The sequence below is a fragment of the Aegilops tauschii genome, chromosome 7, assembly GCF_002575655.3.
Source record: "Aegilops tauschii subsp. strangulata cultivar AL8/78 chromosome 7, Aet v6.0, whole genome shotgun sequence".
Taxonomy (NCBI): Eukaryota; Viridiplantae; Streptophyta; class Magnoliopsida; order Poales; family Poaceae; genus Aegilops; species Aegilops tauschii.
The window spans coordinates 547,812,117-547,884,205 of NC_053041.3; the positions used below are offsets into that span (position 1 = coordinate 547,812,117).

A 72,089-nucleotide genomic window follows, 5' to 3' on the forward strand; every position below is an offset into this window, starting at 1 on the left:
AAAAATGGACGAACGGTTAAAGAACGGACGTTCGTTAACAGAGAAAAACCGACGAACGCATTCGTTAAAACGAACGGTTCGATGAACGCTCGCAAAATAATAAAACCGAAAAAAATCGATCTAGGGTTTTTTTTAACGAAGGGTTTTTTTAAACAAAAACCGGCGTTGAACGGGGCAGGCAGTACCTCGTCGGGGCGAGGGTTCCGGCGGGGCTCCGGCGCTCGGGGCGAGGGGCGGCGAGGGGGTGTGGGGTGCGGGGCTCGGGGGGGGGGGGTGCAAGGGGCGGCTCCGGCGGCGGCCAACGGCGGCCGCTCCCGAGTGCGGCGGCGGCGGCAAGGCGGGCGGCGGCGGCTCCCGAGATGAGAGAGAGGGGGGGGGGGGTTGAGGGGTATATAAAGAGGGGGGAGCTCAGCTTGGAGGAGGGGGCAAGCTCCGGCGGGGTCGGACTCCCGTGTCCTCCATGGACACGGCGGCGGCGCTCTCCCGTGCGGAGGAAGGAGAGGGCGACGGGGTGGGCCGGCGGCCTGGGCTCGGCACAGCGGGCGCGCGCGTTTTTTTAAATGTTCCGCGGAAAATAATACGTAAAAAATAAATAAAATTCAGAAAAATATAAAATAAATTTTCCCCGTCTAGTTAGAAAATCTAGAATAGGGTGAACATTTTTTTAAATCAAAATAAATATTTTGAAAACATGCAATATTTTTAATGCAATAAAAATTGCAAATAAAATCCAAATAAATCCAATAAATGATTTTAACATTTTACCTCTAGTATTTCAATTGTTTTGGAGAAGTCATATTTTCTCCTCTCATATATTTTTAGAATGAAATATTTTTCCAGAGAGAAAATAATTAAAACCAAAATCCTCGTCTTATTATTTGATGAAAATCAAATATGAAAATTCGAGAAAATCCCCAACTCTCTCCGAGGGTCCTTGAGTTGCTTAGGATTTATCGAGGATTTGTCAAAATGCAATAAAACATGATATGCAAAGATGATCTATGTATAACATACCAAATTGAAAATTTGGGATGTTACAAACCTACCCCCCTTAAGATGAATCTCGCCCTCGAGATTCGGGTTGGCTAGAAAACAGGTGGGAGTGGTACTTCCGTAGATCTTCCTCTCGCTCCCAGGTGGCTTCATCCTCCGTGTGGTGACTCCACTGGACTTTGCAAAACTTGATAACCTTACTGCGGGTAACTCGGCTGGCATACTCAAGAATCTTAACTGGTTTCTTCTCATAGGTCAAATCACTTTCCAGCTGAATTGCTTCCAGTGGCACAGTATCTCTCAGTGGTATCTCAGCCATCTCTGCGTGGCACTTCTTCAACTGCGAAACGTGAAATACATCATGAACTCCAGACAATCCTTCGGGCAATTCCAGCTTGTAGGCAACCTCTCCCATACGTTCCACAATTCTGTATGGTCCGATAAAACGGGGCGCTAACTTTCCCTTAACTCCAAAGCGCTTCACTCCTCGAAGTGGTGATACTCGAAGATATACTCGGTCTCCGACTTCGTGAACTGTCTCTTTTCGTTTAGAATCAGCATAACTCTTCTGCCTGGACTGGGCTACCTTGAGCTTATCGCGAATCAACCTCACTTTCTGTTCAGACTCCTTAATCAAATCTGGTCCAAACAGCTGACGGTCTCCAACTTCGTCCCATAACAACGGTGTTCTACACCTCCTTCGATACAAAGCTTCGAAAGGGGCCATCTTCAAACTGGTTTGGTAACTGTTGTTATAAGAAAACTCCGCATATGGCAAATTGTCGTCCCAACTAGATCCATAATCTAGTGCACATGTTCTCAACATGTCCTCCAAAATCTGGTTGACTCTCTCGGTCTGTCCATCTATCTGTGGGTGAAATACTGTACTAAATTCCAGCCTGGTTCCCAATGTTTCATGTAACTGCTTCCAAAACTTTGAGGTAAATTGGGTTCCTCTGTCTGATACAATGGTCCTCGGAACTCCATGCAAACATATGATCCTGGTCATGTAGATCTTGGCCAACTTAGCACTGGTGTAAGTGGTCTTCACTGGAATGAAATGAGCCACTTTCGTCAATCGGTCGACTACAACCCATATTGAGTCATAGCCTGAACGAGTCCTGGGTAATGCTGTGATAAAATCCATGCCTATTTTATCCCACTTCCATTCGGGTATTGGCAATGGTTGTAGCAATCCTGCTGGCTTCTGATGCTCTGCCTTCACTCTCTGACATACATCACAAACTGCTACATACTCTGCAATATCCTTCTTCATTCCGGTCCACCAGAAAGTATTCTTCAAATCCAAATACATCTTGGTATTCCCTGGGTGTATCGAGTACGGTGAATCATGGGATTCTTGCAAAATCAACTTCCTGATCTCCGGATCATTTGGCACATATACACGGTCCTCAAACCATAAGGTATCGTGCTCATCCTCACGAAATCCCTTGGCTTTTCCTTTGCTCATCTTCTCCTTTATCTCTTCAATCCCCTTGTCTGTCTTCTGAGCTTCTCTGATCCTTTCCATCAAGGTAGACTGAATCTCCAATGTCGCTAAATAGCCTCTTGGGACTATCTCCAAACATAGCTCGCGAAGGTCCTCGGCTAACTCCTGAGGTAACTCTCCTGTCATGAGAGTGTTGATATGACTCTTGCGGCTCAACGCGTCTGCTACTACGTTAGCCTTTCCAGGGTGATAATGCAATCTCATATCATAATCTTTAATGAGCTCCAGTCATCTCCTCTGTCTGAGATTTAACTCCTTCTGCGTGAAAATGTACTTCAAACTCTTGTGATCCGTGTACACCTCACAATGGTTTCCGATGAGAAAATGTCTCCATGTCTTCAATGCATGCACCACGGCTGCTAATTCCAAATCGTGCGTAGCATAATTCTTCTCATGGGGTTTAAGTTGTCGTGAAGCATATGACACAACTCTTCCTTCCTGCATAAGCACTGCTCCAAGTCCTCGACGAGAAGCGTCGCAATAAACTTCATAGTCCTTGCGTTGATCTGGCAATCAACACTGGTGAGGTAACCAATCGTTTCTTCAACTCTTGGAAACTAGCTTCACATTCCTCAGTCCAATTGAATTTAGTGTCCTTCTTCAATAGCTCAGCCATGGGCTTAGCAATCTTCGAGAAATTCTCGATGAATCTCCGGTAGTATCCCGCAAGTCCAAGAAAACTCCGGATTTCTCCAACTGTCGTGGGTGACTCCCAACTTGTCACTGTGTCGACCTTGGCAGGGTCTACTGCTATTCCTTCTCCAGAAATAACATGTCCAAGGAATCCAACTTCCTTCAGCCAAAATTCACACTTGCTGAACTTGGCATATAACTGATGTTCTCTGAGCTTCTCAAGTACCAATCTTAAATGCTCCTCATGCTCTTCTTCATCCTTGGAAAAGATTAAAATATCATCAATGAACACCACGACGAACTTATCCAGAAACTCCATAAACACTTTGTTCATCAGGTTCATGAAATAGGCAGGTGCGTTAGTCAGTCCAAATGACATAACGGTATACTCATACAATCCATATCTGGTGGTAAAAGCCGTCTTAGGTATATCCTGCTCTCGAATCTTTAACTGATGGTATCCTGATCGTAGATCGATCTTGGAAAATACTTTAGCTCCTTGTAGGCGGTCAAACAAATCATTGATCATCGGCAGTGGGTACTTGTTTTTAATGGTCACTTCATTCAATCCTCGGTAATCAACAACCATCCTCAGTGATCCATCTTTCTTCTCCACTAGAAGTACTGGTGATCCCCAAGGTGACGAACTTGGGCGAATATAGCCTTTATCCAGTAACTCCTTGATCTGCTTCTTAATTTCCTCCAAATCCTTTGCGGGCATCCTGTATGGTCTCTTAGATATTGGCCCTGTGCCTGGCAAAAGTTCAATCAAGAACTCAATGTCTCTATCTGGTGGCATGCCTGGCAACTCTTCTGGAAATACATCCGGATGATCCTTCACCACTGGTACTTCCTCCTGTACAACTCCTGATAAGGAATTTACTTGAGTCCTCTTCGGCATATGCCGGGATACATACTTGATCCTTTTCCCTTCCGGGGTGGTAAGCAAAATCGTCTTGCTGGCACAATCGATGTTTCCTCCATACAACGATAGCCAATCCATTCCCAAAATCACATCCAAACCTTGCGATTCCAAAACAATGAGGTCTGAGGGGAAAACATGCCTTCCAATGGCCAATGGTATCTGAAAACATCCTTGGGTTGCCATATACTCTGCTCCTGGCGAGGTTACTAACATAGGGGTTTTGAGAACTTGGGTGGACATCTTAAACTTATTCACAAATCCCCTTGATATGTATGAATGCGATGCACCAGTATCGAAAAGAACGGTTGCAGTAAATGACTTAACCAAAAACTTACCTATTACTGCATCAGGCTGAGCTTCAACCTCCTCCACGCTCACGTGGTTCACATGCCCTTTGTTGAACGGGTTCGGCTTCTTCCCAGAGCTTCCATTGCCATTTCCATTTTGGGCTTCAGGACAATCAGTTGCATAATGTCCCGTCTTCTGGCACTTGAAACAAGTAATGTGACTTAGATCCCTCTTGGTTGGGGTAGATGGGTTGGTGCGGTTCTGTCCGTTGCCTCCTCCATTCCCATTACCATTCTTGGAGCCATTATGGTTGTGCGAACTACCTCCTCCATGGGTATGCTGAAACTGTCCTCCCGGTTTCGGGGCAAATCGTGGCTTCTGCTGGGCTCTAGAATTGTACTTCCCTTGTCCATACTTCCTCTTGCGGTTTTCAATCTGCTGTTGCTTCCCTTCAATCATGAGAGCTCTATCTACCAGCTCCTGGTAGTTGTTGAAAGTTGCTACCATCAACTGCATACTCAGTTCATCATTCAGCCCTTCCAAAAATTTCTCCTGCTTGGCAGCATCTGTAGCAACGTCATCTGGTGCATAACGTGCTAACTTACTGAAATCCTCCACATACTGGCCTACGGTGCGTCCTCCTTGGCGTAGGTTACGAAACTCACGCTTCTTCATAGCCATAGCTCCTGCTGAAACATGAGCTGTACGGAAAGCTTGCTGAAACTGGTCCCATGTGACAGTGTCAATAGGGTGCGTGGCTGTATAATTCTCCCACCATGATGCTGCGGGTCCATCAAGTTGATGTGCGGCAAAACGCACTCTTTCCGCATCTGTGCATCCTGCAGTGGTCAACTCCCTTCCAACTTTGCGGAGCCAATCATCTGCAACAATCGGCTCGGTGCTACTGGAAAACACCGGCGGGTTTAGCCTAAAGAAACGGGCTAGGTGATCAACAGGTGGTGGTGGCGGTGGGTTGTTGGTGTTGTTGCCTTGGTTCTGCACTAACACTTGCATCAGGGCATTCTGTTGCTAAATCAACTGGGTGATCTCTGGCGGGAAAACAAATCCGGTGTCGCGTCTCGGAGGCATCTGATAGGTTTAGAAAAGATGAGAGTTAAGAATAGAATGAGGTCTAGAGGGAAAACACTACCCATATGCTCATGAGACAAATCAATCAATATCACTCAATCAATTCAAACAAGGCAAAACAATCGATCTAACGAGCGTTACAAAGTGCTTGAACTATACTATTAAATGGGGGAAAACTACTACTGATATGGTGGTCTACTAGAAATTCTGATCCGTTGAAGACTCCATGATGTCTGCTCCAGCTTCATCAACAAAGTCATCTTCACTTGGTTCCGAGTCAGTGTCGTCGATGATGATGTAGTTATCCGGACAAGTGTATTCGTCGACTTCTGCTTTTGGCACTGGATTTCCCATGAATACTCCAATCTTCTTCTCCAGGTCGTCATTCTTCCCTACTAGTGCGTTGATTTCCTCCAAATAATCTTCACGTGTAGCTTTGAGTTCTTCTTGGAGCTCCTTGATCTTGGTTAATGCCTTCTTCAGTTCTTCCTTGTCCGTGCACATCTGGTTCTCCTGGCGACGAATGTGTTGGTTCTGCTCCTGGATGAAAGCTGCGATTGATCCATCCTTCTTGGTTCTGATCATCTCCCATTGCGCGTCTCGGCGTCCACAAATTTGGTAAATTGTATCCTTAAGCTCCCGGTGATAGACTTCTCCAATGCGTCCCATGGCGATGTGTGCGGCCATGCTCTTCCCTAAACTCCAAGTTGGTGCTTCAAAAACCAATCTTATGGCACTAAACACCCTTCCTGGAATGATAACTTGAATCTTCCAGCTCTCCTCTTCAGGTAATGTGGCGTTGTAGGTTCCGGTGATGCTTGGTATTCCTATGTTCAACTACTTGGTGACTTCCTTCAAATGTCGACCAAACGGCGTGTCTTCATCTGGTTGCATGAACTTGCTCCTTGCATTCGCCATTCCTAAAAGAGTAGAAAAAGGAGAGGGGCCAGAAATGAGAAGAGAGAAGCTTTCCAGGGCTTAAGCTTAGTGGTCGTGTCCTACAGTCAGCGTGTGCTCTGATACCAACTTTGTACCGACCAGACCTCAAATGGCCTGTGCTGCTGTGCACCAGTGTCATCCCTGGATCAGTAATGCTGACACGCACAGTACAAATGGAGGATTTATAACAGAGTAGCAATCACACACTTATTACATCGAATATCTCCAAAGAGATTAAGTATGATAAACATGGCTTAAGGCCATCTAAAAACGATAACAGCGGAAGACTTGGAAGATAAGTGAGTCCATCAACTCCAGCGGCATCACTGAGTATAAGACCACGACCTAAGGCACCTTACTCGTCGTCTGAAAAGTCTGCAACATGAAATGTTGCAGCCCGAAAACGGGTCAGCACATAGAATATGCTGGCAATGTAACACATAGAGAATAATGAACAGTAATAACGCTATACTACATGCATATATGGCTGGTGGAAAGCTCTATGGTTAAATTTTATGCGAAAAGCCAATTTTTCCCTACTGCAAAGGATTAAATTTTATTTAACTATCATGGTGGTTGTTAAACATTGAGAAGGTACCTCCAACTCAATCCCAATTAGGTGTCATCATTAACCCAACAAAATTAATTAAAAGTAACATGGTGATGAGATTCAAATGATAATCCAGGTACTAGATACTCAAGTTGTCCATAACCGGGGACACGGCTAACCATGATTAGTTTGTACGCTCTGCAGAGGTTTGCGCACTTTTCCCCACAAGACTCGATCACCTCCGCTTGATTCTCGCACTACATGATGTTTGAGAAACGGATGACCGAGACACAGCCTTTCAGAAACAATCACTCTTTACTCTGGATGGACCGGTACACCTACTTTCCCCTACATCTGCTAGCCCACCTATTCAAGAGATCTTGTAACCTACTCAACTATGCTAGAGCCCATAATAGCTTGTGGCTGCACACGGAAGTTTCTAGCATGAATAATCTTATGATCCCTTTGAGCCTGGGTGGCAGTCCTTATACAAACAGACAACACTGGGTTCTCCAGGTGCCTCAATCCACCCAGATGTGAGTTAGTTGCCACCTTAAGTTGAACCATTAATAAACATCTCACATCTGTCATGAATATCTCTCAAAACCCAGATCCACGTCTACGAGCATAGCATGGCAATAATAATAGCAACGTAGAAATAACTCCCAAGGGTTTGAATAGAAAGCAGGTAATAGGTACTAACAACTACTTCCCAATACCCACAATTTAATTAGATCCTAATCATGCAATATGTTTGAGGAATAGATCTAATGCAATAAAACTGGGTATGAAAAGTATGATCAAAGTGTTACTTGCCTTGTTGATGATCCGCAAAACCTAGCGATTCGAAGTAACAAGCGGCACACTCCGGGTACTCTATCGCAAACAAACAAGCATACAATCAGTACTCATCTAATGCACAGGTAAAACTCGAATGAAATATCCAACCAGAAAGTTCAACTTAAGAACTCTGGTTTGCAAAAAGAATCAACTCGAAAGAAGCAACGAAAGTCAAACTGTGAAAGAAAGAAGCTTCGTTTACTAATCTGGATCTAGGTCAAATTTTACTGTAGCAAAAACTTGTTTGAGTAGGTTAAACGGAAAGAGAATTTCGAGACGAAACTCTAGGCGCTTGAATCGCCTGATTCCGATAAACGAGCGAGAAGTTAAACAGAAACGAAGATTCGATCAGAAATCGAATCTGAGTTAATCGCAGAAAAATCCGACGAAAAAGAAAAACGGACGAACGGTTAAAGAACGGACGTTCGTTAACAGAGAAAAACCGACGAACGCGTTCGTTAAAACGAACGGTTCGGTGAACGCTCGCAAAATAATAAAACCGAAAAAAAACGATCTAGGGTTTTTTTTAAACGAAGGGTTTTTTTAAAACAAAAACCGGCGTTGAACGGGGCAGGCAGTACCTCGTCGGGGCGTGGGTTCCGGCGGGGCTCCGGTGCTCGGGGCGAGGGGCGGCGAGGGGGTGCGGGGTGCGGGGCTCGGGGGGGTGCAAGGGGCGGCTCCGGCGGCGGCCAACGGCGGCGGCGGCGGCTCCCGAGTGCGGCGGCGGCGGCAAGGCGGGCGGCGGCGGCTCCCAAGATGAGAGGGGGGGTTGAGGGGTATATAAAGAGGGGGGAGCTCGGCTTGGAGGAGTGGGCAAGCTCCGGCGGGGTCGGACTCCCGTGTCCTCCATGGACACGGCGGCGGCGCTCTCCCGTGTGGAGGAAGGAGAGGGCGACGGGGTGGGCCGGCGGCCTGGGCTCGGCCCAGCGGGCTTGCGCGTTTTTTTAATGTTCCACGGAAAATAATACGTAGAAAAATAAATAAAAGTCAGAAAAATATAAAATAAATTTTCCCCGTCTAGTTAGAAAATCTAGAATAGGGGGAACATTTTTTAAATCAAAATAAATATTTTGAAAACATGCAATATTTTTAATGCAATAAAAATTGCAAATAAAATCCAAATAAATCCAATAAATGATTTTAACATTTTACCTCCAGTATTTCAATTGTTTTGGAGAAGTCATATTTTCTCCTCTCATATATTTTTAGAATGAAATATTTTTCCGGAGAGAAAATAATTAAAACCAAAATCCTCGTCTTATTATTTGATGAAAATCAAATATGAAAATTCGAGAAAATCCCCAACTCTCTCCGAGGGTCCTTGAGTTGCTTAGGATTTATCAAGGATTTGTCAAAATGCAATAAAACATGATATGCAAAGATGATCTATGTATAACATACCAAATTGAAAATTTGGGATGTTACAGTTTCAGACTTGTGCTTCATTAGGTAGACATACCCATATCTACTTAAATCATCAGTGAGAGTGAGAACATAACGATATCCTCCGCGAGCCTCAACACTCATTGGACCGCACACATTGGTATGTATGATTTCCAATAGGTTGGTTGCTCGTTCCATTGTTCCGGAGAACGGAGTCTTGGTCATCTTACCCATGAGGCATGGTTCGCACGTGTCAAATGATTCGTAATCAAGAGACTCCAAAAGTCCATCTGCATGGAGCTTCTTCATGCGCTTGACACTAATGTGACCAAGGCGGCAGTGCCACAGATATGTGGGACTATCGTTATCAACTTTACATCTTTTGGTATTCACACTATGAATATGTGTAACATCACGTTCGAGATTCATCAAGAATAAACCATTGACCAGCGGGGCATGACCATAAAACATATCTCTCAAATAAATAGAACAACCATTATTCTTGGATTTAAATGAGTAGGCATCTCGAATTAAACGAGATCCAGATACAATGTTCATGCTCAAAGCTGGCACTAAATAACAATTATTGAGGTTTAAAACTAATCCCATGGGTAGATGCAGAGGTAGCGTGCCGACGGCGATCACATCAACCTTGGAACCATTCCCGACGCGCATCGTCACCTCGTCCTTCGCCAGTCTCCGTTTATTCCGTAGTTCCTGTTTTGAGTTACAAATATGAGCAACCGCACCGGTATCAAATACCCAGGAGCTACTACGAGTACTGGTAAGGTACACATCAATTACATGTATATCACATATACCTTTGGTGTCGCTGGCCTTCTTTTCCGCTAGGTATTTGGGGCAGTTCCGCTTCCAGTGACCACTTCCCTTGCAATAAAAACACTCAGTTTCAGGCTTGGGTCCATTCTTTGACTTCTTCCCGGTAACTGGTTTACCGGGCGCGGCAACTCCCTTGCCATCCTTCTTGAAGTTCTTCTTACCCTTGCCCTTCTTGAACTTAGTGGTTTTATTCACCATCAACACTTGATGTTCTTTTCTGATCTCCACCTTCGCTGATTTCAGCATTGAATATATATCAGGAATGGTCTTTTCCATCCCCTGCATATTGAAGTTCATCACAAAGCTCTTGTAGCTTGGTAGAAGAGACTGAAGGATTCTGTCAATGACCGCGTCATCCGGGAGATTAACTCCGAGCTGAGTCAAGCGGTTGTGCAACCCAGACATTCTGAGTATGTGCTCACTTACAGAACTATTTTCCTCCATTTTACAGCTGAAGAACTTGTCGGAGACTTCATATCTCTCGACCCGGGCATGAGCTTGGAAAACCAATTTCAGCTCCTCGAACATCTCATATGCTCCATGTTTCTCAAAACGCTTTTGGAGACCCGGTTCTAAGCTGTAAAGCATGCCGCACTGAACGAGGGAGTAATCATCAGCACGTGATTGCCAAGCGTTCATAACGTCTTGGATATCTGGGATTGGTGCTTCACCTAGCGGTGCTTCTAAGACATAATCTTTCTTGGCTACTATGAGGATGATCCTCAGGTTCCGGACCCAGTCCGTATAGTTGCTGCCATCATCTTTCAGCTTGGTTTTCTCTAGGAACGCGTTGAAATTGAGGACAACGTTGGCCATTTGATCTACAAGAGATAGTGTAAAGATTTTTTAGACTAAGTTCATGATAATTAAGTTCATCTAATCAAATTATTTAATGAACTCCCACTCAGATAGACATCCCTCTAGTCATCTAAGTGAAACATGATCCGAGTTAACTAGGCCGGGTCCGATCATCACGTGAGACGGACTAGTCAAGATCGGTGAACATCTCCATGTTGATCGTATCTTCTATACGACTCATGCTCGACCTTTCGGTCCTCCGTGTTCCGAGGCCATGTCTGTACATGCTAGGCTCGTCAAGTCAACCTAAGTGTATTGCGTGTGTTCCGAGGCCATGTCTGTACATGCTAGGCTCGTCAACACCCGTTGTATTCGAACGTTAGAATCTATCACACCCGATCATCACGTGGTGCTTCGAAACAACGAACCTTCGCAACGGTGCACAGTTAGGGGGAACACTTTTCTTGAAATTATCATAAGGGATCATCTTACTTACTACCGTCGTTCTAAGCAAATAAGATGCAAAAACATGATAAACATCACATGCAATCAAACAGTGACATGATATGGCCAATATTATTTTGCTCCTTTGATCTCCATCTTCAGGGCACCATGATCATCTTCGTCACCGGCATGACACCATGATCTCCATCATCATGATCTCCATCATTGTGTCTTCATGAAGTCGTCACGCCAACGATTACTTCTACTTCTATGGCTAACGCGTTTAGCAACAAAGTAAAGTAATTTACATGGCGTTATTCAATGACACGCAGGTCATGCAAAATAACAAAGACAACTCCTATGGCTCCTGCCGGTTGTCATACTCATCGACATGCAAGTCGTGATTCCTATTACAAGAATATGATCAATCTCATACATCACATATATCATTCATCACATCTTCTGGCCATATCACATCACATAGCACTTGCTGCAAAAACAAGTTAGACGTCCTCTAATTGTTGTTGCAAGTTTTTACGTGGTTTGTAGGTTTCTAGCAAGAACGTTTCTTACCTACGTATGACCACAACGTGATTTGCCAATTTCTATTTACCCTTCATAAGGACCCTTTTCATCGAATCCGTTCCGACTAAAGTAGGAGAGAAAGACACCCGCTAGCCACCTTCTGCAACTAGTGCATGTCAATCGGTGGAACCTGTCTTACATAAGCGTATGTGTAAGGTCGGTCCGGGCCGCTTCAGCCTACAATACCGCCGAAACAAGAAAAGACTAGTAGCGGCAAGAAGAATTGGCAACATCAACGCCCACAACTGCTTTGTGTTCTACTCGTGCATAGTAACTACGCATAGGCCTGGCTCATGATGCCACTGTTGGTAATCGTAGCATAATTTTAAAATTTTCCTATGCTCACCAAGATGCATCTATGGAGTATACTAGCAACGAGGGGAAAGGAGTGCATCTACATACCCTTGTAGATCGCGAGCGGAAGCGTTCCAATGAATGTGGATGACGGAGTCGTACTCGCCGTGATCCAAATCACCGATGAACGAGTACCGAACGGACGGCACCTCCACGTTCAACACACGTACGGTGCAGCGACGTCTCCTCCTTCTTGATCCAGCAAGGGGGGAGGAGAGGTTGATGGAGATCCAGCAGCACGACGGCGTGGTGGTGGATGTAGCGGGATGCCGGCAGGGCTTCGCCCAGCTTCTACGAGAGAGAGGGGTGTAGCAGGGGAGGAGGGAGGCGCCCAAGGCTGTAATGTTGTTGCCCTCCCTCCCCCCTTTATATAGGCCCCCTGGGAGGGGGGGCGCCGGCCAAACCCCATCTAGATGGGGGGGCGGTGGCCAAGGGGTTGCCTTGCCCCCCAAGGCAAGTGGGGCGCCCCCCCACCCTAGGGTTTCCAACCCTAGGCGCAGGGGAAGGCCCATGGGGGCGCCCAGCCCACTAGGGGCTGGTTCCCTTCCCACTTCAGCCCACGGGGCCCTCCGGGATAGGTGGCCCCACCCGGTGGACCCCCGGGACCCTTCCGGTGGTCCCGGTACAATACCGGTAACCCCCGAAACTTTCCCGGTGGCCGAAACTTGACTTCCTATATATAATTCTTTACCTCCGGACCATTCCGGAACTCCTCGTGATGTCCGGGATCTCATCCGGGACTCCGAACAACTTTTGGGTTTCCGCATACACATATCTCTACAACCCTAGCGTCACCGAACCTTAAGTGTGTAGACCCTACGGGTTCGGGAGACATGCAGACATGACCGAGACGCCTCTCCGGTCAATAACCAACAGTGGGATCTGGATACCCATGTTGGCTCCCACATGTTCCATGATGATCTCATCGGATGAACCACGATGTCGAGGATTCAATCAATCCCGGTATACAATTCCCTTTGTTAATCGGTATGTTACTTGCCCGAGATTCGATCGTCGGTATCCCAATACCTTGTTCAATCTTGTTACCGGCAAGTCTCTTTACTCGTACCGTAATGCATGATCCCGTGACTAACGCCTTAGTCACATTGAGCTCATTATGATGATGCATTACCGAGTGGGCCCAGAGATACCTCTCCGTCATACGGAGTGACAAATCCCAGCATCGATCCGTGCCAACCCAACAGACACTTTCTGATATACCCGTAGTGCACCTTTATAGTCACCCAGTTACGTTGTGACGTTTGGCACACCCAAAGCACTCCTGCGGTATCCGGGAGTTGCACAATCTCATGGTCTAAGGAAAAGATACTTGACATTGGAAAAGCTCTTGCAAACGAAACTACACGATCTTTATGCTATGCTTAAGATTGGGTCTTGTCCATCACATCATTCTCCTAATGATGTGATCCCGTTATCAATGACATCCAATGTCCATAGTCAGAAAACCATGACTATCTGTTGATCAACGAGCTAGTCAACTAGAGGCTTACTAGGGACACGTTGTGGTCTATGTATTCACACATGTATTACGATTTCCGGATAACACAATTATAGCATGAATAATAGACAATTACCATGAACAAAGAAATATAATAATAACCATTTATTATTGCCTCTAGGGCATATTTCCAACAGTGCGTTCTTTGAAAGTATAATCAGGCGTCTTGATCTATCTCTATAGATCTTGATGCCCAATATGTAAGCAGCTTTATCCAGGTCTTCCTTTGAAAAACTCCTTTCAAACAACCCTTTATGCTTTTTAGAAATTTTACATCATTTCGGATCAACAATATGTCATTCACATATACTTATCAGAAATGTTGTAGCGCTCCCACTCACTTTATTGTAAATACAAGTTTCTAACAAACTTTGTATAAACCCAAAAACTTTGATCACTCCATCAAAGCGTATATTCTGACTCCGAGATGCTTGCTCTAGTCCATGGAAGGATCGCTGGAGCTAGCATACCTTTTAGCATCCTTAGGATCGACAAAACCTTTCTGATTGTATCACATACAACCTTTCCTTACGAAAACTGGTAAGGAAACTTGTTTGGACATCCATCTGCCAGATTTCATAAATGCAGCTAATGCTAACATGATTCCGACGGACTTAAGCATCGCTACGGATGAGAAAATCTCATCGTAGTCAACTCCTTGAACTTGTGAAAATACTCTTTGCCACAAGTCGAGCTTCATAGACGGTAACATTACCGTCCACGTCCGTCTTCTTCTTAAAGATCCATTTATCTCAATGGTTTGCCGATCATCGGGCAAGTTCACCAAAGTTCATGCTTTGTTCTGATACATGGATCCTATCTCGGATTTCATGGTTTCTAACCATTTGTCGGAATATGGGCCCACCATCGCTTCTCCATAGCTCGTAGGTTCATTGTTGTCTAGCAACATGACTTCCAAGACAGGATCACGCATTACTCTGAAGTAGTACGCATCCTCGTCGTCCTACGAGGTTTGGTAGTGACTTGATCCGAAGTTTCATGATCACTATCATAAGCTTCCACTTCAATTGGTGTAGGTGCCACAGGAACAACTTCCTGTGCCTTGCTACACACTAGTTGAAGTTATGGTTCAATAACCTCATCAAGTCTCCACCATCCTCCCACTCAATTCTTTCGAGAGAAACTTTTCCTCGAGAAAGGACTCGTTTCTAGAAGCAATTACTTTTGCTTCCAGATCTGAAATAGGAGGTATACCCAATTGTTTTGGGTATTCTATGAAGATGCATTTATCCGCTTTGGGTTCGAGCTTATCAGCCTGAAACTTTTTCACATAAGCATCGCAGCCCCAAACTTTTAAGAAACGACAACTTAGGTTTCTCTAAACGGTGTCGTCTCAACGGAATTGCGTGGTGCCCTTTTTAAAGTGAATGTGGTTGTCTCTAATGCCTAACCCATAAACAATAGTGGTAATTCGATAAGAGACATCATGGTATGCACCATATCCAATAGGGTGCAGTTATGATGTTCGGACACACCATCACATTGTGGTGTTCTAGGCGGTATTAATTGTGAAACACTTTCCACAATGTCTTAATTGTGTGCCAAACTCGTAACTCAGATACTCATCTCTATGATCATATCACAGACATTTTATCCTCTTGTCACGACGATCTTCAACTTCACTCTGAAATTACTTGAACCTTTCAATAATTCAGACTTGTGTTTCATCAAGTAAATATTCTCAGCATCTACTCAAATCATCTGTGAAGTAAGAACATATCGATATCCACTACGTGCCTCAGCACTCATTGGACTGCACACATCAAATGTATTACTTCCAACAAGTTGCTCTCTTGTTCCATCTTACTGAAAACGAGGCCTTTCAGTCATCTTGCCCATGTGGTATGATTTGCATGTCTCAAGTGATTCAAAATCAAGTGAGTCCAAACGATCCATCTGCATGGAGACATGGTTCGCATGTCTCAATCTTTTCAAAAACGAGTGAGTCCAAAGATCCATCTACATGGAGCTTCTTCATGCGTTCTATACCAATATGACTCAAATGGCAGTGCCACAAGTATGTGGTACTATCATCACTATTTTATATCTTTTGGCATGAACATGTGTATCACTGCGATCGAGATTCATTTTAGGTGCTAGACCATTGAAGGTATTATTCAAATAAACAGAGTAACCATTATTCTCCTTAAATGAATAACCGTATTGCAATAAACATAATCCAATCATGTTTATGCTCAACACCAAATAACAATTATTTAGGTTTAACACCAATCTCGATGGTAGAGGGAGCATGCGATGCTTGATCACATCAACCTTGGAAATACTTCCAACACATATCGTCATCTCACCTTTAGCTAGTCTCTGTTTATTCCACAGCTTTTATTTCGAGTTACTAACACTTAGCAACCAAACCGTTATCTAATACCCCGGTGCTGCTAGGAGTACTAGTAAAGTACACATTCATATAATGTATATCCAATATACTTCTGTCGACCTTGCCTGCCTTCTCATCTACCAAGTATCTAGGGTAGTTCTGCTTCAGTGACCGTTCCCCTCATTACAGAAGCACTTAGTATCGGGTTTGGGTTCAACCTTGGGATTCTTCACTAGAGCAGCAAATGATTTGCTGTTTCATGAAGTATCCCTTTTTCCCTTGCCCTTCTAGAAACTAGTGGTTTTACTAACCATCAACAATTGATGCTCCTTCTTGATTTCTACTTTTGCGGTGTCAAACATCGCAAGTTTCTCAAGGATCATCATATCTATCCCTGATATGTTATAGTTCATCACGAAGCTCTAATAGCTTGGTGGCAGTGACTATGGAGAACCATCACTATCTCATCTGGAAGATTAACTCCCACTCGATTCAAGCGACTGTGGTACTCAGACAATCTGAGCACATGCTCAACGATTGAGCTTTTCTCCCTTAGTTTGCAGCTTAAGAAACTTGTCAGAGGTCTCATACCTCTTGACGTGGGCACTAGTCTGAAATCCCAATTTCAGTCTTCAGAACATCTCATATGTTCTGCGACGTTTCAAAAACGTCTTTGGCGCCACAATTCTAAACCGTTAGCATTACGCACTGAACTATCACGTAGTCATCAAAATGTGTATGTCAGATGTTTCGCAACATCTACAGACGACGCTGAGGTTTAGCACACCGAGCGGTGCATTAAGGACATAAGCCTTCTGTGCAGCAATGAGGACAATCCTCAGTTTACGGACCCAGTCCGCATAATTGCTACTACCAACTTTCAAAATTTTCTCTAGGAACATATCTTTAAACAGTAGAGCTAAAGCGTAAGCTATGACATAATTTGCAAAGACCTTTTGACTATGTTCATGATAATTAAGTTCATCTGATTAATGAACTCCCACTCAGATAGACATCCCTCTAGTCATCTAAGTGATACATGATCCGAGTCAAACTAGGCCGTGTCCGATCATCACGTGAGACGGACTAGTCATCATCGGTGAACATCTCCATGTTGATCGTATCTACTATACGACTCATGTTCGACCTTTCGATCTCTTGTGTTCCGAGGCCATGTCTGTACATGCTAGGCTCGTCAAGTCAACCTAAGTGTTTCGCATGTGTTCCGAGGCCATGTCAGTACATGCTAGGCTCGTCAACACCCGTTGTATTCGAGCGTTAGAATCTATCACACCCGATCATCACGTGGTGCTTCGAAACAACGAACCTTCGCAACGGTGCACAGTTAGGGGGAACACGTCTCTTGAAATTTTAGTGAGGGATCATCTTATTTATGCTACCGTCGTTCTAAGCAAATAAGATGTAAACATGATAAACATCACATGCAAATCATAAAGCGACGTGATATGGCCAATATCATCTTGCGCCTTTTGATCTCCATCTTCGAGGCGCGGCATGATCACCTTCGTCACCGGCATGACACCATGATCTCCATCATCGTGTCTTCATGAAGTTGTCTCGCCAACTATTACTTCTACTACTATGGCTAACGGTTAGCAATAAAGTAAAGTAATTACATGGCGTTTTCATTGACACGCAGGTCATACAATAAATTAAGACAACTCCTATGGCTCCTGCCGGTTGTCATACTCATCGACATGCAAGACGTGATTCCTATTACAAGAACATGATCAATCTCATACATCACATATATCATTCATCACATCCTTTTGGCCATATCACATCACATAGCATACCCTGCAAAAACAAGTTAGACGTCCTCTAATTGTTGTTGCATGTTTTACGTGGCTGCTATGGGATTCTAGCAAGAACGTTTCTTACCTACGCAAAAGCCACAACGTGATATGCCAGTTTTTATTTACCCTTCATAAGGACCCTTTTCATCGAATCCGATCCGACTAAAGTGGGAGACACAGACACCCGCTAGCCACCTTATGCAGCTAGTGCATGTCAGTCGGTGGAACCTGTCTCACGTAAGTGTACGTGTAAGGTCGGTCCGGGCCGCTTCATCCCACGATGCCGCCGAATCAAGATAAGACTAGTAACAGCAAGTAAATTGACAAAATCAACGCCCACAACTACTTTGTGTTCTACTCGTGCATAGAAACTACGCATAGACCTAGCTCATGATGCCACTGTTGGGGAACGTAGCAGAAATTCAAAATTTTCTACGCATCACCAAGATCAATCTATGGAGTTTACTAGCAACGAGAGGGAAGGAGTGCATCTACATACCCTTGTAGATCGCGAGCGGAAGCCTTCAAGAGAACGGGGTTGATGGAGTCGTACTCGTCATGATCCAAATCACCGATGATCCTAGCGGCGAACGGACGGCACCTCCGCGTTCAACACACGTACAGAGCAGCGACGTCTCCTCCTTGTTGATCCAGCAAGGGGGGAGGAGAGGTTGATGGAGATCCAGCAGCACGACGGCGTGGTGGTGGAAGTAGCGGGATTCCAACAGGGCTTCGCCAAGCGCTGCAGGAGGAGGGAGATGTGTCACAGGAGGGAGAGGGAGGCGCCAGGGCTTGGGTATTGCTGCCCTCCCTTCCCCCCACTATATATAGGGCCAAGGGAGAGGGGGGGCGCAGCCTTGGCCCCTCCTCCAAGGAAGGGTGCGGCCAGGGAGGAGTCCATCCTCCCCAAGGCACCTAGGAGGTGCCTTCCCCCTTTAGGACTCTCCCTTTATCTTATCTCTTGGCGCATGGGCCTCTTGGGGCTGGTTCCCTTGGCCCATATAGGCCAAGGCGCACACCCCACAGCCCATGTGCCCCCCCGGGGCATGTGGACCCCTTGGTGGACCCCCAGACCCCTTTCGGCACTCCCGGTACAATACCGATAATGCGCGAAACCTTTCCGGCGACCAAAACAAGACTTCCCATATATAAATCTTTACCTCCGGACCATTCCGGAACTCCTCGTGACATCCGGGATCTCATCCGGGACTCCGAACAACTTTCGGGTTACCGCATACTAATATCTCTACAACCCTAGCGTCACCGAACCTTAAGTGTGTAGACCCTACGGGTTCGGGAGACACGCAGACATGACCGAGACGACTCTCCGGTCAATAACCAACAGCGGGATCTGGATACCCATGTTGGCTCCCACATGCTCCTCGATGATCTCATCGGATGAACCATGATGTCGAGGATTCAATCAATCCCGTATACAATTCCCTTTGTCAATCCGTATGTTACTTGCCCGAGATTCGATCGTCGGTATCCCGATACCTTGTTCAATCTCGTTACCGGCAAGTCTCTTTACTCGTTCCGTAACACATCATCCCGTGATCAACTCCTTGGTCACATTGTGCACATTATGATGATGTCCTACCGAGTGGGCCCAGAGATACCTCTCCGTTTACAAGGAGTGACAAATCGCAGTCTCGATTCGTGCCAACCCAACAGACACTTTCGGAGATACCTGTAGTGCACCTTTATAGCCACCCAGTTACGTTGTGACGTTTGGTACACCCAAAGCATTCCTACGGTATCCGGGAGTTGCACAATCTCATGGTCTAAGGAAATGATACTTGACATTAGAAAAGCTTTAGCAGACGAACTACACGATCTTGTGCTAGGCTTAGGATTGGGTCTTGTCCATCACATCATTCTCCTAATGATGTGATCCCGTTATCAACGACATCCAATGTCCATGGTCAGGAAACCGTAACCATCTATTGATCAACGAGCTAGTCAACTAGAGGCTTACTAGGGACAGGTGTTGTCTATGTATCCACACATGTATCTGAGTTTCCTATCAATACAATTTTAGCATGGATAATAAACGATTATCATGAACAAGGAAATATAATAATAACCAATTTATTATCGCCTCTAGGGCATATTTCCAACAATTATCTTTCGAAAGCCGTGCCCGCAGTTATGAGGCAGATGGGAATTTGTTAATGTCCGGTTGTAGAGAATTTGACACTTGACTTTAATTAAAATACATCGACTGTGTGTGTAGCCGTGATGGTCTCTTTTCGGCGGAGTCCGGAAAGTGAACACGGTCTGGGCTATGTATGAACGTAAGTAGTTTCAGGATCGCTTCTTGATCATTTCTAGCTTCGCGACCGTTATGTTGCTTCTCTTCTCGCTCTCATTTGCGTATGCTAGCCACCATATATGCTTAGTGCTTGCTGCATCTCCACCACATTACCCCATCTTTTCCTATAAGCTTAAATAGTCTTGATCTCGCGGGTGTGAGATTGCTGAGTCCTCGTGACTCACAGATTCTACCAAAACAGTTGCAAGTGCTGACGATACCAGTGCAGGTGACGCAACCGAGCTAAAGTGGGAGTTCGACGAGGAACGTGGTCGTTACTATGTTTCGTTTCCTGATGATCAGTAGTGGAGCCCAGTTGGGACGATCGGGGATCTAGCATTTGGGGTTATCTTATTTTCATTTGGATTTGACCATAATCGGTCTATGTGTCGATTTTGGATGATGTATGAATTAATTTATGTATTGTGTGAAGTGGCGATTGTAAGCCAACTCTCGTTATCCCATTCTTGTTCATTACATGGGATTGTGTGAAGATGACCCTTCTTGCGACAATACCTACAATGCGGTTATGCCTCTAAGTCGTGCCTCAACACGTGGGAGATGTAGCCGCATCGTGGGCGTTACACGAAGACTACGCTTCTGGCCACCTCCAATCTTTCAGCATGTGGAAGAGAGTAGATGGTAAGTTCACCAAGTAGCATCGCATAGCATAATCCTACCCGGCGATCCCCTCCTCGTCGCCCTGTTAGAGAGCGATCACCGGGTTGTATCTGGCACTTGGAAGGGTGTGTTTTATTAAGTATCCGGTTCTAGTTGTCATAAGGTCAAGGTACAACTCCGGGTCGTCCTTTTACCGAGGGACACGGCTATTCGAATAGATAAACTTCCCTGCAGGGGTGCACCACATAACCCAACACGCTCGATCCCATTTGGCCGGACACACTTTTCTGGGTCATGCCCGGTCGCGGAAGATCAACACGTCGCAGCCCTACCTAGGCACAACAGAGAGGTCAGCACGCCGGTCTAAATCCTATGCGTGCAGGGGTCTGGGCCCATCGCCCATTGCACACCTGCACGTTGTGTACGCGGCCGGAAGCAGAACTAGCCCCCTTAATACAAGAGCAGGCTTACGTTCCAATCCGGCGCGCGCTGCTCAGTGGCTTACGTCACGAAGGCTTCGGCTGATACCACGATGTCGAGTGCCCATAACTGTTCCCGCGTAGTTGGTTAGTGCGTATAGACCAAATGGCCAGACTCAGATCAAATACCAAGAACTCGTTAAGCGTGTTATTTTTAAGTATCTGCGGACGCCGACCAGGGCCATGCCCACCTCTCTCCTAGGTGGTCTCAACCTGCCCTGTCGCTCCGCCACAAAGTAACAGTCGGGGGCCGTCAGGAACCCAGGCCCACCTCTACCGGGATGGAGCCACCTGTCCTTTCAGCCCCCTCACTAGAATCACTTGCGGGTACTCAACGAGCTGACCCGACTTTAGTCACCACATGTGTCATGTATATAAAGTATATAGTATATACCCGTGATCACCTCCCTAGTGATCATGGCCCGATAGTATAGCATGGCAGACGGACAAGAGTGTAGGGCCACTGATGGAACACTAGCATCCTATTCTAAGCATTAGGATAGCAGGTAAAGGTATCAACGATTATAGCAACAATGACAGGCTATGCAGCAGAATAGGATTAACCGAAAGCAGTAACATGCTACACTACTCTAATGCAAGCAGTAGAGAGAAGGAATAGGCGATATCTGGTGATCAGGGGGGCTTGCCTAGTTGCTCTGGCAAGAAGGAGGGGTCGTCAACAGCGTAGTCGCTCGGGGCACCAACAGCGGCGTCGGTCTCGTAGTCTACCGGAGAGAAGAGGGGGAAGAAACAATGAATACAATGCAAATAGATGCATAATGATGCATGACATGACAAAGCGTGATGCTAGGTGTGCCCAAACGCGGTAGTAGGTGATACCGGCGAAAGGGGGAAACATCCGGGAAAGTATCCCCGGTGTTTCGCGTTTTCGAACAGATGAACCGGAGGTGAAATGTTGCAGGTTCACTATGCTAGGGACGTGTGGCGGACGAACGGGCTACGTATCCGGATTCGTCTCATCGTTCTGAGCAACTTTCATGTACAAAAGTTTTTTCATCCGAGCTACGGTTTATTTTATATTAATTTTGAAAGTTTTAATCAATTTATAAATTATTAGTATTAATTTAATTCGAAAATGTTGATTGCGTCATCATGACGTCAGCGGTCAGCGTTGACCGTTGACTGGTCATACTAACAGAAGGGCCCTACATGTCATAGACTAAGACTAACTAATCTGGTTTAGTTAGTCTAACTAAAATGATTAGGTTTATTAATTACAATTAATTAGGTTAATTAATTTAATTAATTAATTTAATTATTAATTAGTTAATTTTATTTATTATTATCATTTATATAAAAAGTTCCAGGGGTGGGGCCCCGTTGTCAATGGCCCAAAGGGGCCAAACGGGCGTTGGCAAATGGGTGCAGGCACCAGCCCGCTCGGTTGCTGGGGCGTGCGGGCGCCCGAGCGAAGGCCGAGCCTGGGCGACAGCGGGCACGGCAGCCCGAGGCGGGGCCGGCGACAGGGAGGCAGAGGCCGAGCGGGATGGACCCGAACGGCACCGCGGAGGAAGCGGCGAGCGACGAGGAGGTTCGGTGGCGCGCGCGCTGGCGACTGCGTGTGCGTGTAGAGCCGGGGAAGCACAGGCGGGTGGCTGGGCGCCCGTGGTTGCGCGCGGGTGTTGCCGGACGCGGCGACGGCGCCAGTGTGGGACGTGGAGGGGCAATGGTCGTGGGTAGAAACGGCCGGGCGCGACCGATGTGACGAGGGGGAGCCGGGTTAGCAGATGCAGTAGGGGAGCGGCGACACAACGGCGGCCAAGGGCACCGCGACTGTGCGCGGGCACGGCGCATGGGCGACCGAGCGCGGGGGAGACAGAGAGGAGGGAGTGGAGGCCGTGGCCTCACCGGGGGTGTAGGGTCAGGGCAGTGGGGCGCGGGGAGGAGATGGGGATGACGGCGACGCGGTGACGAGGTGCAGCGGCGCGGCAGCTCCGGCGATGGCGTCCAGCGAGGTGGCGATCCGGCGATGGCGCCAGGGGGGTCGATGGGATCAGTCCCGATCCAATCTGGATCGGGAGGGGGAAGGTGGCGTCGTGGGGGGGAGTGGGGGAGTGAGGTGCCAGGGTTTCAGTATAGGGGGGTTAAGGGGAGTGGGGTGAGGCCGATGGGCCAGGTGGGCTGGCCGGCTAGCTGGGCCAGTGGGCCGTTGGGGGAAAGGTTCCCTTTTTATTTTGTTGTTCTTAGTTTTAGTTTTTCCTTTTTTTACCTTATTTCTTTTCGGTTTTAATTCCTTTTAATTATTTAGGCCTCTTATAATAGCACGGTTCCTTCACCATAAGTACCTAGGCATTTATTTGCACACTCCAAACATTTTACTTTAATGTTTGAATATTTTTTATGTTCGACGAAAATTCAAGTTTGAATTTGAACAGTTTTGATCTAACGCGGGATTAGCAACAGTAATCGAGGTGACGTGGCATCATTAGCAGAGGTTTACTATAGCTTGATTATCCGGGCATAACAATTCTCCTCCACTACAAGAAATCTCGTCCCGAGATTTAAGAGGGGTGTAAGGGGGAAAGTTTGAGTTACGAAATCCTAACGGATCTTCTCGTCTTTGGTTGCTCTTCTCGAAGAGGTCGATCCATTACATTGATGTCTTCATTCCTCTGCTTCAGGTCATCATGATGAAGTCATCATCCTTTCTTCGGAAATTTCATCGTACTTACGAAAGGACATGGGGTAACTTCGGAAGGACGGACCTTACAAGGTTGACTATCCGGCAGATAACTCAGGGAATGTGGTAGAAAGTAACTCTCGAATAGATACTTAAGAACATATCGAGAGTAAAGTAAGAAGGTACCATGAGAAGTTTCCAATGGGCAGGCAATCGTTCGATGGCCTAATCAGAAGGTGAAAGGGGTTCAGAGCAACAAGAATAAGTATTGCGTCTGATACCAGAATAGATCACTAGGCAGGTGGCCCGTGAATTACATACAAAGTCAAGCGCGAGGAATAACTTTTACAACAGGGTATACATGAGAGTCAGGGTTCGATCCTGTGGAACTGTGGGTTATGGGCCCACCATGTGGGTTAAAATAATTAAGGGCGTTGACATCTTGCACGGTCATGACAGCAAGGCATGTCAGAGAATAACCAGTCAGTTATGTTGACTGCATCGTTGGTACCAAGGGCGAGGGACGAAGAGAACCATTTTTCTGCTCGTTGAAATGAGGCAGACCAATAGGCAAAGTTCTCGTCCATCGGTGGTTACCGGAATGTCATCAACAATGGTAACAGGGTCTTACTGACGGAGTTGTACACCGAGGTGTTTACATAAGCAGGAGAATATTACTGCTCAGATCATATAGATCACAAGAAAGGTTAAACCAAATAATGGAAAGGAAAAATATGATTATCAGACATTTCAGGGGTATATCCTTCCCAATGATAAGCAGAGCATGATATCCGTGACAGGATATAATGTAGAAAACCCTTTAGATAAGGGGGGAGTAATTTCATGACAATACCCATACAACGGTGTTTTGGATAATTGTTAAAGAAAAGATAGCATTTTTCTTCAAATGTTCTTATTGAAGATCGGAGTAACACAGACATGCTTTGAGATAGCTTTGACAAGGTCTTCAAGCAAAGGTAAGACCTTGGATAGACAAAGGATCCATCAGGAAAAACTTATTAAACAAGTCATTCAATTTCCTCATGGAAGAATGGTTAACCTTGTTAAAAAGGAAACTATACACTAGGTCCTCCGGCCAGGTGTGCTAGGCATGACATCACCTTACCGAGTCATAAGAGGACCAATGTTATAACTCTTGAAAGTATGTTCCAACCATCATATCTAACCGAGATTCAGATCCGATTGGTGTCATGATACCTCAGACTCAGGATGTCCGAGAAGAAAAGGTGCAACACAAACAGACGAAATGACAATGTAAGATTCTCGGGAAATGAACTATGGGAGCGGGTTCCTAAAACAATAGTTCATCATTAAACCAAGGAGAGGTGAGGAGGTGGCTGATTGACTCAGCGACAATTCCTCCAGATTTCCAAAAAGATGGGTTTCCACAGTCATGTGAACAAGGAGATAGCATTTGTCAGATCAAATGATATAATGGTGTGCTAGAGGAAAGCATAATTGAACATTGATTGAAAGGTGCACCCGAAATATGGGCTGGGTCGCACGATCAATGTTTGAATGGTGACTAAATGACAAAAGAAGTAGAATGAACTATCGACCAATAACTTACAAGCAATAGGGTTGTTAGAAGTTTTGAATTTTACACATCATAGTGCATTTGTCGGTATTCCGGTTAGAAACAACACGGGGAACAAGGAATAATGGTGATGGTGAGAAGTATCACTATGTATCCAGGATTCTCAAGACATGGTGAAATTCGCATGACATTTTTGACATAAAAGATGGTAATACTTCAAGGTAAAGAAGAACAAATGACGGGTAGCAAGGAACTCAAGGTATAACACAGAACACGAACAAGTTTGTGTTGAACGGAAGGCAATAAAGTGGTCGATGATTAACACAAAACATCGAGGGCAAGGATGGTCTTTCTCATCATGAATTCAATTGATATTTTGGAAGAGCTCAGAATGCTGATGATGATCACAACACAGTTGTCGAGAGATTTCATGAAGATGTAATCTATTGGCGATGACATCAAGTCAAAGGAATGATGAAGCGAAAGGTTATTGGAACCATGGGTACGACACAAACTCGAAATCAAGTTTGTTTTTCAAGGAGAAATGATATGACGAGGAAGATCGACGTAAGATTAGCTCACCGTCAAAATTTGTGCTTCGGAAAGAAGGACCAGGTAGCACAGTTAAAATTAGCATGATCATGAAGTAACCGATCTGGCTAGGAGTGACGTGATGGAGTATTAAACGTCTCAACAACAAGGTACTAGGAGTATTGAATCACAATGTTGATTCGATTCACTAAGTGGTGTTCCCGGTTGACGACAACCCAGAACCCGTGGAGTAACTATGTCGGGGAAAGCTACTACTTCATCAGAAATTCATAACATGTAGTGCAATGGGGTGATATCCTCGAGATACCAGGGGGAAATACTCGAAGGTAGATCAAAATAGAGGTTGGGCAGGCGTACTGATCTGAGAAGGCAAGTATTTTACTCGTCCGAGAAATGGGATCAAAGAAAGACAATATGGTCGAAACCATGATTGCAAAGGAACAATTCACCGATACCAAAGGATATTATATCAAGGAATTAGCTATTATTACAAGAAGCTCCCAGGATAGGATCTACATCGTGTCCATGGGCATGAACACAAAGGTTCAAGGTCGACTCCCACTTCCTCAATGCATAACCTTTCATTTACTTCTCGCATTCGATGAAGTTGTAGTGTTGAAATTTTATCTGGCAAAATACCAGAAGCGTATGACTCGTGAAAACTTTTGAGTTCACACATATTAAGGAAGGCATAGGTTCAACCCATCGGGGCATCTTAGGAACATATACCACAATCTGTAGGAGTAGTTAGCACCAGCTCGAAAGTAGAGCACGGTTGACAAGCAAAGGATACAAGTCTCCAACGGCAAAAGACACGATTTACCAAAAGGCATTATGTATCCGAGGAAAACTCACAAGTTTACTGAATATGAAGGACGTTGTTGGATGAAATCCAACAAATGATCCGACGGTCCATAGTGGAGCTGATATGAGCATCGGCACACAACCAGAGGAAGAAACAATGCGAAGGCATTGGATTATAGAAGCAAATGACTAATTCAAAGTTTAATTGCCAAGGAAGTATAACTTCCAAATCAAGGGATCAGAAGCAAACGCTCTGATTTAGGATGGATAAGCTGAGCCGGCTTAGGGGTACAGTCGACGGCAATTTGATTGGTCGAGAACCAGCTCCAGTTAAAAATGACGGCTGAGCCGGAAAGATAATTTATAAGGATCAACTGATGATTGCGGACATTCGCAACATATAGAATCAAGGAATCTCGAAATGATAATGACAAAGGATGTCAATTAGATTACCAGACTTATGGTAAATCATATTGCAAGCAAGAATTTGAAGAGCAATAGGCTGTTGGGGATTTTCGGAAAATCGAATGGCATTTCAAAAACATTTGTGAAATACATGAATCAACTGTGGATGAACAGATACTCGATAAGTGTGAGGAATTATCCATAGGGGTATTCATGTGGTAAAGAACTGCAAGGCAGTAAGCTCAGAGGATTCTCGGGACAACAGAGAGTATTTCGGGGCATCTTGTAATAACAAGATCAACGGGGAATGATTGTATGAATGGCAAGTGTATGCAGTTTTCATAGGGGTTGACGGTGGAAAGAAATCGCAAATGCGATGGCACAAAGATTCGAGAGCACACCGTAGAGTATCTTCGGAATCTTCTGGTGCAGCAGGCGGTCATCGGTAACAAGGGGCCCTCCGGGTGGAAGTGATCACGAGATCCTAATGTTCGAGTTAGAAAAATTCATTTAACCCGAATAGAAGAGAGATTAAAGTCCCAGAGTATAGACGAGGAGTAAAAGATCCTAATACCACCCAATGGCGACGTGGGCCCGTAAGACACACATCCATGTTAGTAAAAGTTTTGCAATGTCTAGACTCGACTTCGGGCAAGGAGTTCGGAAGGGGGATTCCTACAGGCAGTCGGCTCTGATACCAACTTGTGACGCCTCCGATTCAATAGTACACTAATCTTACACGCAAACGTGTACGATCAAGATCAGGGACTCACGGGAAGATATCACAACACAACTCTAAAAATAAAATAAGTCATACAAGCATCATAATACAAGCCAGGGGCCTCGAGGGCTCGAATACAAGTGCTCGATCATAGACGAGTCAGCGGAAGCAACAATATCTGAGTACAGACATAAGTTAAACAAGTTTGCCTTAAGAAGGCTAGCACAAACTGGGATACAGATCGAAAGAGGCGCAGGCCTCCTGCCTGGGATCCTCCTAACTACTCCTGGTCGTCGTCAGCGGCCTGCACGTAGTAGTAGGCACCTCCAGTGTAGTAAGAGTCGTCGTCGACGGTGGCGTCTGGCTCCTGGGCTCCAGCATCTGGTTGCGACAACCAGGTAGAAGGGAAAGGGGCAAAAGAGGGAGAAAAGCAACCGTGAGTACTCATCCAAAGTACTCGCAAGCAAGGAGCTACACTACATATGCATGGGTATATGTGTAAAGGGCCATATCGGTGGACTGAACTGCAGAATGCCAGAATAAGAGGGGGATAGCTAATCCTGTCGAAGACTACGCTTCTGGCCACCTCCATCTTTCAGCATGTAGAAGAGAGTAGATGGTAAGTTCACCAAGTAGCATCGTATAGCATAATCCTACCCGGCGATCCCCTCCTCGTCGCCCTGTTAGAGAGCGATCACCGGGTTGTATCTGGCACTTGGAAGGGTGTGTTTTATTAAGTATCTAGTTCTAGTTGTCATAAGGTCAAGGTACAACTCCGAGTCGTCCTTTTACCGAGGGACACGGCTATTCGAATAGATAAACTTCCCTGCAGGGGTGCACCACATAACCCAACACGCTCGATCCCATTTGGCCGGACACACTTTTCTGGGTCATGCCTGGCCGTGGAAGATCAACATGTCGCAGCCCTACCTAGGCACAACAGAGAGGTCAGCACGCCGGTCTAAATCCTATGCGCGCAGCGGTCTGGGCCCATCGCCCATTGCACACCTGCACGTTGCGTACGCGGTCGGAAGTACAACTAGCCCCCTTAATACAAGAGCAGACTTACGTTCCAATCCGGCGCGCGCCGCTCAGTCGCTGACATCACGAAGGCTTCGGCTGATACCACGACGTCGAGTGCCCATAACTGTTCCCGCGTAGTTGGTTAGTGCGTATAGACCAAATGGCCAGACTCAGATCAAATACCAAGAACTCGTTAAGCGTGTTATTTTTAAGTATCCGCGGACGGCGACCAGGTCCAGGCCCACCTCTCTCCTAGGTGGTTTTAACCTGCCCTGTCGCTCCGCCACAAAGTAACAGTCGGGGGCCGTCAGGAACCCAGGCCCACCTCTACCGGGATGGAGCCACCTGTCCTTTCAGCCCCCTCATCAGAATCACTTGCGGGTACTCAACAAGCTGACCCGACTTTAGTCACCACATGTGTCATGTATATAAAGTATATAGTATATACCCGTGATCACCTCCCTAGTGATCACGGCCCGATAGTATGGCATGGCAGACGGACAAGAGTGTAGGGCCACTGATGGAACACTAGCATCCTATTCTAAGCATTAGGATAGCAGGTAAAGGTATCAACAATTATAGCAACAATGACAGGCTATGCAGCAGAATAGGATTAACCAAAAGCAGTAACATGCTACACTACTCTAATGCAAGCAGTAGAGAGAAGGAATAGGCGATATCTGGTGATCAAGGGGGGGCTTGCCTGGTTGCTCTGGCAAGAAGGAGGGGTCGTCAACAGCGTAGTCGGTCGGGGCACCAGCAGCGTCGTCGGTCTCGTAGTCTACCGGAGAGAAGAGGGGGAAGAAACAATGAATACATTGCAAACAGATGCATAACGATGCATGACATGACAAAGCGTGATGCTATGTGTGCCCAAACGCGGTAGTAGGTGATACCGACGAAAGGGGGAAACATCTAGGGAAGTATCCCCGGTGTTTCGCGTTTTCGAACAGATGAACCGAAGGTGAAATGTTGCAGGTTCACTATGCTAGGGACGTGTGGCGGACGAACGGGCTACGTATCCGGATTCGTCTTATCGTTCTGAGCAACTTTCATGTACAAAGTTTTTTCATCTGAGCTACGGTTTATTTTATATTAATTTTGAAAGTTTTAATCAATTTATAAATTATTAGTATTAATTTATTCGAAAATGTTTATTGCGTCATCATGATGTCAGCGGTCAGCGTTGACCGTTGACTGTTCAAACTACCAGAAGGGCCCCACATGTCATAGACTAAGACTAACTAATCTGGTTTAGTTAGTCTAACTAAAATGATTAGGTTTATTAATTACAATTAATTAATTAATTTAATTAATTAATTTTATTTATTATTATCATTTATATAAAAAGTTCCAGGAGTGGGGCCCCGTTGTCAATGGCCCAAAGGGGCCAAACGGGCGCTGGCAAACGGGTGCAGGCACCAGCCCGCTCGGTTGCTGGGGCGTGCGGGCGCCTGAGCGAAGGCCGAGCCTGGGCGGCAGCGGGCACGGCAGCCCGAGGCGGGGCCGGCGACAGGGAGGCGGAGGCCGAGCAGGACGGACCCGAACGGCACCGCGGAGGAAGCGGCGAGCGACGCGGAGGTTCGGTGGCGCGCGCGCGGGCGACTGCGGGTGCGTGTAGAGCCGGGGAAGCACAGGCGGGTGGCTGGGCGCCCGTGATTGCGCGCGGGTGTTGCCGGACGCGGCGACGGTGCCAGTGTGGGACGTGGAGGCGCGGTGGTCATGGGTAGAAATGGCCGGGCGCGACCGATGTGACGAGGGGGAGCCGGGTTAGCAGATGCAGCAGGGAGCGGCGACACAACGGTGGCCAGGGGCACCGCGACTATGCGCGGGCACGGCGCATGGGCGACCGAGCGTGGGGGAGACAGAGAGGAGGGAGTGGAGGCCGTGGCCTCACCGGGGGCGTAGGGTCAGGGCAGTGGGGCGCAGGGAGGAGACGGGGATGACGGCGACACGGTGACGAGGTGCAGCGGCGCGGCAGCTCCGGCGATGGCGTCCGGCGAGGTGGCGATCCGGCGACGGCGCCGGGGGGGTCGATGGGATCGGTCCCGATCCAATCTGGATCGAGAGGGGGAAGGTGGCGTAGTGGGGGGGAGTGGGGGAGTGAGGCGCTAGGGTTTCGGGACAGGAGGGTTAAGGGGAGGGTGGTGAGGCCGGATGGGCCAGGTGGGCTGGCCGGCTAGCTGGGCCAGTGGGCCGTTGGGGGAAAGGTTCCCTTTTTATTTTTTGTTGTTAGTTTTAGTTTTAGTTTTTTCCTTTTTTTCCCTTATTTCTTTTCTGTTTTAATTCCTTTTAAATATTTAGGCCTCTTATAATAGCACGGTTCCTTCACCATAAGTACCTAGGCATTTATTTGCACATTCCGAACATTTTATTTTAATGTTTGAATTTTTTTATGTGTGACAAAAATTCAAATTTGAATTTGAACAGTTTTGATCCAACGCGGGATTAGCAACAGTAATCGAGGTGACGTGGCATCATTAGCAGAGGTTTACTATAGCTTGATTATCCGGCGTCACACGTTTAACGGGCGCGGGCGGGGGTACCCGACGGATCGGAGTAGAGAGCTCCGCCGGCCGGGCTCCGGCGGCCAGGCACTGGAGGGGGCGCGCGCAAGGCGGCCAGGAGGGAGCGCGGCCCGCGGCGGACTGCAGCAGGGAGGCTCTGGCCGGCGGGAGGCAAGCGGGGCAGCGACGGGTGCGACGGGGCGGCCGGTGGAGGCGTGGCGCAGGTGCTGACGCAGCGGAGCGGAAGGGCAGCGCGGTCGATGGAGGCGAGCCAGAGGCGGGCGAGCGGGGTTGAGGCTGCAGCGGCAGCGGAGCTGGCGGGGAGCAGCAACAGTTCAGCGGCGGCGGCAGTAGAGAGGAGCAGCAGTAGCTACGGGCGGCGCTAGCGACGGCAATTGCGGCAGCAGGCGGAGGCAGCTGCGGCTGTTGCAGTGAAGGGTTCCGGCGGCAGCGGTAGCCGTTGCGGTGGCGTACAGAGGCGTTGGCGAGCAGGCGGGTCGAGCGGGGACACAGCGCGAGCGTGGGCTCGGCCAAGAGAGCGGCCAGCAGGCCTCGGGCGGCGAACGGGTAGAGGCGGGCGTGTGCGTTGCAGGGAACAGCCGGAGCATGCGTCCTCGGGTGAGCTCCGGGCGATGGGAGCGTAGCGGCGGGTCTGTGCGGGTGAGCAGGGGCGCCCTAGACGCGGTCGAGAGCCGCGTGGGTGGACTACGCGCGAGGCAGTAGGGAAAAACGAGGGGGAAACAGGGCGGTGCTCACCGCGTGGACGCATGGAGGTCCCTCGGCGGCTGAGTAGCGCAGGGAGCGGCGGGTCGACGTGGACGACGACGGTGATCCGAGGAAGAAGACGAAGTGGACGACGGTGCTGGTGGTCCTCCTCGTCGATCCAGGGTCGTAGGCGGCGATGATTGCCGGTGATGAAGAAGACGGGACCGACTCGATCTGCGCGCAATGGCATCGCCCGGCTCGAATGGACGGCTCCAGACGACGGAGACGAACGAGGCGGTGCTCATGGACACGAGTTGCGGGCGCGGAAACGCCGGTAGCCGCGCGGAGCGTGGTGGTCGGTGACGGCCGCCCTCGAGAGATGGGGAATCGGTGAGGAGGGAAAGCGCGAGGTGAGTGGACAGCGCTGGGGCATGTGGAAGTGGGCGGAGGCAGGGGAAGAAAATATCTAGGGGGTGCCTCGGTGGAGGCCTTATCCTCCTGGCCATCGCCGGTGAGGGGGTTCGACGGGGACGAGCGCGAGCGGGCGCTCGGTCGGACGCGCCCGAGCGACAGGGAAAAGGGGCGAGGGGTTAGAGTGGGCTAGCTGGACCTGTTGGGTCAAGGCCCAGGGGGCATGGGGTTGTGGGGCTTTTATTTTATTTATTCTTTGTTATATTTTTTACAGTTTTAGTTTTCTTTTATTTTTGAATAGAAATTATCTTTATAAATTATAGGAACAACACCTAAATTGGTTTTACTAATTATACCACTGCCACATTTAGTTTGAGGTTCAAATAAAGTAGTTTAATATTTTTATAATTTAAAAAGCATATAATAATTACTTTTAGCCACTATTATATTCACAAAAGAGTATTAAAATACTTTTCAAAAGTGCTGGGTCACCACCATAATTAGTTATGGAATATTTGCCACACTTTGAACATTTTATTTTACGTGTTTGAGAAATTTGAATTCTGGGCTTTAATTCGAACTTGAATTTGAATTGGGATTTGGATAAAGTGACGATCAGCAACAGTAATGGTGATGACATGGCATCATTAACAGTGGATTACTGTAGCTTGATTATCCGGGCGTCACAATTCTCCTCCACTACAAGAAATCTCGCCCCGAGATTTTAGGAGGTGGAAGGAAACAAAGCGGGGTATTCATCTCGAAGACGATCCTCGAGTTCCCAAGTGGCTTCATCTTCAGAAGGATTTGACAACTGAACTTTTTAGAAATTTGATAACCCTCTGACGGGTGCGACGTTTAGCTTGATCGAGAACGCAGACCGGATGCTCTTTGTAAGTGAGATCATCTTGCAGGGGGTGAGCTTTATAAGCCATGTGGCTGCTGCAATGAGACTTGTGACTCAGGGCATCGGCCATGTCATTAGCCTTGCCAAGGGAATAAGAAATATCGTAGTCATAATCTGTAATTGTTTCCATACATCGCTGCCGACAGAGATCCAGATCTAGCTGAGTAAACAAATACTTCAGACTTTGATGATCGGTGAAGATCTCGCAACGATTACCAAGAAGATAATGTCCCAACTACTTCAGTGCATAAATGACAGCAGCAAGCTCGAGGTCATGAACTGGATAGTTCTTCTCAAAAGACATCTTGGTATTTACATACGACTGGAGCATTTTCAATTCTCACCGGAGGAGAAGCGTTTAACGCATTCAAGGAATAAATCCATGCTTTGGCATTTCGAACAAGATGAGTTTGATAGCTTACTATCTCACTCGAGATGTAGTAGATGGACAGTTCTAGTGGCGCAAATGATTGAAGCGGTATGTGTTTTCAATCATTCCATTCCCAAGATGAGGTCGATATTGGACGACTTCAAAACAATGGGGGGTAAAACATGGAATTCCAACTTTTCAATTTCAACGGGGACGTTATGACTAACCATGGTGGTTCGACATTGGCCCGCGGAATGCAGCTTGGGATTCTGGCCAAGTGATGGTGGTTCCAACAGGTAAGGAACGACTGTGGCTGTCCCATCATTGAGCAGCGGGACCTTTCAGGTAACAAGCCGCGAAGGTGACATAGTTGGCAGGGGCTACTTCAGCAGACTCCCACTCAAAAGTGATGTCACGGAGCTAGTCATCAGCATCCAGGGGCTGAATTGAGCTGCGGTAGATGACAGGGTTAAGGCGCGCAAAGTATTGCAGAGTCACTAGGGCGGGTTGCCGATTCATATTGGGGCATGGAAACTGAGCCATGACTCGTCTCAACTGTTGTATCATTCCGGCCATGTATTTGGGAGGTGGTGGATTGTCAGCCATCCAGCTAAAAGCATCGGGGAGCGGTTTAACAAGGGGTGGAGCTAGTGTATGGAGTCATTCATGATGTAACCTGAACAGTGAGCAAAGGCGCAACGTGTACAAAGCAGTAGTCATTGAAGACATACTGATACATATATAGAGCCAACCACATGTTGTTCGTATGAGTTCGGACAAGAGAAACATCATAGACATACTAGGCGCCACACATGCACGCGATGGAGGGATACAATAGCGGGACATAGCAAAGGCTACATCAGCGCCGGAGAAACCACTGGAACGAGGGATTTGCAAGTGATAACGCAGGGTGCCCTCGATAAGAGGATCCTGAGGTCAGTGAACATTGTGAAGCAGATCATGGCCCTCAATTCAAGAAAGGGGTAACACAAATCTCCAGGTGGATGTGATCACGAGATCCTAATGTTAGATTTTGCAAAATCATTTAACCTGAATAAAGGAGAGATCAGAGTCCCAGAGTATAGACGAGGAGTAAAAGATCCTAATACCACCCATTTGGCGACGTGGGCCCGTAAGCCACACAGCCATGTTAGTAAATCAGTTTTTCAAAGCCAAGGAGTTGGAAAGAGGATCCTACAGGCAGTCGGCTCTGATACCAACTTGTGACGCCCCCGATTCGACCGTACGCTAATCATACACACAAATGTGTACGATCATGATCAGGGACTCATGGGAAAATATCACAACACAACTCTAGACACAAATTAAAATAATACAAGCTTCACATTACAAGCCAGGGGCCTCGAGGGCTCGAATACAGAATCTCGAAAGGCAAGCGTCAGCGGAAGCAACAATATCTGAGTACAGACATAAATTAAACAAGGATGCCTTAAGAAGGTAAGCACAAAAACAACAACGATCGAAGAGGCAAGGCCTCCTGCCTGGGACCTCCTACCTACTCCTGGTCGTCGTCGGGCTCCACGTAGTAGTAGGCACCCTCGGGGTGGTAGTAGTAGTCGACTGGGTGGCATCTGGCTCCTGGGATCCACCATCTAGTTGCAATAACCAGAAAGAAGGGGAAAGGGGGAGCAAAGCAACCATGAGTACTCATCCAAAGTACTCGCAAGCATCAGATCTATACTAAGTATGCATTGGTATCAAATGAAAGGGTTGTATCTGTGGACTGAACTGCAAAATGCCAGAATAGAGGGGAAGGCCTAGCCTATCGAAGACTAGCATCTTCAAGCAGCTCCAAGCATCTTGCAGAATGTAGAAGAGTAAAGAATAGCAGTTTATAATTAACAAGCCTGTTGTAGTAATAATGCCCAGAGATCCTTCCTCGACTCCCTGCGAGAAAGCAATCCCGGAGCCACATATCCATCACATATCAAGTATCCATTTCTAGTTGTATAAGATCAGGATACAAGTCTGAACGTCCATTACCGTGAACACTGTATTCGAATATATATCTTTCCTGCCGGGGTGCACCACGTTACCCAACACGCTCGATCACTCTGGCCGGACACACCTTTCTGGGGTCAATGCCCGGCCTCGGAAGATCAACACGTCGCATCCCTACCTAGGCTCAGCAGAGAGGTCCCCGCCGGTCTACATGCTAAGCACTCCGGGGTCTGGGCCTATCGCCCGTTGCACTCCGGGTCGTTGTGTGCAGGGTGGATACCAACACCACCCGTGTAGTGGATGGCACGATCCGACCGTGCCACAATGCTGAACTGGACATCTGACAAAACTTCGGCTGATACCACGACGTCGAGGCCCATAACTATTCTCGCGTGGTGGTTAGTGCGTAAAGGCCAAAGGCCAATTCAGAACAAATAACCAAACATGTTAGTGCATTAACAATTAAAAGTAGTGACGGCTGTCGGGACAAGTCAGGAGCTACCACCCCCTCCTGGGTGATACCACTAAACAGCCAGCCGCCACTGTCACATCGCACGGGTGCTCTCCGGGCCCGCCCGACTTTCACATCAACTCGGGGTACCCCTCAAGGCTGACCCGACTTCAACAATGGTCTCAAGTAAAGTCAAGGTAACCGTGTGTCCAAAACATCAAGGAAGAAAACCCGAGGAATCACCCCCGGAGGATTCCACTCGATGTGACCATCAAGGTGAACGTAAGAGGATCCACCCTCGAGGTTCACACTTGAGGTGTTGCACAACAGAGCCGTATCGGGAATGGTGAAAGAGGAAATCACCCTCATTGACCACGACCGAATAGCTACACTACAGAGATCTCATCAGGAGTGATGTAAGAGGTTCCACCCTCGGCACTCGATGGTAACTCTGCAGAGTCAAGCAAAAAAAAGGGGCGTGATGTGATGTGAGGTGTCGGGCTCTGGTCGTCGATCACGTTGATCGAGTCGTCGATGATGAAGCAGGGGCAACAAGGACAAGGTGGTGGTCACTGATGGATCTCTAACCAACCTATACTAAGTTGTTTAGGATAAGCAGGTAGGTAACAATAGCAGGTACAAAAGGAGGCTATGCATCAGAATAGGAGCAAACAATAACAGTAGCAAAATCTAATGCAAGCATGAGAGAATGGAATGGATGATATCGGGATGATCAAAGGGGGGGCTTGCCTGGAAGCTCCGCTGAAAGGGAAGAAGGATCATCGTCGACGTAGTCGATCACAGGGGCATCAGCAGCGGTCTCAGGGTCTACCGGAGAAGAAGAGGGGGGGACAGTAAATACAGAGCAAACAAGTGTATACAATGACAATACGTGGAGCTAGGGGTGTTCTAACGCGGTGCTACACGATACCGGCGAAGGGTGATAACATTCGGAAAAGTTTTCCCGAAGTTTGGCATTTTTCGGACAGATGAATCTGAGGGGGAAAGTTCGATGTTCGCTATGCTAGGGGCACGTGACGGATGAACGGAGAGCGTATTCCGATTCGTCATATTTTTCAGAGCAACTTTCGTGTATAAAACTTTTTCATCCGAGTTATGGATTATTTTTTATGGTTTTCTAAAGTTTTAGCAATATTCTGAAATTATTAATAATTCGAAAATAAATGCTAAAATGCTAGATGCACCCAGCACAGGGTACATAGAACTGTACCCAGTGGCTGACAGGTGGGCCAGGGGGTCCCAGTTGACCAGTCAACATTTGACTGGTCAACAGGGGGTGGGGGCCCCATGTCATTGACTCAGCTAACTAAATACTGATTTAGCTGACAAATCTAGTTCATTAGATTAATTAATTAAGTTAAGTAACCATTTAACTAATTAATTAATTATTTCATTTTATTAACATTTTTTCTACAAAAGGCGGGGTTGTGGGCCCCAGCTGCCAGTGGACCAAGAGGCCACTGGAGAGGGCGTTTTATGGGCGCGGGCGGGGGTACCCAATAGATCGGAGCAGAGAGCTCCGGCGGCCGGGCTCCGGCGGCCAGGCGCGGGAGGGGGCGCGCGCAGGGCGGCCAGCAGGGAGCGCGAGCCGCGACGGACTGCAGCAGGCAGGCACTGGCCGGCAGGAGGCAAGCGGGGCAGCGGCGTGTGCGACGGGGCGACCGGTGGAGGCGTGGCGCAGGCGCTGACGCAACGGAGCGGAAGGGCAGCGCGGTCGGTGGAGGCGAGCCAGAGGCGGGCGAGCGGGGCTGAGGCTGCAGCGGCAGCGGAGCTGGCGGGGAGCAGCAGCAGTTCAACGGCGGCGGCAGTAGAGAGGAGCAGCAGCAGCTACGGGCGACGCTAGCGACGACAATTGCGGCAGCAGGCGGAGGCAGCTGTGGCTGTTGCAGCGAAGGGCTCCGGCGGCAGCGGCAGCCGTTGCGGTGGCGTACAGAGGCGTTGGCGAGCAGGCGGGTCGAGCGGGGACACAGCGCGAGCGTGGGCTCGGCCAAGAGAGCGGCCAGCAGGCCGCAGGCGGCGAACGGGTAGAGGCGGGCGTGTGCGTTGCAAGGAACGGCCGGAGCATGCGGCCTCGGGTGAGCTCCGGGCGACGGGAGCGTAGCGGCGGTTCTGTGCGGGTGAGCAGGGGCGCCCTAGACGCGGTCGGGAGCCGCGTGGGCGAACTACGCGCGAGGCAGTAGGGAAAAGTGAGGGGGAAACAGGGCGGTGCTCACCGTGTGGACGCATGGAGGTCCCTCGGGGCTGAGTAGCGCAGGGAGCGGCGGGTCGACGCGGACGACGACGGTGATCCGAGGAAGAAGACGAAGTGGACGACGGTGCTGGTGGTCCTCCGCGTCGATCCAAGGTCGTAGGCGGTGGTGATTGCCGGTGATGCAGAAGACGGGACCGGCTCGATCTGCGCGCAGTGGCATCGCCCGGCTCGAATGGACGGCTCCAGACGACGGAGACGAACGAGGCGGTGCTCGTGGACATGAGTTGCTGGCGCAGAAACGCCGGTGGCCGCGACGGAGCGTGGTGGTCGGTGATGGCCGCACTCGAGAGATGGGGAATCGGTGAGGAGGGAAAGCGCGAGGTGAGTGGACAGCGCTGGGGCATGTGGAAGTGGGCGGAGGCAGGGGAAGAAAAAATATAGGGGGTGCCTCGGTGGAGGCCTTATCCTCCTGGCCATCGCCGGTGAGGGGGTTCGACGGGGACGAGCGCGAGCGGGCGCTCGGTCGGACGCGCCCGAGGTACAGGGAAAAGGGGCGAGGGGTTAGAGTGGGCCAGCTGAACCTGTTGGGTCAAGGCCCGGGGGGCATGGGGTTGTGGGGCTTTTATTTTATTTATTCTTTGTTATTTTTTTATAGTTTTAGTTTTATTTTATTTTTAATAGAAATTAGCTTTATAAATTATAGGAACAACTCCTAAATTGGTTTTACTAATTATACCACTGCCACATTTAGTTTGAGGTTCAAATAAAGTAGTTTAGTATTTTTATAATTTAAAAAGCATATAATAATTACTTTTAGCCACTGTTATATTCACAAAGAGGATTAAAATACTTTTCAAAAGTGCTGGGTCACCACCATAATTAGTTATGGAATATTTGCCACACTCTGAACATTTTATTTTACGTGTTTGAGAAATTTAAATTCTGGGCTTTAATTCGAACTTGAATTTGAATTGAGATTTGGATAAAGTGACGATCAGCAACAGTAATAGTGATGACATGGTATCATTAACAGTGAATTACTGTTGCTTGATTATCCGGGCGTCACAGTAGCACCTTTGAAGCTAACCATTGGCCATTGGCCTTAGGGCATGTACAAGGGTGGCATATGGATACATATGCCAATGACAAAAAAGTAATCCATTTTGAAGCATCTACATTAATTTTTCTCTTCAATGCAAGCTATCACTAATGGGCCTCATTAAGAAATAAAAAAATAAAGACTCTAGTATACATGCATCTCTACTTTTCACTCCAACTTTTTCAGCTTTTGTCACCGGACCACATTTTTTCTCTTTAAGCACCCGCCTTCTGGAGAGGATCCTGCTTCTCTATCCAAACCTACTTTACGTCATATCTGATCCTAGATGGCATGCGAGGCATCACCTTAAGGCTATGCATTGTACATACCCTAGCGGCCTAGGGGAGCCGGAGTTTGGGATGGGTCTGACAGGTGGGACCGGCGGCAGCACCATCAACTCGGGGCAGGTCGCGGGTAACCCACTCAACAAACGGGTAGGGCCGTCGGGTAGCCATGCCGCCGCCCTCCACAGCCGCCGCTTCGGCGGCCCTCCGCCGCGAGGACCTGCTCCGCGTTGCCTCCCCGCTCCGCTCCCTGCTCGCCGCGGCGCCCTACGCGCCCCCCGAAGGCTCCGACACCTCCATCAAATCCCTCCTCGCATCTCTCCTCCCGTCCACATCTCAGGCCCAGACGGGCGGGGCCGGCAAGGAGGCCGTGGATCTGCTCCTCTTCTGCGCCGCCGCCCGCGCGGCCTCCGCGGAGGCCCCCGCACTGCACTGGGTCCCGGAGGTGCTCTCCAAGGCGGCCGCCGCCGCGATGGAGGAGATGGCGGCGATGGGCGGGTGGGCCGTCATCGGGGAGATGTTGGTGGCCATGATGCCAGAGGCAGTGCCGCCGCTGAAGGCCGTGCTGAAGGATACAGGCGTGGACGCCAATGATGACATGATGATGATTGGCGCCGTGAAGCCGCCCAAGGAGCACGCCTTTGTCGCCGCGCACCAGTTCCGGTGGCTGTTGTCTCAGGTTCGTGCTCCATGATAGTTACACAAGCATCATTCTCTTTGCAAAGTAAATTCTAGGACCGTGGCTGGATTGTAGTAAGGAGTAGTTTATTTAGGAAAACTTGACACCTGCCTGAATCAAAATGTTCAAATTACTGTGAGAAACAGAAAATGTGTTGCAGTAAGTACCTGTGACAGCACCAGAAGCTCCAGTCACTAATTTTGAAGTATTTCAGCATTAAAGGTGTTTACTGAAGTTGCTTCTCTGAGTGTTTCAGGTTAATTACCCCAAGCTTGGCGGTCTGTGCTGGTTAGTCATTCCATGTGCTTTGACGGCATTGGATCATTGGTCACCAGACGTTAAGGTATGATGATGTTCTTTTTTGGTTACTATTGAGGATAACATTAGTATGTGCTGAACAGCGGGCCTAAGTTTTTCTTTAACCGCCTTCAGCTAGACCAGTAGTGCTTATTTCAATTTCCCCTAAATTGCTGTTGGTGGGCATTTTGAGTGAGAATGATCCGTATGATTGACAGGAACAAGGAATGATTAGCTTCATGCACATAGCAAAGAATGTGAAAGTAACAGAATTAAGTTTGTATGAAGATGCAATACTTGATGCGTGTTGCCATAACATTCCTGCAGATGATGAGTTGTGGTATCGCGTTGTTGAGGTATCGGTGCTGTTGTTGACTTGCACTCAGAGAAGCAATCCACGTAGCCCTTGGTACAATCTTTTCCTACTTGTATTTTTTCTGCTTTATTCCATGTTGTAATCATGTCTATTCTTTCAAGATTTACTATCTCTGGAGGAACAAACCTCATCCTTCTCTGAATTACACTGGAGTATGGGTATTTGGAAATGTATAAGATAATTATTACTCCCTCCGATCCAAAATAAGTGTTGTCATTTTCAACTAAGGTTGAACTAACCTTAGTTCAAAACTTATTATGGATCGGAGGGAGTATGATACAAATGTACTACTCAGCTAACATTTTGAGAACAGTGGTATAGCCTTTTCCTTTGCACCAAAAGGCTAGTAAGGAGAGTGATATGGAAAGGAAATTTTTGTTAAGTGTGATGAAAATGTGGTCCTGATATTTTAATGATGGCTTGGGAAATCCACATTTACAAATGGAATGGTTTAAAACTGAAAGCTGCTTTTAAGTGAGATAAAGACAGTTATACATCATCTTCTATTTTTGTTTGTCAATAGTCACTCAAAAGCAACTTGGACATAATTTGTTCTACTTGGATTGAAGTGCATCATCATCATTGGGAATCTGAGATAATGGTTGTGGTCACTGTCTGAAGAATGCAAAGCTAGCAAAAAGACACTGACTTAAGTTACTCAGCTGTCTACTGGAAATGTTTGCATGCTAATATGAGTTTTATAGGTACCATCAGTCTGGTTCATATCTACTATAAACCTCAACTGCAAGTCTTGTCTTTTTTTTTTAACTTTAACTTCAGTTTTCCATTGGCTCCAGGTACGACCGTGTGCTTTCTGAGATGCTGGGCCACCTGGAACGGCAACCACTAAACAAAGAACGTCGTGTTGCATGGCTTACCCTTATCGGGCCGGTTTTCGATTCTATGGGACTCTTTCTGTTAGCACATTTTCGTCTCCTGTTCTCTCTCTTTTTCCAATGGATGCATGCTGATGATGATAGAACAGTTCTTCTGGTAAGGAAATTGCCCTGATTATGGACAATGTAATTATACGCGTATTGGTAGACAGTTCCATGATACACACACCCACAGTAGAGGACAATTAAACTTTAGCCTTGTAATTATATGAAATTATTATGTAGGTATTGATAGACAAGAGCCTTTTTTAATATATTTTAGCCATGAATCGTTTGCAGGTTTTAGAACGAATTCATACAGTTATTAAGCTTACCTGGATCAGGAAGTCACCCTACACTTCAAGGTACTAGGAGTTATGATACTTCTTATCGCTATCTTCTGTTTCTCCACTTGCTGAATCTGGAAGCTTCCAACTCACTTTATTTGTATTTAGGCTGGTGGATGAGCTTGTTCTTTTGTATAAAGAGTCAGCCACACGAAAGAGCCGTGAGATGATGAGAAATCACATAATGGAAATACTCATGCTACTCCAGAAGTAAGATTATTCTTCACTAGTGATTTTAGTTTTTGCATCACATGCTGGTGGTTTCTTGGTCACGACCAGCTAAAACGAAGTCGCATTAAGCAGATAAATTTTACATTAGCTATTTCCCGTTTAAAGCATTTCGGTACTAATACTATCAAATGACAGTTGAATATCTCTCAGAGTAATTAGGTTCGGAAATTAGAATTGTACACCAGTTATCAGTCTACTATCTGGGTGCTACTTGCTGGCAGGGCACTTAAATTAGATACTCGTATCTTATTCTTCACTGTATCTTGCTTATTACTTTTACGAATTAGTGTTCTAGGTAACCTTTTATTATTTCATCCCAGCATGTTTAGACTGCACACGAACCAAGTCAGTTTATGTCCAGGAAGCTACTGGTTACCTTCTGTTGGTTTCTGCCGCTTGGATTCAGGGGAAAATTGCTGTTGCCTTAAATCTTAATATATACTCCCTCCGTTCTAAAATAGATGACCCAACTTTGTACTAATAACTTTAGTACAAAGTTGGGTCATCTATTTTGGAACGGAGGGAGTACTTATGGGCATACCCAGCGAGAACTCCTTGATTTTTTTTTTTTGTACTTATTACTACATTTCATCATTTCTTCCTCTGAGATCTATCATTCGGTCTTCTCATAGTAAGATGTACTCTTGTAGATGCAAGGGGCAGCAGTTTGAGGAAGCTTGGAAGAAGCATGGAGCTGATCTGGATTTAACATTGTTGCTGTCCCGTTTCAAAGAACTTTGCACTGAAGATGGTTCGCCAGAATTTTGAGTTCAACTGGTATTCTCGATGTAGGTAGTTGTTTAACATAGTTCAAATCAAGGCTGTTAAATCTTAGCTGTCAGTGTTTGAACTTGGGCACGTGTATTTGCCCGTGGTTTTTGCCTATAAGATTTGCCCTCGTACTCTCAGCTAGATTCATGAACTGAGGCAAACATACCAGGGGTAAGCCACTCTTATGCAGTAACTTTGTAACTTAGAGAAATGTAAGTTTGTAACTGTGTACTAGATCAACTGTAAAATCCTCTCAATTTACTTGAGAGATGTAACTTTGTTTGTAACTGTGTACCCTGCTCGACATGCTAAACTGCATCTTTACTTTTACTTTAGCTCGGAGCAGTTTAATCTGGATACATAGCGCAGAGCGCATATGTAACATAGTCCTCATGGAAGAACTCGTCCAAGGCTCAAAATGTCGCGGCGAGGCTTCCACCATGAAGTACCAGACAGTTTCATCATGTCTGCCCATTCTACTCCGGGAAGCTGAGTATCTGCGGCTGCAGGTACCTCCCATGGTAGATGAGCCTGGACATTTCCTTGTACGCCGCCTGCGTCATGTGGATGCCGTCCCAGCTCACGTACGCCGACGGGTCCGCGCACGCCGCCGTCCCCTCCACGCCGCACATCCGCCTCTCGTCGTAGTTGTACCTGCCGCCGGCGCCGCAGCATGCCGTGTGTGTGCTATTCTCGTCGAAGCCGAGCGCCGGGGCGCCCTTGAGGAGGCTGAGGAAGGAGTTGAAGTAGTCGGCGTAGGCGATGGCGGCGTCGGGGTACGACGACCGGAGGCCGGCGACGGCTCGCTGGAGCTGCGCGTTGTGCTTTGCGGCGAAGAGGTTGAGGTCCTTGAGGCAGCCCGCGGAGTCGTAGGCCGACTGCTCCGGCGAGGCCATCGCGGTGAGGTAGCTCGGGAAGCAGCCGATGGGGAAGTTGCCCGGGACGATGACTCTGCTCGCGCCCATGTCCAGCACTTCCTGTGATGGAGGCACAGGATTAGTTTCTCCACTGAGCCGTACGTGTAAGAGAAGTTGTTTGATGGTACTATTAGTACCTTGGTGGCGTCGATGATGGTCTGAACCACGGCCGGGATCAGTTTCTCCACCTCACTGACAGACTTGTTCCCGAACAACGCGTAGTTGTAGTCATTTCCTCCGATCTCCCCGACCAGAACCAGAGAAGATTGGAGCCTTTTGCGAATTTCTGCACGCACAAATTTTACATAGAGAATTAGTATGCCTGACCGTTGAAAACAGAGTGTGCACTGAGGCTGAGAGACAGTAATAAGAGGGAAGAAATTTTTTGAATTGCCTTCGTCGGTGTCGAAGGTGGACTTCATGAAGTCCTTGAACCACCGGAGCTGCAGCTTGAGGGAGAAGGTCCGGTTGGACTGGTCGGCGGGGTCCATGGCGGTGGCTCCGGCGACGGCGAAGTTCACCCCGTGGTCGAAGCTCGTGTTCTTGGCCAGGTAAGGGTTGAGGAACGGGAGGCCCATGTCGTGAGCTGCATTTGCACGTGAGAGCAGAACACTGAGTGAGTGTCACGTAGGTTTACTACGTGCAGTACCATTCCTGTTCACTCTGAACCAGAGCATGTAGCCCGGAGCTTGAGAAACATTGCAATTCTAATTGTACGACGTACCTAGGAAGTCGATCATGAGGAGACCGTCGGAGCAGCGGCCGGTGGGGCGGCCGAAGGTGACGCCGTAGGGGAGGTGCTTGATGGTCTCAAAGGCGCCGGGCGGCGCCTCCTTGGCCAGGTTCCCCGTGTCCGTGATGGAGTCGCCGAGGCTGTAGATCGCCGCCACGGCGCCGCCGTCACGGCCTTGCCCGCGGCAGCAACACACGTGCAGAGCAGCAACGGCGAGGAGGAAGAAAGCTGCCGAGGAAGCCATGCAGAAAGAAAACCCGTTGTAATAAATGACAGGAGTCGATCGAGCTAGCGAGTGATGATGACTCCTCCGAGCTCGCCGTGGCCTCTATTTATACGCACGTCGAACAGGCGGCAGGGCAGAAACAGTAGCCGCACGCGCACCACCCGGCCTGGTGTTCTAGAGAAAAGCGTGGGGTGGTGGTTCTTTCGTTGCTGGGACGGCGCGCGTGTGGGGTGTGGGCGTGTGGCAAGAAAACATTCTGTCTGTGGCTTTTGCTGATGAAAAGGATGGATCGTAGGATAGGATCCGAGTCCCAGATCCTGGGGCTCTGCTTTCCTTTGGACTAGAGTCATCAGCCGCAGCAGGGAAAAGAAGGAAAAGCAACAGCTAGCCTGCCGTTGATCACCACGTATGCACTAGAGCGTTTAAATCACTATCTCTTTATGGAGAGAGTATTTTTTTTTTTGAAATAATAGGGGTTGCCCCCTGCCTCAACTTTTATTAAAAAGCAAAGGCGAAACCACATCGGACTGTTAACAGCTCTCGGCTCCAGCTAGACAGAAGCTGTAGCAGAATTATTACAAAACTGAAAGTTTAACATCTCTCTCAACGAAACTTATCAAGCCTGAAGCCAAAGGAAGAAGAGCAACCTAGCTATATGAGAACTTTGTTTTTGACGGGGAGCTATATGAGAACATTCACGCACAACAAAACAGCAGCTCCATTATCTAACTACCCAGCGTCATCCACACGCCAAGCGATCCTAAGCAGTTCCTTGTGATGATGGTCGAGCAGCCTCAAGCATCGGAGGAGTAGCGCGGCTTGGGAGTCCGCACACAGAACTTTCCATTGGCGAATGTGTTTCCCCACCATATCCAACACACACCTGATACTTCGCCACCTTCGCCCCTGGAAAACAAATTCATTTCCAAGCAACCATAAGCTCCATAAGGTAGCACCAGAGACTAAATTAATATCTTTATAGCGCCTTTTCTTCTTCCAGAAGGAGATAAATGAATTAAATGATTCAGGGGTAGGCATCTTAGCACAATCAGATATTACTCCCCAGACTTGTTGGGCAACCACACAGTCAAAGAACAAATGGTGTATATTTTCAGGCTCATTGCAGAAAACACATGTCATACCCTCAACATGTTGACGTTTTGACAAATTATCTCTGGTTAAACTTTTGTTGTGCACCATTAACCAAAGAAACACATGGATATTTGGGGGAACTTTGATTCTCCAAATGTAATCCTTTCAAACAGAAGTCACTCCCCCAAAATTGATCATTTTATAAAGAGATTTCACAGAGTATAAACCCTTACTTTCTAAGGACCAAACAGGTTTATCAGCAACATTAGAAGGGGAAAAACCTCTAACCAGATCTAACATTTCTTCCCACATGCATAAAGTACACTCATCCACACATCTCCTAAAGGTCAACTGCAAGTTCACCCCATCCCAAACTTGGGCAACAGAAGCATCTTGTTGCTGACAAATAGTTTATAAATCCCAGAACCTAGTTTTGAGTGAATAATCACCAATCCAAGTGTCATGCCAAAATGACACATTTCTACCATTCCCAGGAACCCACTTATAGAAATTTTTGGCAGCTGAAAAAGCCCAGGTGATGCTCTTCCAAAAAGGAGAGCCCACCCCAGTTCCGGACCAGAGAATGTTAGGTTCATCCACACTATATTTAAACCTAAGAAGCCTTTTCCAGTCACTGTCTCTATTATAAAAAATGTTTACTCCAAGCAGCTAGCAATGACATATTGAATTCCCTAAGATTAGGGACACCCATACCACCCCATTCTTTCTTCTGGGAAATCATCCCCCAATTGGCCAAATGGTATTTATGATTATCACCCACATTACCCCAAAAGAAGTGAGACATCTGAGATGTAATAGCATCAATTGCCCACTTAGAAAATTTCATAATGGACATCAAGTAGGTAGGGATGCTGGCAATACAGGTGGTAAGAAGAATAAGCTTCCCTCTATAAGATAAATTTCTCCCCAGCCACCCAGCAGTGTTCCTAATGATTCTATCAATAATAGGTTGGATGTCCTCCCTTCTGAGCTTCTTATAATGCAGAGGAACACCTAAATACTTAAAGGGGAAATCCCCAATTTGACAACAAAAGATTTGAGCAAATTCCCTAGAAATCTCCTCATCTATATGAATAGTATGAAGATCACTTTTGTGGAAATTAATACACAAACCAGAAAGTTTTTCAAAGCATGCCAGGACCCACTTGAGGTTCCTAGCATGCTCAACAGAGGCTTCTAAGAAAAGCAGGGTACATCAGCATATTGCAGGCTGACCACACCACCTGGTATTACATGAGGCAAAAGCCCCTTGATCAAATCCCAACTAGCAGCTTTCTTAAGCATTTTAGAAAAAACATCAGCTACCAAATTAAAGAGTAAAGGAGATGAAGGGTCTCCTTGTTTTAAGTGCTTTCCCACCCACAAAATGTGGGCCATTGGTATCATAATCCTAACAAAAAATGTTCCTTGATGTAAGCAACTACACACCCATCCAATCCATTTTTCCCCAAAACCTTTGGATCTAAGCATTTCCACAAGGAAATCCCAATTCACCTTATCATAGGCTTTTTCATAATCAAGCTTCAAAACGAACCCGCTAGTCCCTGTTCTATAGATCTCATGGATCACCTCATGAGCCATAACCACACTTTCCAGGATAAATCTCCCTTTTATGAAAGCAGTTTGGTTTAAGAAATAATCTTGTCACAAATGGGAGAAGCCCTAGTGTTCATGGCTTTGGAGAAGATCTTAACACAGCGGTTACCAAGACTAATAGGTCTGAAATTTTTCAAATCTTTAGCATTGCTAACTTTAGGAATAAGGGTAATAATAGAAAAATTCAATCTAGAGACATCAAGATTACCATTTTCAAAATCTTTAACCATCCACATAAAGTCATTTTTGATCAACTCCCAGAATTTTTGATAGAAAATAAAGGAGAGGCCATACGGACCAGCCCCCCCCCCCCCCCCACATAAGAATTCTTGATAGCATCTCTAATTTCCTCCTCTGAAAAGGGTCTCTCCAGGATCAATCTATCCTCCTCCGTAACCAAATCACATTCCTCCCAGAAATTTGAGTGTAGATGAATGTCAGGTTTAGGTTTGAAAGAAAATAACTTCTTATAAAAGGTAGTAGCAATAGACAACATGTCTGCAGTGGAGGTGACAGGGCCATCAGGGCCGTTCAATTCCGTTAAATGGTTTTTGCAATGTCTATGATTAGCCAGAGCTATAAAATAAGCACTATTATGATCCCCTTCCAAGATTTTCCTATCTCTGGATATCTGCCATAAGGCAATTTCTTCCTTCTTCCAAGTTTCCTCCAGCTCATTCTTAATCTGATTTATTCTCCCGTAATCACTAGTTGAAAGCGATTTTTTTTCAGAGAGCACATCTAATATAACAAACTCCATAAGGAGAGGGAGTACGTTTCTCTGAAAAGATAATGAAATCTTACGGGAAAGAATGGTCTTTTTTTTACGCCTTGAGCAGAAGAAGATCGAATAGAGATGAGAAACAGCCTTGCGCTGCTCACGACGCGCGCACGTACGTTTCCCATGGAAAGGAAACGAAATCATCCGAGCATATTCTAATGTACGGTACGTTCTTTGAAATTTGCATTGTATATGTCACAACAAATTTTTAGACCTATGTTTGAATTTGAGAAACTGAAAACCGATGGATCTAAAACTGGCAATAAGACTCTAGACAGAGGATTTGATGAGGACCTGGAAGAGGAAAATGAGATGAAGGATGGATGCTAACAAGAGAATTGAGGACCCCCGACTCAACTAAAAAGGAGCAGGAGGATCTAGACCTGGTTGATTATAATGCAAGTCAAGGGCAGGATTCCTTTGGTACTATGATAAAAAAAGCCAAAAATAAACAAAAAGGTGGCAACAAGGGGCCTGAGATGATCAGAAGATGTGATAGCCTTAAGGACAGAGAGGATCTGAAGATTGCAGATCTAGCTAAGGAGAGGGCTGCCAATAAAGATGACTCTGATGAGGAAAGCATCCTTAATGTTCTTGATTCTTCTAACAATAAACTTTCTTATTTGGCCCATGATATGCGGTGGATTTACAAAAAGTATTGGATAATCAATTATCATATCAATCTTATTAAGCTAGTTGAACAAGTCAGAGTTGACTTGTGGATAAATAATAATTCTAATAAATTCTCAACTCCATTAATGAGATGAGACCTGTAATTCAAACAGGATAACATAACATTGAAGAACTGTTTGGGGATGAGGGAGATAGTGATAAGGATACAAAAGATGATAGTTGGGATCATTTAAACACTATTTTCACTAAAAAGGACAAAAAAGTTAGGGTCCCACATAACTCTGGAGGTAAACCTATTGTTGTGATTAAAGAATTGGATAAATCTAGCAAAAATAAAAAAGCTAGGGGAACATTTTCATAATGAGGGATATTGTCGGCGTAAGCAAAATCAGGGTATTGCTAGCCCGGGGCACTGGGTCTCGACAATGGGTTCATGGATATTCCTCGACAAGGGCACAACACCAAATGACTTCAATCAGCCTAGTGAACTATGACGCAAGCTGCCATGAAATGGTTCTGAGTACAGGGTCTTACCTTTCCCGGGAAGCACTTTGCAAAGGCCTCCCGGGATGTGGTGCTCTCACGCTATTGATCCGGCCGAAGAGAGAGGATCCCAATTTCGGGCTAGTTCGTAACGCCCCATACCCTTATCGCTGCTTGCCATGTCAGCGGAGGGATGGAGGATGAATGACTAGTCCACGCGCATGAGCTCCGATAAGATCTCCATATGGGTGAAGTCGACTATAGTGGCTACAAGATATTTCGCCTGCTCCGCACGCCGCTACAGTGGCGGCACCTCATCACAGATCCCCCTTGTACGAAGAAAGGGGCATCCGAACATCCATAGTGTAATGCAATGCTCCGAGAATAATCATCGCAAGCATGTACGCGCGTGGCGCAGACGGCCATACTCTATCGATACAAGCTAGAGCCAGCCTACCCAATGCAATATTCTACCAATGAGAGCCTCCGCGAGAGGTCCGGACAGGCCCTATAAATAGGGGAATGCTGCGGACTCACTGTGGGGGACTCATCCACAACTCAAGTCACACGTTGTAACGAGACACCGTATGAAATAAAGAGCAAATGCAGTAGTTGGGTATTACACCAACAAGGTGGCCTGAACCTCGGTACCTCTTGCAGTAGTAGGGTATTACACCAACAACCTGTCCAGCCCCGACCGTCTGATTTTAGCGCTTCTGGTCACCGGATTTGGAGCGGATTTGGCTGGATTTGAGCGCACCCCGTTGCCGGAGGCTGCGCCGTGCCAGATTGGCCGGGTATTAGACCGCACAGGCCCGAGAATGCTCCCAGGCTGCCTGCATGTATTGACTCCGCCTCTAGCCGCTCAGATCTATCCCGTCGCCGGATCGCCGACAAATACAAGAACGGCCGTCGTCCAGGCTCGGTGCTGGTCCAAAGGCTCGTTGACGCACCGTTGCCGCTCATAAAGTGCGGCGACTGTCCACCGAAGGTCATGCGCCGCGTGTCTACAACGCCGGAACATCCTGAATGGGGTTTCGTCAAGTGCAAAAATGATGGGGTATGTGCTAGTTTAGCTTCAGTTGTGCTCCCGGATTCGGCCCATTTTCGATAGCTCTTTGCTTGTACTCAATTTTTTTGTGTAGGATGGATGCAAGTTTTGGTATTGGGAAGAAGAATACGTCGGTCTATTAATAGAACGAAATTTGATAGATATCCGTGCACTTGTTGCTAGAATAGAGGCTAGAGATGAGACTAGATGCGAAGAAGCAACATCTACTTCTTTATTATCGAAGAAGAAAGAAGTATGCAAGATCGAGAATCCGCAGATCAACAATGAAAGCATCGAGAAGATACTAATCCAACTTCTAGAAGCCGAGCAGTTACGGAAATTGGACATCTTTTAAAATGCTTGCTTGTAGTTTTTGTTTTCTTTGGTCTTGCTATTCTAGTTAAGATTTGGTGAATATACTTTAGTGTATCAAAAAACCGTTGATGAAATAATATAAGAAATGAGGCCAAAAAATGTATGTGGTCGAGATACAGCCAAGAGCCTAAGATGAGGCCACGTGTTGGGCGCAGATTTGGTGAATATACTTTAGTGTATCAAAAAACCGTTGATGAAATAATATAAGAAATGAGGCCAAAAAATGTATGTGGACAAGATACAGCCAAGAGCCTAAGATGAGGCCACGTGTTGGGCGCACAGCCAACACATCCCTTAAAAAGACCGGCCGCCGCCTCATTACCATCCTCAAATGGACGAAATTCGGACAAAAAAAACGGCCGTTTGGGGTCGTGTGCGTTGGAGTTGCCCTAAAAGACCCTGTGGTTTTTTATTATAGAAATCAGAGAGAAAACTCTCTTTTTATTAAAAAAGAGAGAGAGACGGTCGCTTTGCTGCTGCCAAACGATGTCACGTAGGATCGAATGGAGTCCGAGATTGTGGGGCTCTCCTTTTGACGACCATAGTCCGAACAAAATTCTTACTTGAATGGAAGAAGATCGAACAGAGACCGGCAAGAGCCTGCAGGCTTCAGCCGTTGCTCACCACGCACGTCCGTTTGCCGTAAAAGCACACGTAGTTCGCAATTCTCATTGTGCCGGACTACGAAAATGAAATTGTCGTAGCTCTAGAACTCTGAACCTGAATGAGCATTGCACTACAAGTGCACCGCTGGCGTGGTGCATACGATCGAGCTACAGAACCAACTACGACGCGCACGCACGCACGATCGATCGAGCAGAGTGGAGGATACGGGAGTGCCACCTTTTCTTCTTGCACGCCAACTTTGCGCCGATATGGCGTTGGCCGGTGGAGGATGATGGATCTGCTCGCCGCCGCGCGCGCGATCGTGCGGGTGGGCGAAAGCTTGTGGCGATTGGAGCGACGGAATCTTGTGACGATTGTGCGCCTTGTCGATCGAACTTGACAAGCACGCGTGTCCATGGCATGGCTTGGTCGGCGAACAATTGGCGGTGCGCGGCTGAGGATCGCCGCTGTAGTGAAAGCAGCATATCATCCGGAGGCCTCGGCCCTCGGCTGTGTGGAGCTCCTGTGCGTAACGTGCGTGCACCGATGTGTACAGGAGATCGGACGGCAGACTCCAGCGGCCGGCCGGTGCTCCACCAAGTTTCGGGAGAGGGCGAGAGCGAGAGGCCGGGACGAAGCGAAAACGGACATGCGTACGTCCCCAGAAGAGACGCCCGGTGGGCGACGTACATGTCCACGTTGGCGTGTCACAGCTCCTCACAATAGCCATGAAAGCATTTTCGACGTGATGTGGTGTCCATTGGCCGGTGCTCGAGGCCACAGTGCAGTTTGTGGAGTACATTCTCTGGTCTCCGTGGCTCCAGGTCGTTCACGGTGGATCCATCTTTGTGTTTTTCTTTTTTCAGAAATATTAAACACATCAGCTTTTGTAATAATAGAAATACAAGGTTGAGAATGTTTTACACCCTATATGCTCCCTGCGGTTTGAAGTGTTTTTCTTTTTATGTCGTGTCACACGTTTCCGTTGATCGCCAACACCATTTCGGCCACAATCATCTTTCGGTAGCTGAAGTTGATGTAGCCTTTGGTAAAAAGTGACTGGATCTTGATTCAATCTCAACTGGTATTATTTTTGGCAGGGAGATCAATATTTCATTGTCAAGGCAACAAATAAAAACCCGAGCATAAGAATAAATCATTGCCTCGTCACGAGGCTCTAGGAGATCCGTATTTCTTATATATATTTTCTAACAAAAGATGACTTTTGTTAATTCAAAATTCAAAATGAAACAACACAAAAAGAACTTAAGCTTAGCGGGCAGGTTCATGTCGTCATCCATGAAGCAAGAAACCCTAAGCTTGGCTAATATTGACCACGTGTTTCAAGTGGATGATTAGATCAAATGATGTCCGTGCAGGAATTGAGCTGGTGCCACGGCATTGAGGTAAAGTAGTGTACTAAATTTTTCTCATTGTTAGAACATTACACCGGTGTAATAGAGGTGGCTATAGCACATTTTTTTGCCCTCATTCTTGTTGTTAGATAATAACGAGAAAAACGAGACACGAGAGACACGGATTTTTACGTGAAAACCCTTGCGGGAGAAAACCACGGACGCACGAAGGCGCAATCACTATGAGGAGGAGTATTACAAGCACGAGACGACAGACCGTCTGAGGTGCGACTACATGGGGTATATATGAGGGCAATACATGAGAGTCCTTGGAGGACAAGTAAACGAGTTGTTCTCGTACGCGTCGGTACCAACGCAAAAGCCCACACCGTATGTACTATGTCTAGTCCAATATGATATAATTTGGATCACAATTTAACAATCTCCACCTTGATCCAAATTCCCTCAAGTAGTCGAAGAAAGTGAATAACTCCATCTAAATCAGCATAAACACCTTGTGCGTCAAAGTCCATAGGACTAATGAGAAATACCAACTAAGCCTGAGCAAAGCTCAAACTTATTGGTCGGAACTGGCTTTGTCATCATATCAGCAGGATTATCATGAGTACTTATCTTGCATACCTTCAAATCACCTTCAGCAACAACATCTCGAATATAGTGATATCTGACATCAATGTGCTTTGTTCTCTCATGATACATTGGATTCTTCGTAAGATATATATCACTTTGACTGTCACTAAACACGGTAGGCAAGATGAATCTCCACAAAGCTCAGCATATAAACCTTTCAACCAGATAGCTTCTTTGCATGCCTCAGAAATAGCCATATACTCGGCATCAGTAGTGGAACAAACCACAATAGACTGCAAAGTTGCTCTCCAACTCATAGCACAACCACCAATGGTGAAAACATAACCTGTGAGTGATCTTCTCTTATCCAAATCACCAGCAAAATCAGAATCAACAAAACCACCAAGTCCATCTCTAGTTTTCCCAAACTGTAAATAAGCATTAGAAGTACCTCGCAGGTATCTGAAAATCCACTGAACTGCTTTCCAATGCTCTTTTCCAGGATTAGCCATGTATCTACTAACAACACTCAATGCATATGATAAATCCGGACAAGAACAAACCATGGCATACATAAGTGAACCAACTGCACTTGAATAGGGAACTCTAGACATGTACTCAATATCGGAATCTGACTTAGGACATAAAGCTAATGACAATTTGAAGTGTGCAGCTAACGGAGTACTTACTGGCTTGGCATTATGCATATTAAAACGACGAAGAACTTTATCAATATATCCCTTCTGACTTAGATACACTTTACCAGATGGTCTATCTCTGGATATTTCCATGCCAAGTATTTTCTTTGCTGCACCCAAATCATTCATCTCAAATTCATTACTCAATTGCTTCTTTAGTTCCTTAATCTCTGACATACTCTTTGCAGCAATAAGCATATCATCAACATAAAGGAGCAAATAAATAGTTGAACCATTGACAGTTTTCAAATAAACACAACTATCATAATTAGACCTTTTGAAACCTTGAGAGAGCATAAAGGTGTCAAATCTCTTGTACCACTGTCTAGGGGATTGCTTCAATCCATAAAGAGATTTCTTTAACTTGCAGACAAGCTTTTCTTTTCCAGGAATAACAAAACCTTCAGGTTGTTCCATATAAATATCCTCTTCTAATTCTCCATGTAAAAATGCAGTTTTAACATCCAATTGTTCAAGCTCAAGATCATGCATGGCAACAATACTGAGTAAAGTGCGAATAGAGCTATGCTTCACAACAGGAGAAAAGACTTCGTTATAGTCAATACCTGGAATTTGACTGTAACCCTTAGCAACTAACCTTGCTTTATATCTTGTCTCATCATTAGGAGAAACACCTTCTTTCCTCTTGAAAACCCACTTGCAACGAATAGGTTTCTTATCTCTAGGTAATTTTACTAAATCCCAAGTGCCGTTCTTTTCAAGTGATTCCATCTCATCATGCATAGCAGTCATCCACTTATTACTATCACCAGAAATAATAGCCTCGGAATGTGAAGAAGGCTCAACATTACCTTCAATTTCTTCTGCAACAGATAAAGCAAAAGAAACAATATTGCACTCTTCAATTAACCTGTCAGGTTTATTAATACCCCGTCTAACTCTGTCACGTGCGAGATTCCAACTGGGCGGAACAATAGGCTGATTTGGAGTGACATGTTCATCATCAACGACGGTTTCATCATGTGCGTCAACATTTTCATTACCAGATGTATCACCTGAATCAATAACATGCTCCACCTGAACAGTAGGCTCCTGAACAATAGGCTGTTGTTCACTCTCAACGGGAACATTAGTAGATGAAACATCATGTAACATAGCAGATTCATTAAAGATAACATTTCTGCTAATTACAACCTTCTAGGTTTCAGGATTCCACAATTTAAAACCTTTAACACCAGCCTTATAACCAAGAAATATGCACTTAACAGCCCTAGGCTCCAATTTTCCATTATCAACATGAGCACAAGCAGTGCAACCAAAAACTCTCAACTGTGAATAATCAGCAGGTGAACCAGACCATACCTCAATTGGAGTTTTCTTATTAAGAGCAATAGATGGTGAACGGTTAATGAGATAACAAGCAGTGGAAGCGGCCTCAGCCCAATAACGCCGATGCAAACCTGCATTGGACAACATGCAACGGGCTCTGGAAATAATGGTCCTGTTCATACGCTCAGCAACACCGTTTTGTTGAGGAGTATAAGGAACGGTGTAATGTCTGACAATGCCTTCAGACTTGCAATAATTCTTAAATTGCTTAGAACCGAATTCCATACCATTATCAGTGCGAAGTACTTTTACCTTCTTTTCAGTTTGCCTTTCAATCATAATCTTCCACTCCTTAAAAGCTGAGAATGCTTCATATTTATGCTTCAAGAAATAAGGCCAAACTTTTCTCGAATAATCATCAATAATTGTCAGCATGTAACTAGCACCACCTAGTGACTTTCTACGAGATGGTCCCCATAAATCAGAATGCACATAATCAAGAATACCTTCACTTGTGTGAGTCGAAGTGTTGAACTTCACCCTCTTGTGTTTGCCGAAGATACAATGCTCACAAAATTTCAATTTACCAGGTTCATATCCATCAAGAAGACCTCTCTTATTTAACTCTGCCAAACCAAGTTCACTCATATGTCCAAGACGCATATGCCAAAGGTTAGCAGCATCACAATCAGAATTCTTTGAAATAACTGGAGTAGCGTTACCTGAAACGGTAGAACCTCGAAGGTAATAAAGACCATTAGTCGAACTCAAATCACCTTTCATCACAATAAGGGAACCTTTGGTGACTTTCAAAACACTATCTCCACCTGAATACTTGTATCCCTTTGCATCAAGGGCACTCATAGAAATAAGATTTCTCTTCATCTTCGGAATATACCAAACATCTGTCAAAGTTCTGATTATGCCATCAAACATCTTGATTCGAATAGAACCTATGCCTTCAATCTTGCATGGTGAATTATCAAAACCCAAAACGGAACCAGCAGAAGTAGTGGAATCAAAAGTATTAAACCTATCTCTATGTGGGAACATATGAAAAGTACATGCAGTATCAAGTACCCACTCATCATTGGTCTCAGCACATCCAGCAATAATGACAAGAGCATCATCGGAACTATCATCACGAGCAACGTTAGCAGAATTTTCACCTTGTTTGTTACCTTTCCTCTTTTCCTTATTCTGCAACTTGAAACACACTGAGATGTCATGCCCGTCTCTCTTGCAATATCTGCAATATTTCTTGTCTCTGGATTGCGACCGGCCCCTGTGGACGTTCTTACTTTTGCCTCTGTTTCCATTATTGGAGTTCTTCTCCTTTGTCCTGCCACGAACAGATAATCCCTCGGCTTGGGATGAACTTGAACCATCATGAGGCACCATTAATATCATCTTCTCCTTAGAGTTCAAAGCTTCATAAACTTCATTAAGTGTGAGAGTATCACGACTGTATAATATGGTGTCTCTAAAATTGGTATAAGAACTTGGCAGTGAACAAAGTAACATTAAAGCAGTATCTTCCTCTTCATGTTTAACCTCCATTGCAGCTAGATTAGATATGATCTCTTTAAATTCTGAAATATGATTCAAAACATTACCTCCCTCGGGTAACCTGTGCAGGAATAATTTTTGCTTCAGATGCATCCTACTGGTGAGATCTTTAGTCATGCAAATCCCTTCCAACTTTAACCATAGAGCGGCGACAGTTTTCTCGCTCAAAACTTCCTGCAAAATTATTATGCAAATGGAGTTGAATTTGTGACAAAGCCTTACAATCAATTCTTTTATCCTCATCAGTCCAGTCTTGAATTCTATTCTTTCCAAAACTATCTAGTGCTTCATCATAGTCGGACTGTGCCAACAACGCCCGCATCTTGACTTGCCATAGGGTAAACCTTGTGTCACGGTCCAGCAGCGGAAGATCGTACTTCATGGAAGCCATGAGTAGATAAATCTGTGTACACAAAGTAGTACAAGCCCGTAGAAAAATTCTTGATAGAATTAATATTGCGGGACAAAGAACTAGAGAGATAGCACCTCGTAGTCGCTGGTGGCAGTAGAAATTGAAAACAGACCAAAAAGAAATCCGATCACTAGATCAGCCTTAACCACCACGTGAAGTAGTGGGATGATGCAAGTAGCAGCAACAACTTTGGTACGTTTGATCACGTGAAGCAGCAGAAAAAACCGATCAGCCTTGTACCTCGGGACTTGATCCTGTACGCGGGAGCAGCACACGGGGCGCTGCGTACGGAGTAGCACCGGCAATTCGGCGACTTGTTGATTTGACGCGACGGAGCGGCGGAAGCTTATGTTGGCCACGGACGACTGCTCGATTAGGAATCGGATCAGCGGTAGAATACCTGTCGGTCTCGGCTTCGGCAGAATTCGATCCGCCTCGGATTGACGGATCGACGTGCGGCGGCACGCACACAGCAACCCTAATCTCTTTTCGATCTCAAATCTCAAATCTCGTATACTGCAACTTGGCTCTGTATACCACTTGTTAGATAATAACGAGAATAAAACGAGACACGAGAGACATGGATTTTTACGTGGAAACCCTTGCGGGAGAAAACCACGGACGCACGAAGGCGCAATCACTATGAGGAGGAGTATTACAAGCACGAGACGACAGACCGTCTGAGGTGCGACTACATGGGGTATATATGAGGGCAATACATGAGAGTCCTTGGAGGACAAGTAAACGAGTTGTTCTCGTACGCGTCGGTACCAACGCAAAGGCCCACACCGTATGTACTATGTCTAGTCCAATATGATATAATTTGGATCACAATTTAACACTTGTGTTCCTGCTCGACCACCTCAACAGTCAAAATTATTCATAACTATGCATCCCCACCACTATTACCTCTTCTCAGACACTCCATAGCGTCACCCTAACTAGCTATCTTGCTGTTGTGCGCTCAGTGAGACACTCCTTGGATTTGGGCAAAATTTGATCTTGACGATTCGACTACACCGAACACTAGAAGGTGCACCTTAGCAATCGTACCAACCTTCTAGAGGTTATCGACAATGCCGAAGGCACGTTAGCATGTAAACAAAGGTCCAATTCCTACATGCAACCGATAATACAAAAGAAAATATGAATATCGATCTGAATATTTGCTAAGAGGGATGAATGGTTGATTCATTTGGGGTTGTGAAAATATTGGTTCGTCGCCCGTCGTTGGACAATTTAGTTTAGAAGTTGCAACAATGGTTAACTTTAGAACTAACTAAACCCAACCCTAAATGAAGATCTAAGAGCATCTCTAGCAGAGCAGCCATATGAGCATTTGTCATAATGCAACCATATGCATTTGGAAGCTGGCCAGGCGACACGCAAACTTACAGTCGCCATATTGGCTGCCTCCATATTTTCTTTTTTATGTTGCATCAATACAATAGTCACACACCCAATTTGAGGGATTAGAACACTAATTTGTTCTAACATTGCATTACAAAGTTCTTACATAGGGGGAGAAATTTTGATTTGCGACATTGTTATATCATAGGTTCAAAATTTGTCGCTTTTTAGCAACTATAGGGTGATTTTGAGCCCCCGCGACACCGACAGTGAATGGTATGGAAGAGGCACATACATATGTGATGAGTCCACTCATCCTCTAGGCACGACGGTGTGACTGTACGATAACCTCATCTTTGTCCCGTTCCAGCCTACGGTCATTGAGGGGGGGGGGGGCTAGGTCCGATATGGCACAGTTCGTCATGGTGAATGTGACCACCTCCATATTGAATGTGTGTCCTCTAATGTGCTCACTCTCTACCAACTCTGCTGTTTCTCCTCGTAATAGAGCCAGATGGCGGGATCGCTCTCCGCTGCTAACACATTCCAGGTGGCGATCTCCTTGTAGGTTTCACCGGGGCATGCGGTTGAGGCGTAGGTGGCATAGCGCTCATCCCATGCCTCCTTAACAGTGAGGTGACGGGGAGCATGTGGTTGCCGATATGAGCTACATTGGCGATCCCTCTCCTGCCCATACATGATCTGCACGTAGTCATGCTGGATATCCCAGACAATGGAGTGTGTTTTGGGATTCCAATCCGACCTCTCACCGAGGAAGGCAATATTCTCCTGTGCGGACTCCTCCAGCGCTTCATAGCAAGGACACTCCTCCTCCCAACGGCAATGAGGGCGACCTTTTCCTCTGCTTGCTCCCCGTCATTCGAATGAGGCACCCAGTTTGACTGTGGGGGAAGTAGCATGTTAACGGGATGGAAGTGGAGGTTGTGAGCTGCGGTGAGAGAAGTGGAAGTCTTGAGCAGTGAGAATATGAGCTATTAAGACATGGAGACAACCATTTTACAACCCGGAAGGTGGGAAACATGACTAGAGTGCTCGCAGGTAGTTGGTACTCGGGCAGCTTCCTTTAATTGCCACACTTCCCAGCGCCATGGGTATCGGGTTGTTTGCGCCATTGGTAGGAAGAGGAGATGGGTCACGCAGGAAGATGAGGAGGCAGGTGAAACTTACCTCCTACACGAGCAGTTGGCAGATGGAGCGCCCTCCAAATTAATACCCCACAACATCAAGATATGGATGCTCATGGGCTCGATTTGTAGCGCCCTCCGTAAATCACGGCAATGATGGGATGGATGGCGACTCTATGAGTTTTTGCCAAAATCGCCATATCATCAGTTTTTCTGCCCACCAGCCCGATATGGAGACTCAACCCAAGGCTTTGAGAGAGGTATTGAAGGAGTGATATAGAGGGTTCACTCAGCCCTTGACCCCCGGGGGGATCCATCCCTAGGAAGGATTCCTCCCTTAATACAAAATGAACTAACTGTCTCTTATTCTTTTACTCCCAGAAATATGGGAGTAGCCCAAACGTGAGGTGATGTCTTACCTATTGATGACTATGGATGCAATAACAAAGTGTCATCTTGTATATCTCATTGATGTTTTCAGGCATCATATGCGGCCTCGAAGTCTTGCAATCTCCACTTGAAGGTTCATCTTTATCTCTTGTAGGCTTGATGTCATCTTCATGCCTGGTCATGCTTCAATATTTGCCGCTCTTGTCGGTGCATTCCTAAAGAATACAAATATATTTGATTTAATACTTCATTATATCCTCATTACTAGTATAACAGGGCGAGCTGGGAGCCTCCACAAAGCTTTGGCGTTGCTAGCCTTACGATCGCCTACCTGGACATCTCTTGGGCTGCTGCTCCACGGAACTATCTTCTTCACCTGTGGTTGATTGGGCCTGGATTGTTTCTTGGGCCGGTGGACTGGCTTAAGTGGACAAAGTGTATATGAAACAGAAACGTAAGTAGCTGTTTCCCAAATTTTGCTGAAAAGATTGATTCTCAAATAAAAAATTAGGTAGCTGCGTGTGAGCGGGGCATTATCTTCTCCCTTCGATCTCAACCTGTCTCGCATGCAAATGGTCACAGACTGCTTCTTTATAACATGAGAGAAGAACTAGCAATGTTGAGGCTCACAATCTTGTGAAAGTCGCGTCTTGTTTGTGGGCGGGCCATCTTGTCTGGCTAACGTCTCCACCATCTATTATCTGTATTGCCCGAAACATTTTGCAATAGATGGTGGTTCTAAAAGAAATATTGTTGCTCGTGTTGGCATCGCAGCGCCACACAACATTGACGCCCCACTGCCTTCCTCCCTCACGTGTGCATGGCAACGATGACAAGGTCTACCAATATGGGAATCAAGCAGCGCTAATTCTTTTTTTAGGGGAAGTGACACTATTTTTTTAATCAATGATAAAAGATTTGTCTCATCGATTAATTAAGCAGAAAATATTGCCCAGTTAATTTATCTTACCAATCGTGCTATTGACTATCATGTATGTTCTCTAAACCTATGTTACTTATTCATGTTTTTGTTTCCAAGATATCTTTCATAGACACTATTCATTTAAAAATCAAAGCAATCACTTGCCTAATTCTATTTCCCGAGACAAACGCAATATTACATTTTTTTATCATTGTCTAATATACGGGTTAGTTCATGCAAGTTTAATTTCTATATTTTATATTTTAAAAAAATTACATGATATTCCATCATTCTATCATAAAATTGGCGGGCGCAGCAACGCGCACCATCATGGTCTAGTGAACACTAGAGAAAGTTCTTAGAAATGAAAGCATCATGTATTTAAATTGATGTGTGAGAGCTCTAGAGGTTGGTCCTTGTATTTTTTTGGAACTGGAGCAGGTGTTGATGCAGTCAAATCCAGCAGATCTCGGGTAGGCGATCCCGAGATGGTAGCCTTGGAGCGGTGGTAACAGAGACACTGGTTTTACCCACGTTCTGACTCTCTCAAAGAGATAATACCCTGCGTCATGCTTTGATTGTATTGATTGAGAGGGGTACAGAGTACCTGTTGATCTACCACGAGATCGTGTGTGTATAAGTTGGCGTCTACGGTTTGCACCTCTCGGTTTATATAGACACTGGGCTACCTAGGGTTACACATAGGCCAGTTACATCTAAAGGTAAACATGCCAAAGATCACATCTAGGTCTTGGAGTGTGAGTCTTTGGTAGATTCCTTCTTGATGCTCTTGGGCCTGACAAACGTGGACCACTAGTTGATATTCCTGGGGGTCCTCAGCCCGGCCTATATTCTCGGGAGCCGGCGTGGCTAGCACCCCCTAGTTTAGGAGATCATCAGAAGCAGCTATGGTGGGGGGGGGCTGTGGGTGTATCTATATTAGGGGTGTCCTCATCAGTCTTAGACTTGGATGTTGAGTCGGAGCTTCCAAGTTGGCCTCACATGTGTGTGTGTGTGCACGCATGCGTGTGATAAAAACGCTCCAGATTGCCCTAGGGCGGCTCGATGGAGCAACTTAACAACTGGACCAAACTCTGCGAAAACTAGATAGAGCAACATGGTGACCATATCAGCTCCTCGGTGACCGTGCTCCATGATAGGAGTTGTTTTCTGCGAAGGCTAGTTCCGAGCACCACTATTTGGTGGAGAGGCAGCTCCATGCGGGATTTAGGAAAGGACAACGATGTTAAACCATGTGTACATGTACGATTGCCACACTCTCATCTATTCCTTGTCTTCAGGTGTGTGTTGTTAATGGCCTTACGTGCAGCAGCGTGTTGATACGTCTCCAACGTTCCTATAATTTATAAAGTATTCATGCCATGTTTACAACAATTTTATATGGCTTTGGTATGATTTGATTAGAACTAATCCAGACTGACGCTGTTTTCAGCATAACTACCGTGGTGTCATTTTTTGTGCAGAAATAGAAGTTCTCAGAATGGGCTAAAAACTTACGGTGATTTTTTATGGACCAAAAGAGACCCCAGAAGCACCGGTTCTGGGCCAGGAAGTGGACGAGGTGGCCACAAACCGCTAGGGCACGCCCTGGGGGGGGAGGGGGTATGGCGCGTCCCTACGGCTTGTGGGCTCCTCGGGCACCCCCTTGACGTGAGACCGACGCCAAAAATTCTTATAAATACCCAAACCTCTGAAAAGAACCCTATATCAGAAGTTCCGCCGCCGCAAGCCTCTGTAGCCATGAAAAATCAATCTAGGCCCTCTTCGGCACCCTGCCGGTGGGGGCCGTCATCACCGGAGGCCATGGAGGAGGAAACCAGAGGGGGCCATCATCACCATGGAGGACAAGGACAAGAGGGAGAACCTCTCCCCATCTAGGGGGAGGCCATGGAAGAGGAAGCACAATGGGGAGACTCTCTCCCCCTTTCTCTCGGTGGCGCCGGAGTGCCGCCGGGGGAACCATCGCTGCGGTGATCGTCTTCGTCAACATCACCTTCTTCATCACCTTCCTCATCTCTTTTAAGCGGCCCACTCTCCCGCACCCCGCTGTAATCCCCTACTTGAACATGGTTCATTATGCCACATATTATGATCCAATGATGTGTTGCCATCCTATGATGTTTTGAGTAGATTTCTTTTGTATTTTGGGTTGAGTGATGAGCTAGATTGGTTTGAGTTGTATGTTTTATTTTGGTGTTATCCTATGGTGCCCTCCATGCCGTGCAGACATGAGGGATTCCTGCTGTAGGTTTTGCAATATGTTCACGGTTCGCTTATAGTGGGTTGCTAGAAAGACAGAAGCTTAAACTCGAGTAAGGGGGTTGTTTGCGTATGGGAGTAAAGAGGACTTGATACTTTAATGCTATGGTTGGCTTTTACCTTAATGATCTTTAGTAGTTGCGGATGCTTGCTAGAGTTCCAATCATAAGTGCATATGATCCAAGTAGATAAATTATGTTAGCTTATGCCTCTCCCTCATATAAAATTGCAATAATGATTACCGATCTTGTTAACAATTGCCTAGGACAATTGCGCACACCGATCCATCATTATTCCACACTCGCTATTTGTAATATATTGTGATATATTCTAACTTTATGATAACATCACCTATTTTTATATTTTAGTTCTCCGATACCATGCAAAGCTATCCTCTTCATACCCACAACTTAGTTTTATTTCTCGTTTCTAGAGGAAATCGAACGCTCGGTTTACGTAGAGTTGTATCGGTGGCAGATAGGACTTGAGAGAATATTGATCTTACCTTTAGCTCCTTGTGGGTTTGACACTGCATACTTATCACTTCCATCTTTGGAAATTTCTACGATGATTCCTTGCACTTGGGGATTATCAAGCTCTTTTCTGGTGCCGTTGCCGGGGAGCAATAGCATGGGGTTAATATTTTCATGTATGCTTGTTTGTGTTCTTCACTATGTAGATTTTGTTTTCCCTTTTGTTTTTGTTTTCTTTAGTTGTGGGTGAAAAAAAATTACTTGCCTCTTATGCCTAAAAACTTTTTAAAAAAGAGAAGTGATTGGAAGGTTATTCATTGGAGAAGTGAGGGTCGACCTTGAATACTTGTGTTCATGCTCATGGAAACAATGTGAAATTTTTCATGGAAGTTTCTAAAAAATAATTATCTCCTTGTATATATCCATTGTATTATAAAAATAATGTGCCAACACTTGGCTTTAGGATGATTAGATTGCTTGTTTGCTATGTGTGGTGCAAAAACAGAAACTTTGGCTTTAGTGCGTGAATTTACATTTTTCACTGGAACGTCAAAAGTTTCTGAAATTTTCACACAGTACTGCTATGCAAATTGTTTATTTTGTCCTATTTTTCAGAATTTTTAGAGTTATATAAGTATGGTAAATGTTTAGATTGCTACAGACTGTCCTGTTTTGACAGATTCTGTTTTCTATGTGTTGTTCCCTTATTTTGATGAATTTATGGTTGTATCGAGGGGTATGAACCATGGTGAAGTTGGAATACAGTAGATATAATGCTAATATGAAATTGGAATGAGTTTACAACAGTACCTAATGAAGGAAATATGCCCTAGAGACAATAATAAAGTTGTTATTTAATATTTCCTTATATCATGATAAATTTTTATTATCCATGCTAGTATTGTATTAACCGGAAACTTGATACATGTGTGGATACATACACAAAAGCACAATGTCCCTAGTAAGCCTCTACTAGACTATCTCGTTAATCAAAGATGGTTAAGTTTCCTAACCATAGACATGTGTTGTCATTTGATGAACGGGATCACATCATTAGGAGAAGGATGTGATGGACAAGAGCCATCCGTTAGCTTAGCATAATGATCGTTAAGTTTTATTGCTATTGCTTTCTCCATGACTTATACATATTTCTTTGACTATGAGATTATGCAACTCCCGAATACCGGAGGAACACCTTGTGTGCTATCAAATGTCACAACGTAACTGGGTGATTATAAAGATGCTCTACAGGTGTCTCCGAAGGTGTTTGTTGGGATGGCATAAATCGAGATTAGGATTTGTCACTCTGAGTATCGGAGAGGTATCTCTGGGCCCTCTCGGTAATGCACATCATGATAAGCCTTGCAAGCAATGTAACTAATGAGTTAGTTGCGGGATGATGCATTAGGGAACGAGTAAAGAGACTTGCCGGTAATGAGATTGAACTAGGTATGAAGACACCGACGATCGAATCTCGGGCAAGTAACATACCGATGACAAAGGGAATGACGTATGTTGTCATTACGGTTTGACCGATAAAGATCTTCATAGAATATGTAGGAACCAATATGAGCATCCAGGTTCCGCTGTTGGTTATTGATCGGAGATGTGTCTCGATCATGTCTACATAGTTCTCGAATGACGATTTGTATTATGAGTTATGTGTTTTGGTGACCAAAGATTGTTCGGAGTCCCGGATGAGATCACAGACATGAAGAGGAGTCTCGAAATGGTCGAGAGGTAAAGCTTGATATATTGGACGATAGTATTCGGACATCAGAATGGTTTCAGAGTGTTTCAGATATTTATCGGAGTACCGAGGGGTTACCGGACCCCCCCCCCCGGGGAAAGTAATGGGCCTCTATGGGCAATAGGGGAGAGAGAGGGCAGCCCACAAGGGGTGCCCCCCCATGGGCAGTCCAAATTTGACAAGGGGAGGGGGCGCGGCCCCCTTCCCTTCTCCCTCTCCTTCCCCTTTTCCCCTCTGAAAGAAGGAAGGGGGGCCGACTAGGAGTAGGAGTCCAAGTCGGTTTCCCCCCACTTGGTGCGCCCCCTAGGGCCGGCCTCCTCCCCTCTCCTCCTTTATATACGGGGGCAGGGGGCACCCCAAAGCACAACAGTTGTTTCTTAGCCGTGTGCGGTGCCCCCCTCCACAGTTTACTCCTCTGGTCATATTGTCGTAGTGCTTAGGCGAAGCCCTGCGCGGATCACATCACCATCACCGTCACCATGCCGTCGTGCTGACGAAACTCTCCCTCGACACTTTGCTGGATCAAGAGTTCAAGGGACGTCATCGAGCTGAACGTGTGCAGAACTCGGAGGTGCCGTACGTTCGGTGCTTGATCGGTTGGATCGCGAAGACGTTCGACTACATCAACCACGTTAAGCTAACGCTTCCGCTTTCGGTCTACGAGGGTACGTGGACATACTCTTCCCCTCTCGTTGCTATGCATCTCCTAGATAGATCTTGCGTGATCATAGAATTTTTTTGAAATTCCACGCTACGTTCCCCAACAGTGGCATCATGAGCCAGGTCTATGCGTAGATGATTTGCACAAGTAGAACACAAATAGTTGTGGGCGATCATAGTCATACCGCTTACCACCAACGTCTTATTTTGATTCGGCAGTATTGTTGGATGAAGAGGCCCAGACCAACCTTACATGACCACGTTCATGAGACCGGTTCCACCGACAGACATGCAACTTGTTTTGCATAAAGGTGGCTGGCGGGTGTCTGTTTCTCCAACTTTAGTTGAATCGAATTCGACTACGGTCGGTCCTTGTTGAAGGTTAAAACAACAAACTTGACTAAAGATCGTTGTGGTTTTGATGCGTAGGTAAGAACGGTTCTTACTAGAAGCCCGTAGCAGCCACGTAAAACTTGCAACAACAAAGTGAAGACGTCTAACTTGTTTTTGCAGGGCATGTTGTGATGTGATATGGTCAAGACATGATGTGATATACGTTGTTGTATGAGATGATCATGTTTTGTAAAAGTTATCGGCAACTGGCAGGAGCCTTATGGTTGTCGCTTTATTGTATGAAATGCAATTGCCATGTAAGTGCTTTACTTCATCACTATGCGTTAGCGATAGTTGCAGAAGCAATAGTTGGCGAGACGACAACGATGCTACGATGGAGATCAAGGTGTCAAGCCGGTGATGATGGAGATCATGACGGTACTTTGGAGATGGAGATCAAAGGAACAAGATGATATTTCAGGCAAATTCCCGAGTTGAGAGATATGAAGTCTCCAACAAGTTCTATAGCTGCAAGATGGAGGAGAACAGTTCTGTCAGTGAACACATACTCAGAATGTCTGGGTACCTGTGACGCCCCCAATTCAATCATACACTAATCATGCACGCAAACGTGTACGATCAAGATCAGAGACTCACGGGAAGATATCAAGACACAACTCTAAAACATAAATAAGTCATAGAAGCATCATAATACAAGCCAGGGGCCTCGAGGGCTCGAATACAAGTGCTCGATCATAGACGAGTCAGCGGAAGCAACAATATCTGAGTACAGACATAAGTTAAACAAGTTTGCCTTAAGAAGGCTAGCACAAACTGGGATACAGATCGAAAGAGGCGCAGGCCTCCTGCCTGGGATCCTCCTAAACTACTCCTGGTTGTCGTCAGCGGCCTGAACGTAGTAGTAGGCACCTCCGGTGTAGTAAGAGTCGTCGTCGACGGTGGCGTCTGGCTCCTGGGCTCCAGCATCTGGTTGCGACAACCAGGTAGAAGGGAAAGGGGGAAAAGAGGGAGAAAAGCAACCGTGAGTACTCATCCAAAGTACTCGCAAGCAAGGATCTACACTACATATGCATGGGTATATGTGTAAAGGGCCATATCGGTGGACTGAACTGCAGAATGCCAGAATAAGGGGGGGGATAGCTAATCCTGTCGAAGACTACGCTTCTGGCCACCTCCATCTTGCAGCATGTAGAAGAGAGTAGATGGTAAGTTCACCAAGTAGCATCGCATAGCATAATCCTACCCGGTGATCCCCTCCTCGTTTGCCTGTTAGAGAGCGATCACCGGGTTGTATCTGGCACTTGGAAGGGTGTGTTTTATTAAGTATCCATTTCTAGTTGTCATAAGGTCAAGGTACAACTCCGGGTCGTCCTTTTACCGAGGGACACGGCTATTCGAATAGATAAACTTCCCTGCAGGGGTGCACCACATAACCCAACACACTCGATCCCATTTGGCTGGACACACTTTCCTGGGTCATGCCCGGCTCGGAAGATCAACACGTCGCAGCCCCACCTAGGCTCAACAGAGAGGTCAGCACGCCGGTCTAAATCCTATGCGCGCAGGGATTTGGGCCCATCGCCCATAGCACACCTGCACGTTGCGTACGCGGTCGGAAGCAGACCTAGCCTAGCACGCGTTCCAGTCCAATCTGGCTCGCGCCACTCCGTCGCTGACGTCAAGAAGAGCTTCGGCTGATACCACGACGCCGAGTGCCCATAACTGTCCCCGCGTAGTTGGTTAGTGCGTATAGACCAAATGGCCAGACTCAGATCAAATACCAAGATCTCGTTAAGCGTGCTAAGTATCTGCGAACGCCGACCAGGGCCAGGCCCACCTCTCTCCTAGGTGGTCTCAACCTGCCCTGTCGTTCCACCACAAAGTAACAGTCAGGGGCCGTCAGGAACCCAGGCCCACCTCTACCGGGATGGAGCCACCTGTCCTTTAAGCCCCCTCATCAGAATCACTTGCACGTACTCAACGAGCTGACCCGACTTTAGTCACCACATGTGTCATGTATATAAAGTATAAAGTATATACCCGTGATCACCTCCCTAGTGATCACGGCCCGATAGTATAGCATGGCAGACGGACAAGAGTGTAGGGCCACTGATGGAACACTAGCATCCTATACTAAGCAGTAGGATAGCAGGTAAGGGTAACAACTGTAGCAACAATGACAGGCTATGCATCAGAATAGGATTAACCGAAAGCAGTAACATGCTACACTACTCTAATGCAAGCAGTATAGAGAAGAATAGGCGATATCTGGTGATCAAGGGGGGGCTTTCCTGGAAGCTCTGTTGTACAGGAAGAAGGGTCGTCGGTGACGTAGTCGTACTCGGTGGCATCAGCACCGGTCTCGGGGTCTTCCGGAGAAGAAGAGGGGGAAGAAACAGTAAATACGGAGCAAAGAAAGCATCACAAAACATAACGAGGCAATACACGGTGCTAGGTATGCCCTAACGCGGTAGTATGTGATACCGGCGAAGGGGGAAAACATCCGGGAAAGTATTCCCGGTGTTTGACGTTTTCGGACAGATGGACCGGAGGGGAAAAGTTCCATGTTCGCTATGCTAGGGACGTGTGGCTGACAAACGGACTACGTATTCGGAGTCGTCTTGTTGTTCTGAGCAACTTTCATGTACAAAGTATTTTCATCCGAGCTACGGATTATTTTATATTAATTTTTAAATATTTATTTCATTTTTAGAATTAATTTAATTAGAAAAGCAATTATGATGTCAGCATGATGTAAGGGTGATGTCAGCAGTCAACTAGTCAGTTGACCTAGTCAAACTGACATGTGGGTCCCACTATCATTGTCTAAGACTAACTAAGTAGGTTTAATTAGTTTAGTTAGTTGATTAGGTTAATTAAACTCAATTAATTAAGTTATTTAATTTAGTTAATTAATTAATATTTTTATATTTTTTATATTTTTATATCTTTTTTAAACGTTTTGGGGGTGGGACCCCTTTGTCATAGGGCCATTGGTCCTTAGCGGGTGCGGGCGGTACGGGTGCGTGGGCGCTGCGGGTGCCCATTAACGTGCGGAGGCCATGACCCAGCGCAGCAGGGCGCCGGCGGCCACGGCGCTGGTCAGTGGAGACCCAGGCCGCAGCGGCCGGAGTGGTCGGAGACGGGGCATCGATGGAGGGGGTGGCCGCGGGCTCGGCTGGGCGAAGCGGGGGGGGGGGTGGGGAAGTGGGCGACGAGCGGACAGCGGCGAACGGGAGGGAGATTAGGCGGGCGCGTGCAGAGAAGGGCGCGGTCGCCACGGGCGCTGGGCACTAGCGAGGCGCCGGTGCGGGCGCAGTCTCGAGCGGCGCAGCGAGTGCAGGCCGGGCGCGGGTGTGCGCACAGGGCAGGGACAGGGACAACAGGGGCGGCGGGGGCAGGCAGGCAAGGTGAGGCGCGCGGCTGGTCGGGATCGGACGCATGCGTTGCCGCACGTCGACTGGTGGCGGTGGCTTGGCCGGGGACGGCCAGAGTCGACGGCGGGGATGGGCGACGCGGTGGCCGAAGCTCGGACACGGACGGTCATGGCCACGACGCGGTGAGCGTGGGCGGGGGACGGCGAGCAGGAATAAGGGAAGGAGAGGAGGGGCGCGGCTCACGGCGGGGAGTAGGGACGGGGCAGTGGGGGTCGGGGTGGTCGACGGGGACGACGCGGCAGAGCGGGAGGCAGGCCAGCGGGGTAGACGACGAGGTGAAGGCGGCGGCGTCGCGGCGAGGCGGCACCGGGCGGCGTCGGCGGCTTCCTCCTCTCGATCCTGATCCAATCGGGAGAGAGAAGGGGGGGAGATATTTCGGTGGGGGGGGTGTGGGGGTGTCGGTGGGTGAGTGGGGGAGTGGGGGAGGTTATGGGGTGCGGGGTGGGCCGGCCAGGTGGGTTGGCCAGGTGGCCCAGTGGCCAGCTGGGCCGAGGCCCAGCGGGGGGGGGGGGGGTCTTTTCCTTTCTTTTCTTTTTTTGTTTCCTTTTCTTCTTTTTATATTTATATTTCTGTTTTGTTTTATTTTAGATACACATTGTTTTTAGCTTAGAAAAAAATGATAACAACTCCTAAATTGATCTTTGAGAACCACCCACTGCCATAAATGTTTTTCCCCGAAATAAATTAGTTTAGAATTTTATTAATCGAAAAAGGTATTCACTTAATTGTTTTGCTGCAGTTCTAATCACTTTAGAGTAATTAATTATTTTATAAAAATGTTGTTTCTCCACCAATACTATCGATGATTTAATTGTCACAATAAGAACATTTTAGTTTTGAGAATTGAAAACTTTTATTGTTTGACTTTCATTCAAATTTGAATTTGGATCGGTTCTGAACTAACACGAGATTAGCAACAGTAATCGTGGTGATGTGGCATCATACCAGAGGGTTACTGTAGCTTGATTACCCGAGCGTCACAATTCTCCTCCACTACAAGAAATCTCGTCCCGAGATTTAAGAGGGGAGGTAAGGGGGAAGGGATTTGGTTACGAAATTCTAACGAGTCTTCTCGGTCTTAGTTTCTCTTCTCGAAGAGGTCGATCCATTACATTAACGTCTTCATTTCTCTGCTTCAGGTCATCTTAATGAAGTCGGCATCCTTTCTTCGGGAACTCCATCGTACTTACGAAAGAATAAAGGGTGGGCATTCCGGGAGAACAGACCTCTGCAAAGTCGACTATCTGGTCGATAACATCGAGGAAGGTGGCGGAAGTAACTCTCGAACTGGAACTTTAAGAAAATATCGAGAGCAAAGTAAGAAGGTACCATGAGAAGTTTCACGCGGGTAGGCAATCGTTCGATGCCTGAAACAAAGTGTAAAAGGGGTCCAGAGCAATGGGAATAAGTTTTGTGTCTGATACCAGAATTGAT

At 46.5% G+C, this 72,089-nt stretch overlaps 2 protein-coding genes and 1 long non-coding RNA gene across 5 annotated transcripts; 1 reads left to right on the forward strand and 2 right to left on the reverse strand.

The window, feature by feature from the left end:
• Positions 1 to 35,196: 35,196 nt before the first annotated feature.
• On the reverse strand, positions 35,197 to 39,097 carry LOC141026414 (uncharacterized). Of its 2 annotated transcripts, none has more exons than XR_012188498.1 (2): positions 38,529 to 39,097; positions 35,197 to 35,494 (listed from the first exon to the last, which is right to left on the reverse strand). It is a non-coding gene; the product is annotated as an uncharacterized lncRNA (long non-coding RNA). The 2 variants fall into 2 exon arrangements; XR_012188497.1 differs by having other exon boundaries at positions 35,197 to 37,122.
• Positions 39,098 to 39,604: 507 nt separating this feature from the next.
• On the forward strand, positions 39,605 to 43,752 carry LOC109768676 (uncharacterized protein At2g39910). Its single transcript, XM_020327422.4, has 7 exons — positions 39,605 to 40,568; positions 40,825 to 40,911; positions 41,084 to 41,274; positions 42,039 to 42,234; positions 42,417 to 42,481; positions 42,572 to 42,673; positions 43,345 to 43,752. The coding sequence occupies exons 1-7, from the start codon at positions 40,059 to 40,061 to the stop codon at positions 43,460 to 43,462; spliced, it is 1,269 nt and encodes a 422-aa protein (XP_020183011.1). The 5' UTR covers positions 39,605 to 40,058; the 3' UTR covers positions 43,463 to 43,752.
• Positions 43,708 to 45,562, reverse strand: LOC109768677 (acetylajmalan esterase). 2 transcript variants are annotated; one of them, XM_020327423.4, is made up of 4 exons: positions 45,107 to 45,562; positions 44,777 to 44,968; positions 44,520 to 44,668; positions 43,708 to 44,442 (listed from the first exon to the last, which is right to left on the reverse strand). In XM_020327423.4, the coding sequence occupies exons 1-4, from the start codon at positions 45,357 to 45,359 to the stop codon at positions 43,942 to 43,944; spliced, it is 1,095 nt and encodes a 364-aa protein (XP_020183012.1). In that variant the 5' UTR covers positions 45,360 to 45,562; the 3' UTR covers positions 43,708 to 43,941. The 2 variants fall into 2 exon arrangements, with proteins under 2 accessions (XP_020183012.1, XP_073361225.1); XM_073505124.1 differs by having other exon boundaries at positions 44,520 to 44,968; positions 45,107 to 45,425.
• Positions 45,563 to 72,089: the final 26,527 nt, after the last annotated feature.

Excerpts from the sequence above, each read along its gene's own strand:
- LOC109768677 (XM_073505124.1), bottom strand. The coding sequence starts at position 45,359 with ATGGCTTCCTCGGCAGCTTTCTTCCTCCTCGCCGTTGCTGCTCTGCAC. Across the intron at positions 44,969-45,106 it reads CCTCATGATCGACTTCCTAG|CTCACGACATGGGCCTCCCG; the intron begins GTACGTCGTACA and ends GTGCAAATGCAG. Across the intron at positions 44,443-44,519 it reads CCATCATCGACGCCACCAAG|GAAGTGCTGGACATGGGCGC; the intron begins GTACTAATAGTA and ends CCTCCATCACAG.
- LOC109768676 (XM_020327422.4), top strand. The coding sequence starts at position 40,059 with ATGCCGCCGCCCTCCACAGCCGCCGCTTCGGCGGCCCTCCGCCGCGAG. Across the intron at positions 41,275-42,038 it reads AGCAATCCACGTAGCCCTTG|GTACGACCGTGTGCTTTCTG; the intron begins GTACAATCTTTT and ends CATTGGCTCCAG. Across the intron at positions 42,674-43,344 it reads ATACTCATGCTACTCCAGAA|ATGCAAGGGGCAGCAGTTTG; the intron begins GTAAGATTATTC and ends GTACTCTTGTAG.